We start from the raw sequence: 70443 nt of genomic DNA, 5'->3' as shown, positions 1-70443 counted from the left end.
AAAAAGCCAAAATGACACTTTGGTCGAGGTGCGGGTAGACTTCAGCAGTGCGGGTGGCCGAGCTGCGGTTTGTGTAAGCATGATCCCATGTTGGCGGTTCATCTGTTATCAAATGCCTATACACAATAATGATTTGGGATGTGGTCAAACCGTGCCTTGGTCCGAACATCAACCTAGGAGGAGTGAATGCCACAGTCAAGGAGTGGCCGACAAGCTTTCTTAGCAACCGAAGTAACCATTGAAAAACCATGGTTAACTTAATCAAGAGTGTTGCTTCTTCATAAATTTTTTTGACTGGATTGCTTCTTCACAATTGGCTACAAGTAAGTTTGTAAGTAGAATTTATACCTTATTACCGAGTAGGTTTGTTTTTCTTTGTGCGCTTTGGCTTCAGGCAAAGCTTTGTACTCTAAAGTCTAAACTTTCTTCTCATTTGAAAAAAATGGCAAGTGTTTTTCCTTGTATTAAAAAAACATACAACACTTAAAAAAACATACAACACTGCCTTATCACTCCTACCCAACGCTGAATGTTGGCTTTGACCTCTTCAGGGCTGCTATTGTAGCTTTGATGTGCTCACCGAGGAGCATCTCAACGAATGTGAGTTGGCTATCGGTTGAAGCACTAATGTGAGTTTGCGAGCAACTGTCACACATTTTTATTAGTCTTCACTTGCTTTCTTTTTGTGACGATAAATTAGCGGCATTACAGTGACCACCGGAGCCTGGTGTCCACCTCTCAGATGTGACCCGAAACATGGCCAAACATGTGGCAAGAGCAAAGGGTAAGAGAGGAGGATAATGCCAAATTCTTTAAAAATCAAGATTGTCATGTGGTGGCCACACTCGCCATACCTCGGTCGTGCGATCTCGTAACTGTGATCAATGGGGCTAATGGGGAGGCATCACTCACTGTAAAGCCAGCGCCAGTTGCAATGGCATCGAGCCTAAGGATTAGAAGAAAAATAATACTGTATTTGAAAAGGACAAATAGTACTTCATCGTTCTTTAATATAGGGCGTGTATGATTCCGCACGAATATTAATACGAATTATTTCTTCCGTTTCTAAATAATTGTCGCTGGTTTAGTACTCGCAGTTTTGACTTTTGAATGGGACACATGCTTAATTAAGCGTAGCAACGTGCTTTCTTCGCGTAGTCTGACACTCTGACAGGCACAAGCGCGTCCGCATTGAAAGTTTTACCCACTCACCGCCAGATCAAAACTGCCGACGGCTAGGATCAGAGGACGCGTCACTGTCCCCCCTACCCCAACCAAACCAACCACCTGCCCCCACCCCCCGACTCGCTTTCCCCACCCCAAGGCCAAGCCAAGGCACCCCAAGAAGCATCGCAAGCAGACAGGCACCACACGCGGACGCCGACTCGCGAACCAATCGAAAGCTCGCCCGCGAGCGGAGGGAGGACTCGCGCCCGCGACGATGCTCCGCCCCGGCGGCGCCGTGCTCCTCGCCTCCGTCCTGCTCCTCGCCGCCGCCGCGGCGGTCCCCGGGGCCGCCGGGTTCCACCTCGGCGGCGACGAGAGCGGCCTCGTGCGGGGCATGCTCGCCGCGATCCGGGAGCAGTCCGAGGCCGAGGACGCCGCGCGATTCGCCGTCGCCGAACACAACAAGAACCAGGTGCGTCGCGAACCACCCCCTCACCCGTTCGAGTCCCAAATTCAGTCGATATCTGTCCCCGTCTTCGGATTAAATTGTGTTGCGCTACAGCGTGTTATTACGAATTAGGTACATCTTTCCTCATGAGTGGACGAAGTTGAAAGTGCTTCCCGTAGGTTCGATCAGTGCAAGTTTGACATAATGCAAGGTAGTTGAACCAGTTATGTGAGTTTTGGAAATTGTCCATTTCCAAAGTTCGTTGACCTAAGTGGAAAAATATGAAACTTCAGTAATTTACTCTTTGTTCTGCGTTTTAAACGGCCAGCAGCAACTTTTGGGATCTAATTGTTAAATTCGGGAGGGCGTTGAGTCGTTAACTAACTGGAAACATATGCAACTTGCCAACCTACTCTTTATCGGTTTATCATGTGCTTCCTCCGTTTCAGATTATAAAATGCTCTCGCTTTGTCCTAAGTCATTTAAAGAAAAAATTGACCAAGAAAAACGTACTTTTATCTTTAATATCAAATAAGTATATTGTGATTTACTAAAACTAATTTAAAGTTGTAGATGTTGGTAGATTTTTATTAAACTTGGTCAAACTTTGAGAAGTTTGACATACGACAAAGTTAGAACATAAGAACATCTTATAATTTGGAACGGAGGGAGTAATTATTTTCCGCCGATGCATCTTTCTGATGATAGGCACACTTTATTAACTTATGATAATATCCAGTTGAGGCATCTCCGACATTTTGTTTGGGGGATCATGAGATATTCATAGGACATGGTATTTTCAGATTTTGAGCATACATTGTTTTTTTGGTATTTGCTCAGAGTTTCTGATAGGGTGCATTCTTCATCAAATATACCATACCTGATTTCCTCTGGTGTTAATCTTCTTTCTGCAGGGCTCTGCGTTGGAGTTTGCACGTGTAGTGAGTGCAAAACGGCAGGTAGTGGCTGGGACCTTGCATGACCTGATGTTGGAGGTAGTTGATGCTGGAAACAAAAGTTTGTACAAGGCAAAGGTATGGGTGAAGCCGTGGCAAGATTTCAAGGCAGTTCTTGAGTTTCGTCATGCTGGGGACTCCCAGTCTGAGTCTGCAATTGCATCTGGTGGTATCACCTGGCAAGGTATTTTTCATCCCATTAATTTTCTTAATCATTGAGAAGGTAACATCAAATGATATCAATTATCTAGTTCTGAAAGTATTTCGGTGCTGGTATGAAAATTGATGGCTTATTTTGTTGAATCTGAGAATATAACATATTAAATGTTGAAATCAAGTCCTGTTTGCCAAACCTTGGATTGGGCCAGATTCTCCAGATCAAAATATTATGCACATATAAACATATCTTTTGGTGGATCATAATTAGGTAATTATCCAGCTCAATCTATTGGGAAGAAAGATGAGTCTTTCTCATAAAACTATTTTTTTCCAGCTGTTCCCAAGTTCTCTCTTCAAACCCATGTGGCACCCAAGACTCACTCAGAGAACAATGAGAATAATGGACTCGATGTCGGCTCCTCGTCATTCTCATCTCAGGTCTGTTTGATCACCTCCCCTCATGTTCCTACGCAATTCATCACCAATGACATTTCCTGTCTTTTGCTGTTTAGTTCGCCTGCCTATCACCAAAGTATCAAGGGATAGTGCATATTTGTGGGTCAATCCATATATTTGTTGTGATGGTTTACTGCCCGAGGAGTACCAATAAATAAGGGCTTATCTGGTACTGCAAGTATAATGCTATTACCAAATTCTTTTTTATATGACAAAATTCCTGATCCAAAGTAGGTTGTTTTATGCCCATATTGCAAAGTCATCCAATTAGTCGGTGCGTGCTTAACTATATATCGTGGACTTAAAATATTTTCCCATTTATCTTTCACATTTGTGCTTATCTACAATAATTGAAAATGGAATTATGTATACAGAATAATACTTCCTCCGTTCCATAATTCTTGTCTCAAATTTGCCCCAAAATGGATCTATCTATTCATAAAAAGTGTCTAGATACATGTAATATTTCGACAAGAATTGTAGAACGGAGGGAGTAGCTTTTTGTTCCTCTCCCATCTTTTCAGTTGGTGCTGGAAGTGTCTAGGTCTGGTATGGTGTTCCTAGTCCACGAATATAGACCGAGTTTTAGCAAAACCATGAATTTATCGTGTGATGGAGCAAATGCCGCTAATTTATAGTGTCCCATAGCCAGTTTTCCCTTTACTTTCTATGGTCATAATTTGGAGTGATTCTCAAATCTCTACTGTCATAGTAATCTCAACAAAATGGTCATAGTCAATGTGCTGAAGCAAACAATATGGTTTCCATGCAAGGCCAATATCGTCTTATCTATTTCTGCATTCTGCATTTGCTTCTTCAGGTTATATGTGAATGCATTGTGACAAAATCTACTTTTTCAGACATACAAGGTTTAACCATAGCTTCCAGGATGGAAGATGTGAATGTCGAAGCTTAATCTAGGTGTCAGCAACCTATGAACTTGAGGAATGCTAGTAGTTTCCTTCTCATGTGCAAAGTTTCTGTGAGTAAATGGCATCTACATAGTAATATACTATTAAGCAGACCTACTTTGAGCCTTTGAGATGTCGATCCTGTATATTTCTTTCAACACGTTGGACTCTGTATATCTCGTACTCTTCATCTTCTTGTATGTACATATGGCATTTACCTGCATTTGTTGTTCATTCGTGAACCGAAATAAGGAGTGGTTTGGTGTTCCGAATCAGGGCGCACTAAACTTATTTTCTTAGCACGAGATTAAGAGGAATTGTTATAAATAAAAGACTACAGACAAATAAAACACTAGAACATGTAATGCATATATCGACCCTATAAACACCTGCACACCTGACACATTGACACCAAATAACTGGGTTCTTCAGACACCCAACGAATCGGGATCGGTTCTTCCTAAGAAGTTATGAAGGGAATGACAAACATAACTTGTCTCTACATCAGATCTGGAACATGATCAAGGGGATAGAAATCGCCGCTTATTGCTATAAAGCCATTGAGCCAACACAACCAGAAACTAGACTTATGTGCATTATATCGACCGGGATCATTCAATATGACAATATGAACACGATACCAAGCCTCAGAGTGTTGCTGACAGTGAACCCTAATTAGGCGCGTCGTGCTGTAATTCAGGTGTGGCCCTCTATGATTCTGTACATAATTCTTTTTCTATCAATGCATCGGGATGCAAAACATCTGTGTTTTCTCAAAAACACACACAATATCAAGGCAAATGACATAGCAAAATACTTCTAGGGGATGTTGTAAAAAAACTCAATTTATGGTAATACAGTGCTTGTGCGTTGCATTATACAGACAATAAATTTATGCAGATAAATATTTAGCAAAATATCATTATATGGTTTTGTTCGTTTGGGGTTCTAGAGCGGCTTTTCATGAAAAAAAGGCCAAAGCCCAAACAAATAATAAATTTGGATCTGTTGGCTAACCAAAGCCGAAAGCTGCTTTTAGTTATATGGGTGAAAACACCTGTAAAAGGTACTTCTAGGACTTCAAATAATCCCACGCGCATGTGCGACGTGTGTGTAGACTTGTGCAAGATATGCATATAATAATGTTAGTTAGTATTTCAAATATTATAAAATATATTTTGTATTAGTATTCTGAATATTATAAAAATATATTTTTATATATGCGGAATCATTCATTCTTACTCAAATTGTCACTAAAACTAACAATCAGATAGTTAAAGTGGTCTTATCATCCTAGGGGCATATCAGACATTTTCTCAATTAATAGTCACTCCACGGGTGTGTCACCAAATGACCATCGTTTGATGTAGCCACTTCCCTAGCGCAACGGTTTTCCCAGCACAACCAGTGGCGAAGTTAGAGATTGTTGGGTTCATCCTTGTTTATACTGCAAATCTTCATTAAATGAGCAAGACAAAAACTGAACTACTGAAGCATTTGTTTGATTCCATTGGGTTCATTTGAACCTAATGGTTGTATGCCAGTTCTGCCACCACAACCAGCCTAATAGCCCACAACAACAACCCAAAGAGAACGAAACTTTTCTTGGGGAGTACAACCCATTGGAAGGTTTGCCTCTAAACAACTACTTTTCCGTCCGGAAATCTTATTTCCGGATGGAGGGAGCATTAGTGTACGAAGGCTAACAGATACAATGTACTCTGTGTGGGCTGAGAAAGAGAAAGAAACAGTTCCTAGGGAGTATGTACGCTTAGCATGAAATGTACCTTATGGAATCAACAATCAATATGTAAATAAAGGGGTTAAATTTGCTATTGTTTTTGAAAAAGACACACAAGTAAATGTTCATATTTTCTTTTATATTGACATAAATTTTCACCGAGAACAGAACATTTTTGAGCATCGGAAAAAAAAAAGCTCTATGTAAAAGCAAAAGTTAAGCACTAACTTGTTTCCTTACATTATATCTGGGCATGCGTGTCCCGGACCATGCCTAGTGTCCCAGGTCAGGCCCAGTCTTCACTTTTCAGCTCGAAAGTAATACAAACATTTTTTTTGGATACCAGGTATACAATATCATTCTTACTACTATCTAAAAACGGTTATTTTAGATAGTAAGAATGTCCACTAAAGGGCCAAATTCATCTTGTGTCTAGTTTTGATCAAAATTTCGAACTAGCAAGTCCCTGTTGAACTAGAAGTGGGACATAATTGGCATTCCAGTTGCCTCCTTAGCCTCGGGGCCGGGCCGTGCTTTACGAAACCCGTCACGTAATCAGAACCACACGGACGAATGCCCAATATCTAATTATTTGAGAAACCACCCATTTGGCATGTAAAATTGTTTTCCCATAGTTTTACACGCACATTTTACTTTCACTTCATCTTGAAATGAGAAATTATTTTTTTTCGAGAACGTGTCCACTTTTGGAATATTCCTGTGAAAAACAAAAAACTGTATAGTTAATTTAACAAAAGAGGCCCCCAAAAGTAGGAAAATTTGAACTACATCTGCTCGGATCAAGCAATTTGAGTGGGCATAGGCGGCTGCTGGCTGCTGCATTTTCTACCTAGGCTAGAGGCTAGAAACCCCACCGTTTTCAATCACGGCCCAGCAAAGTCGGCGAGAACGCCGCAGCCGGTTTTGAAATCAAATCCCCCATCTCTCCCTCCGGCAATAATAACCTACCCCCTTCCTCCTCTCTTTGTCTCGTCTCCACACTTCCCTTCCCTTTCTGCTCCCGCTCTCCCCCTTTCAAATCCCTCCCCCCGCTGTCTATTAACCCTAGGCGAGGGAGCAGCGCAAAACACTCCTAAATCTGAGCCCTTTCGATCGTCCCGCCCCCCTCGTTCATGGCGACTCCGCCGTCGCCGCCGCCGCCCACGCGCGCCTCCTGCGGCTCCTTTCTCCAAGAACTGCAGGTCCGATTCCGCGTCTCCTGTGATTCCATTTCTTGGGCGCTAGTATCTTGGTGCAAGTTTTGTTTCCTGGGGAAGGGTCGACTGGATCTTGGTTTTGGCTCGTCCATGATGTTGCGCCGTTTGACGGCAATAGTGGCTATGGTGGTTCTTGATGCGGAAGGAAATTGGGTTCTTTTCCCCTTGTCTGAAATGGATGGGCTCGTGTTGGCGTTCATACGTACGGCTGTGTGGGGATCGGACTCCGATTGTCTTATTTTATGATTCGTAGTGTTGGATTTTTAGGGCGTGCTGGGATTGGGGGTCGATTTTGTGTTTCGTGATGCTTTCTTGGCAAGGGATCATGTTTATAGTGCTCCTTTGTTTCGAACTCGGTTCCGAAATTTCATTTCTTTGGTGTTTCCCTCATTCATGTCTGTCTCAATATCTACTGGTGTGCATTGTCAAGTGCCCGGTTTTTCATGTTCCTTTGTTTCTTTCTGCATAACATTTGGTGGGAATTGCTTTGTGCACAACCTTTTGATGCACTCTTAAGATTTCTTTTTTTGATCCAGGAACTGTGGGGAGAAATTGGCCAGGATGAACTGGAAAGAGATAAGATGATACTGCAACTGGAGGAGGACTGCCTGAATGTTTACAGGACGAAAGTGGAAGAAACTAGAAAGCAAAAGGCAGACCTACTTCAAACGATGTCTTTGGGCGAAGCTGACATAGATAGGATCCTTTCTGCCCTTGGAGAGCGTGAATCCTTTTCTAGGGTCTGTGAATTGCTCTCATGTTCCATTCCCTGCTTCTTTACCATGAGCTTATGTGTTACTCTTTTGCTCAATACTCTTTGTTTGTACAGATAGAGAAGCTTGGGGGTACATTAATGGAGCAACTTGCAAAAGTAGAGCCAGTTCTGGACGATTTGAGAATGAGGAGGGATGAGCGCGTAAATGAATTTTTGACTGTTCAGCTGCGTATATTTCGTCTAGAAGCTGAAATTTCAGGAACTACTGATCACGGGGATCCTGCAGCTCCTTTGGTGGATGAGACCAATCTGTCAATAAGAAGACTAACGGAATTGAAGACCCAGCTTACCGAGCTCCAGACAGAAAAGGTTGGGTACCTGCTATAAACCTGTCCTTTCCAGAATCCTTGAACTATCACACCTAATTATTTGTACTTATGTTTTCAGAATCTCAGGCTGCAAAAGATTGATTTCCAGATCAAGTGTATTAATGAAATGTGCAGCATGATGTCTCTAGATCTTAAGAAGACATTATACGAAGTTCATCCCAGCTTTGTTGAGTTGGGAAAAACCAAATCTATGAGTATAAGTGATTGCACACTTGACAGTCTTGCAGGAAAAGTTCACGCACTAAATCAAGAAAAGAAGCAGAGGCTCCGGAAGGTATTGACATTTGTTATTCAAGTTAGTCCAAGCATGGTCCTGCATGTTTCTTAGTACAATGTGTTAACCTTGGTGCATATTCTTCGACTGTTTGATCTTCAGTATGCCAGGCATTAAAGTCGAGTAGTTGACCTTATAATTTGATTCCACTTAATAAAGCATATTCTGAAATTTTACTAAACTGTGCCTTGTGCAACTCCATTATGATCCCTGTACACTGCAGGCATGGTTTACTATTTCTTTGTTAGACTGTGCACATAGTTCTTCAAATAATCATACTATAATTCCCATCCTATTTCTTACCTTTATGTACTATCACATTTTCCTCACGTCACCCTTTACTTTATTTCTAGACAGTGTATGGTTAGCATGTTTTTTCCCCCTGGCAGTACTTGCCGCTCTTACCATACAAATTACTTACGACTCTGATTTTTATTTCGTACTTATTTGTACTAATGACCCATACTGTTGAAATTTGCATTATCTCTTGCAGCTACAAGATCTTGGAAGCACACTTATTGAGTTGTGGAATCTCATGGACACACCAATTGATGAGCAAAAATGCTTTGATCATGTTACCTCTTTGATTTCAGTCTCACCCAATACAGTGATGCCCCAAGGATGCCTTGCGCATGACCTTATTGAGAAGGTTACAATTGATTGTGTTCTTTTGTTTTCTTTGAACTGCCATTAAAGCTAATATCAATTGTCATGTAAATCTTTTCCCCTGTTGTGTAGGTAGAGGTTGAGGTTAAGAGACTGAAGCACTTGAAAGCTAGCAAAATGAAAGAGCTTGTCCTAAAGAAAATGACTGAGCTTGAAGAAATCTACAAAAGTGTTCACATGCATATGGACAGTGATCATGAGTGGCGGCTTCTCGCTGATCTTATTGATTCTGGTTCTCCCTTGCCTTTCCTCCTGAATATTTTACAACTGAAATTGTTATACATAGTTTTATCTTGTATTGTGCTTCTTTTTTCACTAAATAATGCCTGATGTGAAATTTAGTTGGTGCTTCATTTTTGTTTAATGTTGTCATTTCTGTCTCATCTCGAAATCTGTGAACGAATCTCAAAGAAGGTTCTACAACTTTTTTGATATTTTTTCATCTAGTCTACCCTTGAAATACTCAACAGACCAATCTTGATATCAAAATGGTATAGGTATAAAGTACGTACTATTGGATGGTTGGAGGAGGAAATTGCTGTTCCGTTGAAAAATGCTGGTTTTTTTAATATATAATGCACTATCCACTAAATGATTTCTTTTTTTCTTCTTACATAAGGCTTTTCGAGCAAGTGTTCTATGATAAGTGCTTACACATGAGTCACAGTTTTTACAATTGGGGCACACAATTCTGTTCCTTTTGACTTGCACATCCATGAATTTTGACTCGCACATCCACAATAATAGCCTATTTTGTTCTTGACAATTGTGCCACCATGATTACCTAGTTGTAGTCTGCATATTATTATTACTAAGTTAGCTCAAGAGGATGTGAACAACCGAGCATGGAAGCTCTAGACTGAAACAGTAAGTCACTAACTAAACTTTTAATAACTGTGAAACAGATCTTTAGAAATCGCTGGATTTAATCATCAAATGGATCTACCAAAATGTTCGTACAAAATCTAGCATCTAGCATAAAATAAGGACAGTGTTAATTGTAAAAGTAAATGGTGTAGTACTATTTCTGCATCATGTGTCTTTGTGGATTTTTTTACATTTGAAATACTTGAACACTAACATTTTCTGAAATACCACTGACATGAATCCTGGTTTGCCATGCTCCTAAGTGTATTATACCACTAATCATATTTCGTGTCAGCAATTATGATACAGGCTCTTTGCTCCTGTCGTAATCTCCATAATGCAAAAGTACTCGATTCTTGCCTAATTTAACTGACCCTAGATGGAATGTTAGGAGTCACGTTTCATCATTTCCACTTAGTATTCCTTGTGGTTTTTTATTGCTATCTGTTGGATCTAATAATGGATATACTTTGTGTTGTAGGCAGAGCAGATCTCTCAGAGCTGCTTACAGGTATGGATGATAGAATTACAGAAGCAAGAGAGCTTGCTCTAAGCAGAAAGGATATTCTAGAAAAAGTGGAAAAATGGACATCAGCATCTGAAGAGGAGGGCTGGCTTGGTGAATATGAGAGGGTAACTTGAGATTTTCCTTTATCCTTAGATGCTACTCTATACTTGTTCAAGTGCTTAATTGACTGGCCAATTATCTTCAGTTGAAGTATTAAAATGCTGCGTATGCCATATACCAATGATATGGTTTCCATTTCAGGATCAAAATCGCTATAATGCTGGTCGAGGAGCTCACGTAAATCTCAAGCGCGCGGAGAAAGCAAGGATATTGGTCAGCAAAATTCCATGTAAGACTGTATATTTTCGTGTGTCTTTATACTTGATATATCTAATGTTTGGATGAGCTCCGATCATTAAAATACTACAAATGTTGAGCTTTGATGTCTACAACATAAGTTTCTCAACTCCAATATTTTTTTAATCATATAGCTCTGCTTGAGAATTTGACTGCTAAAATTAAAGCTTGGGAAAAGGAGAAGGGCATACAGTTTATGTATGATAAGGCATGTTCCTTTTACTCAATGCTCTTTTCAAATGAATAGGTTAATCTGTGTCAACTTCATCTTAATTGCATTTAGTGTACTCATTACAGACGAGGCTGCTGCATAGCTTAGAAGAATACACCTCGGAAAGACAACAAAAGGACGAGGAAAAACGTCGATCACGGGTTGGTTCATATTTTCTCGTGTTACACTCAATCCTTGTCACAATCATCACTGTGTCTGGTCAGTGTAGTGTACCATGTTAGCAGGCTAAGCTTTCTGGAGATGTATGGAAATCCTGCCCAGTTCCAAGAATAGAAATGGTCTAGAATGGAATAGTTGAGCTATTATCTGGTTGAGCTAGTTTAAAATTGCCTATTAGCTATTCTCATTGAAACGTCATATGTTAAATATTTTGTTTTATTCTCCACGTCACTAATTTGGATAGTTGGAAGGTGAGTTAGGATGCGTATCCTTACCATATAAGGAGATGTGCTTGCTGTACGTTTCCAGTCTAATGGATTGCTGAATGTCAACCATTTTCAGGAACTTAAGAAACTTCAGGAACAGTTTGCCGCAGAACAAGGTGCAACATATGGAGCGAAACCAAGTCCCATGCGGCCGGTTTCAGCAAGGAAGCCACTTGGGCAGAGTTCTAACGTCAACATCATTGGTGGAACTCCTAACAGCCGTCGTGTCTCTACGCCAATGTCACGCAAGGGAGGCTTGTCTTCTGGAAAAATGAAGGATGCCGGCAAGACAGCTGCTTCTATACCAGCAAACTATGTTGCCATTACCAAGGATTGCTCAGACAATTCTTCCCTGTGAAAATGTCATCTCCTGCAAGTTGGGGCCTGAAGCCCGTACCCTAGCTTTACCTTCCATATGCCTAATCTCATACAGATTAACTGCTTGCTAATGCTTGAATGATTTGGTGATTATACTTTGGATGCAAAACCTTCAAGACTTGAAACCTTCCCAAAATAGTACTGCACATTTCTCTCTGCTTTCTTTTGTTTGGTGAGAAGTGGTAGTATGAGAACTCCTGCGTTGTTTGCTGTATTCAGCGTCTGCAGGGTACCAATATTATCCATATCCCATACCTTGCAGATGAATAACTATGCGGTTTTGATCTTTGGATTTTCTTTGCTAAAATCTGCAGTTTTTGCTTTTCCAGTCTAGGATTGGCAGCCTGTGCCTTATCCAGAAACCTAGTTTTCATGCTTAGAAATTATCACCTTTTTAATTTCGAGCTTGCTTGATTTAACTTTGACTGACTATATTGTACTCAAAGTCAACATCATAAACAGCTGGGAATTTTTTGAAACATATGGGGACTACTCAAATTGTCTAGAACATAGCGAGTTTGAGGTTTGCCGTTATGTGCACAGAACGGCCTGACTCTCTTCCATGGTGCACAACCTTCATTTCTAGTTGCCGCTGCTCAGTATGACCTGTGTTCTGCAAATGATCTCACTCAACTACCCTAGTTGTTTCAGTGTGCCTTGTCTGGTCATTCCATTGATTCAAAAGGCAGCTTTGGTGCTTCTTGTCCCCTTCCCCGTTCCTCCCTTGTTGCTAATCCAATAGGTAAAGTCACAGTGAATCTCCAGCTAAAGAATTCAGTGACATAAGCCCCCTAGATTTGATCCCGAAGTAGCAGTTATCTAGTCTTCATTTCAATCAAAGTCGTGTTGTACCTTGAGTGCGAAACCTAATAAAATGCGACCTTGAAAGTTGAAACCAAGAATAGTATTCAATGTTAATTATCGCTAGGTCTTTGTTATTATCCTCAAGCTCAGATGAAGATGGGGCTTGTCACTTGTTCTGATGATTGTTAATTATTGCTAGACACGTATAAGTTGTGACATCCTAGTTGGCTCTCACAGATTATAGTGGCATGTGCAGCACAGCAGCAGCCAGGAGAGTTCAACTTCGGGATGGAAGAAATTACTTCACTCCCTCACAAGACGACACAGTTGAACGATACTACTGACTTTTCTAAAGACAGGGGTGATGTTAATCCATGGACAAACACTCAACTGAAAGTACTTTACAGGTTAGTTAAAGTTAAATCACGAGTGTCTCTATAGTAGTCGATGTTACTTGGAGTTAAAAATCAGGTGTTTTATTAAAGGCTGTAGAACAAAGCTCCAATTGTGACAGTTTATTTGTATCCTTGGTTGAATATTGCCTGGTCATCTACATTATGGATTTTTTTTTTACCTGCTAATCTATGAATTCGATCTACTGGCTCTGGGTGGTACTATACTATGCATTGATAGTAGATGGAATCAAAAGCATTCCACCTCTGAAGCCTTGTTGGAGGGTATGGCACACAAGCCATACATCCTGTTTAACATGTCAGATAGTTCAGGACATCAAGAGACAAAACAAATTCTCCAGAAGAAGAAGAAGAAGAAGTTGATAAGGGTTTATGGGAATCTTTTATTTACAACTTGAGCTACTCCGTTGTAACATGGTTTGGACTTTATCCATCACGATCTGCGTGATCCGACCTTATTTGTATGCCCATGGCGTGCCATTTTCTGGTTGGAACAGGTTATCTTAGTAAAGATTACGACCTTGTGCAATGCTCCATATTCTGCTAGCATTGTTGCCCCTGCTTTTCCCATTCTTCTGAGGTTAAGCGAATTTCCATGTATTTTAGGAGCTAATGCTGAGATTAAGCGAATTATTGCGAGTAGGCTGAGTGTAAAAACACCAATTTTGTGAGTGTGGTTGGCTTTATGCTAAGAATTGCTTCTCCACACATAGAATAGCTTTTCTGTTATTCCCAAGATGTTGACAGATGTTCGGTGGGAGTACTTTATTTGTTTCTCCACTGCCTGATTAGAGGATAAGTTCTCAGACTCAACTAATGGTTTACTCGTGAAATCAACTGGAGCAAGCATCTTACACGCTAAGTAGGTAGACAAGTGTGCCCTCTTTTGTGCTCTCTTAGGCCTTAGCTGAGAGCTAATGAGGCAGAATTGCAATTTGAAACGTATCTCACGACGACTCACGTAGCTAATCAGTCAGAATTGCAGTTTCCAGATGCTATATCGGTTACACACGGCTAAAAACTTGCCATTGTACCATTGTTCTTGTTCTTTTGTAAAAGATCAGCCTGAAAAGGCAGAGTCGCAGATATACTGCATGTCGATAAGAGCCGAGGACTGAGGCGTGATACCCCATCACCTTGCACAATTGCAGCTCGAAACGTGTTCCAGTTTCCAAGTAGAGAGTGATGCAGAGTCCATTAACTTGCATTGGCACATCTCGTCGGCTACTTGACATTCCCCCTAGGCAATGGAAGCCAGGGAGGGAACCTACGATACCTCATCAAATCGACGCATATATCGACCAGGTCCACCATGCCCATGCTATACACAGGATTTTAGAGCAGGAAAAGACAGAGCATGAGAATTTTGTTTGGAGATGGAGGAGGAGGCAGCCAGGCAGGCAGGGGCATCAAATTCAGGTTATTGATCTTGGTTCCTGCCCCTGTGCTTTATGGCACCAACTTGCCCACCGCCCTGGTGCACTTGGAGTTGGGACATGGGACCTCCCGGTTGGAATCTTTAGTCCTGTTAAAAAGAGATTCATGCTGGTTTAGGGCTGACACTGAATCTCCAAGTGCGCTCTAACTAGGATTGCATGCTTTCCGGGGGAATTATTCCTCCCTCCGGCCAGTTCCCATCACTAGTTATATAATCCTGATTCTTTAAGGCTATCGTTGCAATGAAGTATGCTTAACTAAGACAGGGTTTCTTGGAACCACTATGCACCAATTAATAGCATATACACATGGATGGTGGAAGCATTTTTTTTCTTTATTTCTCAAGATGCAACGGGGACAAAAGTTATTATTGAATAATAAGAGGATTTATGGGTGTGTGCCAACCGCCGCATCTGAGTGATACGTAGCGAAAACGCACATTGATATTGCGTTCACAAATATAAAAATATGAAAGGTGCCATCAGAAATGAAAAGATACGGAAAATGCAGAAAGAGATTCGCTTTGTAGGTGTACTATGTTCTTGCTCTTTCAGAGTTTCAGGAGTGCTGCCTGTCTCCTGCACCCAATCATATGAGCTCAAAGATATGATTCCTTTGTGCACTACTAGCAAGATAGAAGTTTGTAGCCACAACATGCAGGATATAGGCTGACATGGTCAAGCACTTTGTTGATACAGGATTGGAAGAAATGAGGCATAACTTTCGTTCGTATGACATAATTAATTTTTGCAGGGCCGGGGTAGATGATACAAGAGATGTAGATAAGACAGGGCTGTCCCAAACTGAAAGCTTCTGCATGCTTAGCTAAGGGGGAGGTTACAAAACTCTCCCTCAGAAAATATATTACCAGTTTAGCACTAGTTTACCACTTATACTGTTACCACCATGCTTAGAGCACTAGACCTTCTCCACCACAACATCATATTATGCATGGGGATACCAGAAATTTGGGTCGGAATAAGGATAAAATGACGCAAGATTCACTGATCAACTAATTCTCGTCCTCGCGCTGCATCCGGGCTTCCCCGGCGGTCACCGAGACAGTGACCGCCTTGCCATTCGCCTGGGCCTTCTCCTTCTCCAGCTGCACCTCATCCAGCTCCACGATGTCCATGATCCTACCGTTGCACTCTACGCCCTTGATGGCCACGGGGATCTCCATGGCCTCCGCCTCCTTCTTCTCCACGTTCTCCTTGTGCTTACCCCAGAGCACCGAGTACAGGCCGGCGACGATCAGGGCAGACCCGAGGATCCTGAAAATTAACAGCAAGAGTTAAATTAATGTGGGCCTTGCTCTGATCTTGTTATCTCATGGATGCATGGAGTTGGAGCCATGGTGATCGAATGAATAATCTTCGTCACTTGACTTACCCTCCGAGGTAGATGTTCTCTGCAAGGATGAAGGAGCCCATGATGGCCACCACGATCATCATGAGCGGGCTGAAGGCCGAGGCGAAGACGGGGCCCCGGCTCTGCATCACCAGCCCTTGCACGTAGTAGGCAATGCTCGACGTCACGATACCCTGCACACGTAACAATCTTAATCAGCATCAAGGAAACGGAAACAGAGGATAATTATACGTATGGTTGGCGAGGCGAGAGTCTGAGACTGACGGCGTAGGCGGCGGCGAGGAGGTTCATGTCGAAGCCGATCTTCCAGACGTCCACCTTGTGCTCCATGGCCAACGTGACCACGATGGCCTGCAGGGTGCCCACGAAGCAGATGAGCGTGGTCAGGGTCAGCGGCGCGTTGTACCTCTTGAGCGTCGCGGCCTGCATGCACACGCAGGAATCATTGTTAGTCCAGTATTTTTTGGGAGTAAATACAACTGAAGCATGGGATGTGTGCATGATGGGAAAACAAACCTGGAGGATGAAGAGGGAGGCCCAGGCGAGGGTGGCGATGATGAGGAAGACGGAGCCCCTGAACCAATCCTTGGCCGCGGCGGCGGCGTCCTGGTGCGGGCCCGCGTGGAGGTGGGTCATGTGGCTGGACCAGATCATCTCCACGGCGCGGCCCTTGTACAGCGTCATGAGCATGGCGCCCGCCACGGTCACCAGCGTGCCCACCACCTTGGCCACGCACCTCGCCTTCTTCAGGTTCACCTTCTCCATCCTGCCAAAAAAAAAAGTCCTCTTCCTCGTCAATGCCACTGGAATCACTAAAACCACAACAAGAATTTAGAAACCGAAGGAGTACTACAAAATTTGCAAGTACGAGGTTTGTAACCTGAAGATAACGGCGAGGACGAAGGTCATGGCGGGGAGCATGTTGCTCATGGCGCAGGAGAAGGTGGGGGAGGTGTACTTGAGGCCGGCGTAGTAGAAGTTCTGGTCGATGACGGGGCCGAGGAGGGCGAGGACGAAGATCTGGAGGAAGACCCAGAGGGACATGGCAGGGCGGGCCTTGTGGTTGCGGCGCTCCAGGAAGAGCGCGAAGGGCGCGATGGAGAGCGTGGCGAAGGCATGGCGGTAGACGACGAGCACGTAGTGGCTCATGCCGTGGTTCAGGGACACCTTGGTGATCACGTTCATCCCGGCGTACCCGAACTGCAGCGAGATCATCGCCACGTACGGCTTGCACCGCTGCATCCACGACGACCCCTCCGTCTGCGGCTGCACCGCCATTGCTTAATTGCTCGGTGATCCTGCTAGATAACGCTGGCTAGCTGGCTAGGGAGTGAAGCGGGCAGGGGTGTGCTTGATTGGTAGCTGGCTCGCTTGAGGAGGGAGTGGCGAGCGGAGGTATTTATAGCCCCGGCCGTGTGTCCCGGTGGCGGGGGTCAGCTAGCGCTGACGTCCGCTGTCACGGTGCGCCAAGAGCAAGATTAAGCTTGATAGATTAGCATGTTGTTGGCCAAGATTTTGCCATGCCATCTTTAGCTAATATAATATATACTTCTTCCGTTTCATAATTTTTGTCTCAATTTTGATAAAAAATGAATGTATGTATTCTTAAAAAATGTCTAGATACATGTAACATTTTGACAAGAATTATGGAACGGAGTGAGTAGCTAACACGTAGTATAGTAGTTGGCTATAAAAATGTACTAATTTATTAATAATAGGATCACATTGCAGTCTCATAGGACCACGTGTTGCAGTTGGTTACTCCTCCCTTAATAGTTATTGACACAACTTTGTCTAAATACAGATATATGTATTTAGATGCATTTTACTGTGCAGGTTCGTTCATTTTAGGAAGAATTTGCGTCCAGAATCATGGAACAACCCTCTCCTCTTTTCTTTCCTCTAACTCAACAAAAAAAATTATATCGAAAATCTTTCTGATCATCATATTGTATTTTGCTCTATTTCGCATCTCTTTTAGATTGCGGGGCGCCTGCCGGTCGGCTTCGCGCGCTGCATGCGATTCTCAGGCACTCGGAGCCTGCGCCGATGCATGCAAGTGCATGCTCAATCGTGTCCCCGGTCCCCACTATGAAGTTGCCACTAATTGAGATTGCCTGAATGTAATTGAGATTGGGCATGACTATTTCTAAGTCGCCTGTTTTTTTAAGAAAAAAGTTTTAAATATCAATGGACGTATATAGAAATCAAGAAACACGAAAGTACTCTCTAATAAAGATACCCCTGTTCGTGTAGCTCTTCAATCACTTCTTTAGGATGCAACCTCGTGGTCCTATAGATTGAAATGCAAATCTAAGAAAACAGCCGTGGGCTTGTGGCGTGACTATTTCTCCTCTATCTTGTAGAACTTTTTGTTCTTCAAGATTAATATCAATCGACGTTTCAGAACCGTTGGATTAAAATTTGAGAGTCCTCGCCATTATCTCATCTCTCAATTGCTATATATCGTTGGATTAAAACCAGATGACTAAAATGTCGATTGATTTCTAACTAAAAAACAGACGACTTACCAATACCAATAGCAAAACCTATTGAGATTGACTGCTTGATCATGCTAAGCAGAAGCTGGTCCCAAGGAGGGTATATCGGACGAACTTATCTATTACATACACACTGCCGAATTTCAGGTATCTAACGTCTGTTAGGGGGCACTCGGCAAAGCCTGCTATGTTCTACCAAAGGCTTTGCCAAGAACAAATCTTAGTGATCGGCTAAACAAGTCACTCACGGTCGGTTGACGGGCTATAACATATCTTTGCACTTTGCAACACTCTGCAAATGTTAATTTCACCTTAAAAAAACAGAGGCGGGGTCGACGGCCTGATGATGCAGGCACGGTTGTTGGTCAAAGGTTCTGGCAAAGAAAACAATATACGTTTAATTTAGAAACGGACGAAGCATTAAATTGACTATGACACATATGCATGCACGTAAACAAAAGACATATCTATGAGCGTATCCACGAGCGAATTCATGCTCTTTCGCAACATCTGCGTTGATTATTCGCTATAAAAGTTGAAAACAAATGGAAACAATCGAGGAGGAGCCAAGATCTCCGGCCCAGATGTTGCAAAGGAATACATTCGGCTGCGCGGCATCTTGGGGATTAATTGGACGTCTGTTTCCTAGCTGATTCGCCCGGATTCGGTATGTGCTGACGGAGCTAGCATGCACTTGATTCCTGATACTGTAGTAGGTTCATGTGCATGTCCTTTACGTGCATGCAGATATGGAGCAGCCCTCGGGATTTTTTTGAGGGAAGAAAATTCCATCCCGGGGATTCGATATATGAGATATGGCGCAAACACGTACACGCACCACGTGGAGAATAATACTCTCTGCGAAGTCAGACATGATCCAATTCAAAGGGTCGCCACACCTCCTTACTGCACCACCTTTTTTTTAAATGGAAGCTTTTTATTGATCTCAAAGCTGTATCAAGCGATACAGCGAAAGAGTATCATATCCCAGTCTCTGTGCCGAAACGCACACAGCTACACAAGTACGAAACAAAACTCAAAAATTACAACGAAATGAAAATAACATCTCTATGCGTGCTCAATTCGCAGACTAGACCGCCACCCATTTTGGGTAAAAAAGTCTCTGACCAATCGCTCCAAAATGTTGCACGCCATCAAAACCAGTTGGTGATCCACTGGTTTGAGGAGAGTAGATCAAGTACGGAGCCAATGAGTGGACGAATAGAAGACATGCATTGGAGAAGTTAAGTTCTTTCTATTAAAAACAATATCATTTCTGCAAAGCCAAATTATGCAACATAAAACAGCCGCCACAACCATGAAAAACGGTCTCAATCTTAGATTGTGCAGGAGACAGTTGTGGTGTGACGTACACTGTGACTGTGATGCATGGTGTCTCGATTCGTCTGCCTACTCCGAAGGAGCAAACAATAGCAATTTTACACCAGCGTGCTGCAGTGAATAACATGCCATCCGGCATCTGGCTCAAAATTTGAATATGAGATTTGAGAATTGAATAAAAATGGGTGATTTGTGGGATCCGCTTGCATCCCTAAGCCTGGGTGTGGTCGGTGTCTTTCCTGGCTTGAACTGTGATCGGAACTCGGTAACTCCGGGTATGTCCAAGGAGAAATATATTGAGAGAGAGATCGACAGAATCATCATGAGGAAGAGAATGAAACGAGGAAGAAGTGAAGTGTATATACAAAATAGAGAAGAGAGAGTGCATATATACTGAGAAATGGATAAAGTTAGGTGTATGTTTGTTTACCGGCTACTGCGTCCGACCGAAAGCTTCTGGAGTACATATAGTTTGGAGAAATAGATATCTGGCACCAATTGTCTTCAATTATGATTCATAAGAATATGATATAGATGACAGGATATGAGATAAGTTGATATGTGACCACCACCATATCCGACTATCCGAGGCCAGGGATTGTCCCTCCTTTTGAAAAAAAAATATATGTGACTATCTAGGTTTGAGATATATCAGGATAATAACTTGCTTAGCCTATATCTCCGCCCAGCCCTCTTGTCAACGGCTTCGAAGGATAGTAAAAAAGTAGAATTGGTTCAATTTAATAACAAAACTTGGGTAGAAAACACTTACATATATCGATTAACTATAACCTAGTTGAACTAATTAAGTCCGAGCGCGGCACCACCACTCAAATGTTAATTTTTTTTGAAAGAAAACTGTAAAGAAGAGCCCTACAGTATAAATAAGAGTCTAAATTTTCATCCGTGAGGAGTTGAACCCAGACAATGCGATTGTACATCCACTTACCCAATCAAGTGAGGTAGGATTACCCTTCTGGAATGTTAAAACGAGAGAAAAATAACTGATCAAGGTAAAAAAAAAATAAGCGGCGACGCTCACCTTAGTATTACGGGTACCGTAAAACTGCCCTTGCGCTATCGTACATGGACTACCACTCGAGGATCCAACTCCACAATGCGATCGGAGCATCTGCTCCCGCCGCGCCAAAGCAAAAATCCGCCACACTAGAGAGAGACGGCAAGTCCATATCAACGGATCGCAGCAGTGGCGTCAAGCCGAGGCCGAGGACAGGGCAGCCGGCAGCCCCAGCAATGCGCTACACGGTTTTACCCCTGGATGGTCCGATGCAAAGTGGCAGGGGTCCCCCTTTTTTTTGCACGACACGTAAACATAGTTATGCCTTTCTTTTGTTAGCTAGTCCCGCCTTGCTTGTGAGGCTTTTTGGTGCTTTACCAAGGACCTTGGAGGCCAAAGGGCACAATCAAACTGTCGTAGAAAACATTTGCCCGTGGGGCATCACTACGGCTAGAAAGCAAAGAGGTAAAGGAATTGCGGGGCTATATGCAGATCCAGCACGCTGACTAGTACACAATTCTCGACATTGTCAAGGAGAAAGGCAATCAGCGGTTGGCAAATCCATCGCCTCCTGGAGAATTTTCTCATCCTGCGATTATGTTCCCCAATACTGGAAGGGAACATTATTGATATCAAGATGTTACCGTCTGTTTTTTTTGTTTTTTGAACCCTGGTGATGTGAGGGAAACAATTGTCAGATTCTTAACGAGCTCACAATGCTTTAGTTACCCATTCATCCATGGAAGAAAGGCTTGTTTTCATCAATTCCGTACTTAGTAGTATGATTATTTTTATGATGTCATTCTTTGACTTCCATGTGGAGTTTTCAAGAGGTTTGATTATTTTCGGTCTAGATTTTTCAGACAGAATGATAGTCAGCAAAAAAAATATAGACTCGCAAAATAGAGCATTTTGTGCAGGCCAAAAGATTGCAAGTGGTCTAGGTATTCAGAATCTTGATGCTAAAAATACTAATCTTCTTAGCAAATGGTTGTTCAAATTTTTGTTTGAGGACGGTATATGGCAGGACCTGATACGGAATAAATACATTGGTTCGCATGCGCTATCTCAGGTGGTGTGGAAACCAAGGGATTCTCACTTTTGGGGAGGTCTGATGAGAGTCAAGCGGTATTTTTTCTTTTTTGGATCGTTCTCTATCAAGGATGGCTCTCAAATGAGATTTTGGGAGGATTCTTGGCTCGGTGGTCGGCCCCATCGAGACCAATACCCTTCCTTATTGCTCATTGTTCGTAACAAACATGATACATTGACTCAGATTCTCGCTTCCTTCCCATCAAATATGTCCTTCAGACGAAGCCTTGTCGGACCTAAATTGGTGGAATGGACCGACATCCTAACTCGCATTACTATTGTGTGAGATCGAGATAGGGCAATCAGAGGGGGGGGGGGGTGAATGATTGCACGGAAGCAAATTAAAACTTTTTCCGAAAGTTCAAACCCTAAATCACCTTTCTGTCCGTGATAGTAAAACAGCCGTAACTTTTGATTGGATTAACCAAAAAATACATATGAGTATGCAAAAGAAAGGTATTGAAATTATCTAACCAACGCAACAAGAATCAGCTCCATCGAACGTACCAATCAAAAGATATGATCAAAATAGTAACAGCTGACAGAAAGTTGCGAGGATTAATCTAAAACCAATTTCGAGGAATAACAAGAAAGATGAAGTAATCGCGATCTTCCTTGATCTCGTGGTAAACCTGCAGAAAAGTATTATGAACTCGTGATAAACCTGCAGCAAAGTGTTACAGAGATGACACCGCCAACGAATCTTTTTATTGCAGCGATATCGATCGATTACAAAAAATGGAACATGCATCCAAGAACTCTCTAAGAATTGATTTAGATCCAAAGCTCTGAGTTGCCTCACGTCCTTACTAAAACCCTAGCTAGGACGCCCTCTATTTATAACTCTGGCCACACCTGAAAGCGAACACACAAATAACCAGTACGAGCACAAGTCCACGACTTGACTGAGGGTAAGTTTCACACAACTCACGCCATGTTTTCACATAAGAAACTAATGGATCAGCACACCACTAGCAAAGCACTAAGTCCAAACAAGATACATGTCATCACAGAAATATTCATATTATCCAAAGTATCCACATCAATGTTTCATTTAAAACACTTGCCAATGTTACACATCACCTATGAGCTACATGTCATCACATAAATATCTATATTAACCGCCACTGTAGATCGTGCGCCGGTGACCACTAAAGAGCTCCAGCGGCAGTGCTGGTCGTGCGAGTGCTTTCACTGCCACCAGTGCTCTACTAGCAGTGGCGGTGGTTGCTCACCGCCACTGGTATTCGTTTTGGATTCCTCCAACAATGTCCAGTGGCGGTGAATTTTTTGGACCAGCTGTACCGCCACTAGAGCTCATGCGCCAGTAACCCATTCTGGCGTAGTGTGGTCGTCATATATATCCGGTCGTCTTGCGCTGGAATGGCTGCTACACTCTGTGCTTCGATTCCTCTTTTCCTTCTGCCTGTCTGCCTATACTGTATCTTAATAAATGCTAATTTCCAAAAAAATTGTGAGACGTGGAATACGAATGCTTGAGTAACATCTTTGTGTAAGACTTTACACATGCGCGATGGCTAAATTGTCACCCTTTGACAATGAATTTCAAAAAGAAAATGGAAAATGTTGGAGAAACAGCAATAAAGGTAAAATATGGTATGTATATGTGTTGAAATCTCTCCCCCTTTGACAATGAATTTCATCAAAACCACACAAAAATTTTCCCCCCACTTCAAAAAAAGTTTCTTTAAACTAAAAGCGATTTTTTTTCATATTTCATTTTTCTTTGTTGTAATGAGCATTATGAAACATCATGAACATGATAATTGTGCATCCAAGTCATGTAAAAAGTAGTTGTACTCGACATGTATATAAGTATGATGTAATCTACACATGACTAACAATCAAGTATTGTTACGATTTATTGCAAGACATGGTCTCTCCTTGTCGACTACATCAATACTTGAATACAAAATAGCTTGCAGCACATTACATTAAACATAACACTTTATAAAAGCATAATATTTATTTTCATTGAATTTATATACCAAGTCAATTCAACCTTCTCAAACCTATATTTAAAACATCATGCCAAGCCTATGTCTAAAGTGCAATGATTAACAATCAGAAGCTTAAAGCAATGGTAAGCAATCAGAAGCTTAAGACAAAGGTTTCAATAAACACAGCAACCTCCAAGTTCATACCAAAGTGCAATGGTAAGTAGTCTCGTGAAAATGTAGTGCGACATTAGCATATTTATTTAGTAAAAATTGCTTGACACCACGTGTCTTTGTATATTTGGAACCTTGATACCATTATATTTTCATCATTGTTAGTAATTAAGTATCCAAGACCAAAATAGCTAACAAAGTTTAACCATGACAAGATTTAGTTCAAGTTATCATTCGTATTAGAAGTCATGTGATAGACTATTTCATACGAGCATACATATAAAATGACAATGTCCTCAAAATGTAAACGTGGTTGCAAAAATGTCATTTCAGGATGGAATACAATGCTCATTACTTTTTCATATTTTTTATTTATTAAAGATAAAAGAACGAAAAAGAAGCAAGTGAAATGATATTTTACATATCGTACACGAAGAACAAACTCCCCCTCAAACTCCCCCGAAAAGAACGAAAAAGAAGCAAGTGAAAAGATATTTTACCGTATGGTTTGATTATTCCAAGTTCATCTTGAAGAAAAGCAAACCGAGAAGAATCCAATGGTTTAGTAAAAATGTCTACCAATTGACGTTCGGTATCTATAAAGTTGAGCACAACATTTTCTTTTTCAACATGATCTCTAAGAAAATGATATCTTATATCTATGTGCTTAGTTCTAGAATGTTGCACTGGGTTTTTAGCAATACATATAGCACTAGTGTTATCATAATAAAGTGGTACACTTTCTAAAATAACCCCATAATATTTTATTGTAGCTATTATCCATAAAATCTGTGAGTAACAGCAAGCAGCAGCTACATATTCACTTTCAGCAGTAGACTGTGCAACAGAACTTTGTTTCTTAGAAGACCAAAGTACTAAAGAATCACCCAAAAATAAGCATGTACCAGATGTACTCTTTCTATCAATTCTACAACCTCCAAAATCAGCATTCAAAAATGCATGCAATATAATACTAGAGGAAGCAGAAAGCCAAATGCCAAAAGATTGGGTGCCATGTAGATACCTGAAAATCCTCTTGACAGCTTGTAAATGTGATGTACGTGGGGAAGCTTGAAATCGTGCACACAAGCATACAGAAAATTGTATATCCGGTCTAGAGGCAGCAAGATAAAGAAGTGAACCAATCATACTCCTGTACACCTTTTGGTCAATAGGTTCACCATCCTCATCAAGATCAAGCGACGTCGTAGATCTCATTGGTGTCATAATAGGTTTGCAGTTTTCCATCCCAAAACGTCGTAGCAGATCCTTCGTATAGTTACTTTGATGTACAAAGATGCCCTCCTTTGTTTGCTTGATTTGCAGCCCCAAAAAGTAAGTAACTTTGCCCATCATGCTCATCTCAAATTCCCTGCTCATAGTTTCTGAAAATTCTGACACCAAAGCATGAGAGGCACACCCAAAGATAATATCATCAACATAAACTTGTATGAAGAGTTGATCATTGCCATGCTTGAGTACAAATAAGGTTTTATCAACATTTTCCATGGTAAACCCCTTTTCAAGTAAATTTTTTTTAACCTATCATACCATACACGTGGGGCTTGTTTTAAACTATACAAAGCCTTTGAGAGTTTATAAACATGGTTTGGAAAATTTGGATCCTCAAAACCCGGTGGTTGCTTAACATAAACCTCCTCATCAATGAAGCCATTGAGAAAAACACTTTTAACATCCATTTGATAAAGCTTGAAACCTTTAGATGCAGCAAATGCCAATAAAATTGTTATAACTTCTAATCTAGCAACAGGGGCAAAAGTTTCATCAAAGTCAAGACCCTCAATTTGAGTAAAACCTTGAGCAACCAACCTAGCCTTGTTGCGAACAATAACACCATCCTCACTTCGTTTGTTTTTAAAAACCCAACGTGTACCAATAAGGGTATGACCTGGAGGTGGTGAAACAAGAGTCCAAACTTGGTTACGCTCAAAATTTTCTAATTCCTCATGCATGGCATTGATCCACGATTCATCAGTAAATGCATGAGATATATCTTTGGGCTCAAAAGAAGGAACAAATGCAGAATGATTGTGAGAGTTAGAATCGATAAACCTTGACCGTGTGACTCTCTCAGTCATGCTTCCAATAATCTGTTCAGGAGGGTGCCTCTTTTGAATGTGTCGGAGTGCTAACATATTTGACTCAGCAGCTTGCTCAACCCCAGCTAGAATAGTCGAGGTAGTCTCCTGAGGGTGATCAACTGTAGCAGCAGTAGTAGTAGGTGTAGGAACAGCTACAGATGGTGCATGGACAGCAGGGGGCACGCCATCCTCCTCCTCATCTTCATCATCTAAAAATATTCCCTCTCCCTGAACATATGTTCCTGCATTAGAAACAAGAGGACTAGAGCCAGAACTAGCCTCATCAAAAGTCACTTCACTGGTTTTCATTAGTCGGTTAGTCTCGTAAACATAAACACGGTAACCACGTGAATGAGCAGGATATCCAAGAAACATGCCATCATATGATCTAGACTCAAACTTATCTAGATCGCCAGATTTAAGAACAAAGCATTTGCATCCAAAAACTCTTAGGTAAGATATAACGGGTTTACGTCTAATCGTAGTTCATATGGCGTTTTACCAATTTTGGATCTCAAGAACACACGATTTGAAACATAACAAGCAGTAGATATAGCTTCAGCCCAAAACTTTCTAGGAGTAGAAAATTCATCAAGCATAGTACGGGCCATCTCAACTAGAGTTCGATTCTTACGCTCCACTACACCATTTTGTTGTGGTACATAAGGTGCAGAAAATTGATGTTCAATGACAAGTTCATCGCAAAACTGATTAAAATATGAATTCTTAAATTCAGTTCGATTATCACTCCTGATAGTTTTCAAAGATTCTGGGTGCTCAACACTTAATTATTTACAAGACTCTTAAAATGACTAAAAGCCTCATCCTTAGATGCCATAAAATAAACCCAAGAATATCTTGAATAATCATCAACAATCACCAGAACATACCACTTACCACCAAAAGATTGTACTCTTGATGGACCAACTGTATCAAGGTGTAGAAGCTATCCTGGAGCATCAGTCATGACACCAGTAATGCGTGCATGAGAACCTGCAACCATCTTACCAAGTCTACAAGGAGAGCATACAACATGTTTTTCTCCCTTAAGTTTAGGCAAACCATTTAAGACATTCATACCACTAATGCAAGTAAGATGATCAAAACCAATTTGCCCAAGTCTACGAAGCCAAAATAATAAATCTGTAGATGTGTTGGCAACTAGACACCTAAATTTTGCATTTGAAGCAGTATGAAAATCAGCCTTAAAAACTTTCCCAAAGCGTGATATATCAAAAACAAGATCACCCGAAGCATCTAAAACTTTGCAAGCACTCTTCTTGAAAGATACTTCAAGATCCTCATCAATCATTTGTGAAACCGACAATAAGTTGTATTTTAGATTTTCAACCAAAGCAACATCTTTGAACACAAAATTGTCGGTTACCTTTACTGTACCTTTCCCAACAACAATAGAGGTAGAAGCATCTCAATAGGTTACACTTTGAGCCCGAGATGCACGTTTGAGGAAGGAGAACCAATTTTTATCACCGGTTATGTGACAAGAACAACCGGAGTCCACTAGCCATATGTTCTCCTTCCTCACGCGAAGTGCCTACAAACAAACACATGTCGAGATCTCAGTACTGGGGTTAGATAAAAAGCTTTTAGGTATCCAGTACTGAGATACACGACGAGTAGGCAGAGCACGAGTTTCTTTATACATTGGGACAGATTGTACATGCCTCGTGCAAGTGGAAACGGAAGGTAAAACATTCACCCTAGGCACATAACGGGGAGCAGTAGTTTTATCATGAGCATAATGTGCATTGAAGGAATTAGATCTAGCTTGTTTTCTTTCCTTTTTAATTACTCTAGCTAGTCTAAAACAAGAACCTACAGCATGTCCAGGTTTATTACAATAAGTGCAAGTGTACCTACTTTCAGGTTTAGCATGTGATGTATGACCTACATTTGCACTTGTTGAAGTATCATTAGACATGATGCCAGCAGATCTAAAAATCACATTGGTTGGCTTGTCAGTTGTTTCAAAAATTCCATTGCCTACTGACTTAACTATAGTGGGTGGATTAGCATTAAAATGAGCATATGCATTAAAACCAAGTCCGGTCTTGTTCTTACTCACTTTAGACTTATCTAAGATCATATTGAGATTTTTGTGCCCACAAGAAAATTTCTGCAAAGATGCTTGTAAATAATTAACTTGGTGAGACAGGGCAATACAATTATCACAAGCACTATCCATGATTTGTTTTTCACTTTTACAATTAGCGCACAAAGAAGCCTCATGGATGTGTAAAGCATTTTCAACATGAGAAACCCTAGCATTTGCATCTTTCAACTTCAATTCAAGAATATGACAATTATTACAAGAAATTGAATGTGTCAAATCGGAAGTATGCATGTTAGCATCATTAATTTGTTTACGTTTATGCACAATAGGTTTCTCATTGTTTTCTAATGCAACTCTAAGCTTATCAAGAGTATCATCATGAATAGAACGCAAAGAGGTAAGCTCAGAATATATAGAATCACAAGACTTGCAGGAATCATCATCAGGAATCATAGATTTAAGTTTAGTAATTTCAGAATTCAAGGATGCAATTTTCAAGTCATATTTCTTAATTCTTTTAGTAGCATGATCAAGCAACAAACTCAATTTACTAGCACTTTTAAGTAATTCATCATAAGAAAGTTCTACCTCATTGTTGCTGTCACTGTCGTAGTCGTCATAAGAGGTAGCACTCTTATTGCTAGTCATAAGACACATCCCATTAATGTCGCGCTTGCCTTTGGATGCATCATCTTCATCAGACTCGATGTCCATATCACTCAAGCATGGTTCACCATATTCATTGATTACAGGGAAAATACTATGAGCCACCGCTCGAGCAAAGTCGCCCCTCTTTTTATTCTTGATGTTGAAGGGACGCTTCTTCTTCTTGTCCTCCCCATTTTCTTCTTACGTCATCTTGGATAAGAATTTAGGACAATTTTGGCAAAAGTGATTTGGATCACCACATTCAAAGCACCTTGGAGCATTGTTCCCACCTCTCTTCCTTGAACGAACATTTTGTAGGGCACGTGTAAAACGAGAGGTGAGGAGTGCCAATTCTTCCTCTGGGTATTGCTCTAGCTGTTCATCAGTTAGTTGAGACAAAGAAGACAGAGCATAGCAATATGTAGAAGTACCATCATTAGAGCTGCCAGGGTTAGTAACAAGTGCAATTGATTTGGAACCGGTTCTCCTAGCAAGAATATCTAATTCATGAGTTTTCAATTTTGAGTACAGAATATCAAGTGTAAGTGTGCTCATGACAGTAGATTCTCTAATAGATGTAACTTTCATCTCCCATATGGACATATCTAATGCACTCAAAAGTTGCCTAGAAGCCTCAGCATCAGTATAAGTAACACCTAATGCACGCAAGTTGCTGATAATCTTATTAAAGCGTGGAAAAAATTCATCCAAAGATTCACCTGTATTCATCTCAAATCTCATGTACTCCTTTTTGTACATGTCCTGACGCACCTCCTTAACAGAGTTTGATCCTTCATGATAACTACAAAGTGTGTTCCATACCTCATGAGCGGATGCAAGGTGAGCGACACGGTCGAAGTCACTTCGTTGTAGACCTTGGATGATGTAGTTCCTCGCCTTGTAGTTGTTCTCCACGTGGACCAAGTTTGTTGGTGTGATCGCATTGTCCGCGGGAAGCTCATAGGGCTTGGCGACCTTCTCCCATATGGCGTAGCTTTGTGCCATGATTTATGCCTTCATCTTCGCCTTCCAAAACTGAAAATCAACACCATCGAACACACAGGGTTTGGTAGAATACCTATCCATATCTAGCAAGTCTAATCAACCGGTTAAGATAAATTAGAGAGACCTTGCTCTGATTTCAATTGTGAGATCGAGATAGGCAATCAGAGGGGGGGGGGGGGGGAATGATTGCGCGGAAGCAAATTAAAACTTTTCCCGAAAGTTCAAACCCTAAATCACCTTTCTGTCCGTGATAGTAAAACAGCCGTAACTTTTGATTGGATTAACCAAAAAATACGTATGAGTATGAAAAAGAAAGGTATTGAAATTATCTAACCAACGCAACAAGAATCAGCTCCATCGGACGTACCAATCAAAAGATATGATCAAAATAGTAACAGCTGACAGAAAGTTGCGAGGATTAATCTAAAACCAATTTCGAGGAATAACAAGAAAGATGAAGTAATCACGATCTTCCTTGATCTCGTGGTAAACCTGCAGAAAAGTATTATGAACTCGTGATAAACCTGCAGCAAAGTGTTACAGAGATGACACCGCCAACGAATCTCTTTATTGCAACGATGTCGATCGATTACAAAAAATGGAACATGCATCCAAGAACTCTCTAAGAATTGATCTAGATCCAAAGCTCTGAGTTGCCTCACGTCCTTGCTAAAACCCTAGCTAGAACGCCCTCTATTTATAAGGGAAAATTCGCGACTCTAAACCGAGTCCGAATCTAACACGAACTCTTCTGTCCCGGTCGTTATTCTGCCCGTGGGGCCCACAGTCAACCTCGGATTGAGACGACTCCAAAAGGAAAGTTGTTCGTCTCGACGACGCGCATAACTTTCATGTGGACCACTCTTCTATCCGACGTCATCTTGGTGACTCTACTGTTTAATCTTTAAACAGCTCTCATCCTGCCACGGCTGGACTTACATATCTTCACGTCGATGTCACTCCATGCCATCAACTCTTCTTGTGATGTCTTCAAAACTCGACCATCACGTATCCAATATCTCCAATACCGTACATATCCGGTATAAACAACGTACGACAAACCGGTGCCCTCCCGGATCATCGTAGCCTTCACTTCCATTGTTCTTTCGCACGAACGTCCCGCATGACCTTGATCCTCAACCTTAGCTTCTCCCAAGCTTCGTCCCTCGATCCCGTCATCGACCACGTTCCTCTAGCTCCGGCCACACCTGAAAGCGAACACACAAATAACCAGTACGAGCACAAGTCCACGACTTGACTGAGGGTAAGTTTCACACAACTCACGCCATGTTTTCACATAAGAAACTAATGGATCAGCACACCACTAGCAAAGCACTAAGTCCAAACAAGATACATGTTATCACATAAATATCCATATTATCCAAAGTATCCACATCAATGTTTCATCTAAAATACTTGCCAATGTTACACATCACCTATGAGCTACATGTCATCACATAAATATCTATATTAACCGCCACTGTAGATCGTGTGCCGGTGACCACTAAAGAGCTCCAGTGGCGGTGAACGACCACCGCCACGGGTGCTAGAGCACCGGTGGCGGTGCTGGTCGTGCGAGTGCTTTCACTGCCACCGGTGCTCTACTAGCAGTGGCGGTGGTTGCTCACCGCCACTGGTATTCGTTTTGGATTCCTCCAACAATGTCCAGTGGCGGTGAATTTTTTGGACCAGCTGTACCGCCACTGGAGCTCGTGCGCCAGTAACCCATTCTGGCGTAGTGTGGTCGTCATATATATCCGGTCATCTTGCGCTGGAATGGCTGCTACACTCTGTGCTTCGATTCCTCTTTTCCTTCTGCCTGTCTGCCTATACTGTATCTTAATAAATGCTAATTTCCAAAAAAATTGTGAGAAGTGGAATACGAATGCTTGAGTAACATCTTGGTGTAAGACTTTACACATGCGCGATGGCTAAATTGTCACCTACCTAGACAATGCAATTGGCGGATTTAGAAATTTGAACCAGGATGTGACTGTGGTAAATGTCTATATGGATTTCGAGCCAAGTTGGATTTTTTTTTCAGAAACAATTACTACCTGGCATAAGATCTAGGTTGAAATTTCAGGATGAACCGTGGCCCACCCTGTCCACTATCTGGATACACTCCTGAATACAAGCCCAATAAAAAATGTGTCATGCCAGGGTTTGAAATTTGGATTTTGAATGCCCCCAAAGCCATATACTCCGTTTTTCAAAAACATTTCGAACAAATTGACAAAATTTTGTTTGAATTTGAAAATAAATAAAAAATCATATGCCTTAATAATAGATATGTAGAATCATGCTCAACACGACATTTCTGTTAGCTTGCTGGTATGTCCTTTTCGTGCTATAGATCCCAAGTTCGTCAAATCCTATAGAAACACGATGTGATTTTTTTACATGTTTTCTAAAAATCTAGAGCCCGGACATGTTAGTTTTGATAAGACTATGCTGAATTGGCGGCACGCCTCATTTGTGGTTGCAAGAGGAGGGCAACACCGACGAAGACAAGGAAAAATTAGAGCTTCAGACTATATTCGGAAAGGCTTTCAATTACAACTCCACTAACTTCACATAGCTTCCTACTATCAGATCAATAACTTTGAATTAGAATTAAAGAATCTTCCAACTAAATTTGAAATATTTTCAAGTAACTTTGATTAACTTTCAACTAAGAATACAAAATGTTTCCCTGATTTGAGTAAATTTCATCTAAATTGAGCAACTTTCAATAAAAATCCCACAAACTTTCAACTTTAATCCAACATTATTTACTGATTTGGGAGACTATCAACTAAATTCAATCTTCCAACTAAAAGTATGAAAGTTCCAAGCCAAAATACAAAGCCCAGATCTCCTACTTCAAGGAGTGTAAGAAAGAGGGGGGAAGTAGAGTTTTTATCCTGATCTTCTTTCATCAACATTTCGTTCCACAACTACCCGAAATGGACAAATTGGCCACTTGATCGACCTAGACCGTTATTGTTGCCAATTTTGAGTGGTTTCTGACACCTGACAAGTAGGGCCTAATGAACTATAAAAAAGAGGGAAGAAACAGAGACAAGGTGAGAGGAGAGGAGGAGGAGATGGTGATCGGTTGCTGCGCCGCAGTTGCTCTCGCTAGAGTTCGAGGAGGGCAAGGTCGATAATGGGAGTTCGAGGAAGTTGCTCGACCGGCAAGTACAAACTTGGCCTTGGCAACGAGGTTTCCCATGACGAAGTTATGCTTGTCGAGGACGCCACAGGTGAGCGAGTACTCGAACTGCCACACTTGCATAACCGCCGCTCCCGCAGCTTGCCACAAACATTAGCGAGAGAAAGGCACTGGTATCATCATGGGAGTGTAGTGTTGTGCCTGGCAGTGAGAGACCCTCACACATGACATTTTCCTTCGTCGAGAACTTCTCGCTTGTGTAGGTGTCGGACATCACCTACATGGTTGTCCAGGAGACCAGGAGCAGCACATTGCATGTCGTGCGACATTGTAGAGGCACGCCTCAATAGCCTTCTCTACCTCTTACACTAGGGACCCATGCCTCAATAGCCTTCTCTATCTCTTACACTAGGGACCCACTGGTCAAGCGCCAAAACCATGGCATGTGAGCGGCAGTACCGCTCCGGGTCTGTCAACGGACCAACTTTTGTATGGTTGAAGTTGAGAGATGAAAAATCCCAATGGACCAGCTATAGGACAGCAGTCGGGTTGGTGCTATGGACCATCTGGTGCCACAAGAACGATGTGGTCTTCAACGGCGCCGCACCGTCTCTCCAAAAGATGCTTTTCAACATTCGTGAGGAGGCGCTGAGATGGGAGAACGTCGGGCTTCTTAGGAGTGGCCCGTCGTTTGCGGCCGCTTTGGCGAGTGGTTTTTTTTTATCGAAAATAGTAGGAGAGGCTCCTGCTGTGGTATATTAATAATAATAAAGTACAATTACATATTTACAGACAGGGACATGACCCTGTTTTAATCTAAAAAAGGCCTATCAAAATATCAAAATGATGTGACAGGGTTTTAGGTACCCTAAAACCAAGAAGATAAAGATCTGCTCTAAATTTCGCAACCAGAGTTGGAAAGTAGCTCTCTCCACTTCAGAGATCAGCTTATTTCGAATTTTCCAAATATTCCAAGCTGCTATGGCAAACACTTCAAAAAGTAGGGGGTTATTAAATTGCCTTTTGATTCCAGGGAGAGCTTCTAGGCAAGTGGAGTTTCTAGGCCACTGCATATTGATATGTTGCCAGCATCTTTTACTGAATGAACAATGTAGGAATAGATGATCTAGGGTCTTTTCACAATCAGAGGAGCAAAGAACACATGCCAGGCTGGAATCAATGTTGTAATTTTTCCCTGTGGCGAGTGGGTTGCTTTTGTTTTCTTTAGCCACTTGGTGGCGTTGTAACGGTGTTGTAACTGGCCTTCTGCCCTTTCTTTTTCTTAATTTGATGATGCACCCGCTGGTTCGCATTCTTGAAAGAAAAAAAATCCCAATAAATAAAGAAAAATATCTGAAAAATAAGGGCCAAAATTAACTTGGCCTTGAGGGATGAAAAGTATATCTCTTTCTTTCTTCTTTTTTTCACCATATATCTTGTCTATTCTGGAGGACCCGCCTTCTATTCTCTCTCGTTGTTCGGAAACAGTTTGTCCTGTCCAACACTAATTATTTCTAATTTTTATTATTTGTCTTATCTGTGTCACATCTAAGAAATTGCTTACCTGTCATCCTTCGAAATTCTTGATAGCACGTAACTCGGGATAAGTACCACGCGAGGGGAAAACAATTGATACACACATCTGACCTGATGGCCGGACTGGAGGAGAAAGACTTCGACATTTTTCGGTACTTGCTACTGGAAAAGAAGAAGAGCAAATGCAAGGGAAGGAAAGGAATGGAGAAAGAAATTAAAATGACTATCTCATGTCTTTAGGTGTCTTAGATGTCTATACTTTACTTAATCACGGCTGATGATATATTTCCGGTGTTTGCCAATGCAAGAGACCAGCTTACGTCTGCGCTATAGTCACTTTTTAGTAATCATTACTACTGTACCATTTCCGGCAATCCCTAATCATCAGGCTTTACTCAACAAACTTGCAGAACATCTAATTAGTCATCCACCATCTCCATGTCGACTGGAATTGACTTACATACATGTACAGGATTTTGTTCATCACTATAGGATATGTGTATATGAAGCTATACCTATAGCTAGGCTATGTGCTTTATCATGTCCTTGTAGGTTGAGTGATTGAGCAATGCAAATCAAATCCTTGCTTTGCTGCTCGGTCTACAACTGAACCTTTTTCATTTGCGTCTTGATTAATTGCTCAGTCGCTCAAGCAGGCGCTCAGCAGACGTACGCTTAAAGCTAGATTTTTTTACCGAAACGCTTAAAGCTCGATTCATATTCAAATCCTGGTCAGACAGAGATTCATTCATCTTTCTTGCATGACCAAAAAGCTTGGATCTTTAAGTTCAATCAAGCTTCCACTAAAGTGGTGGTGCTCTTCCTTTTCTTCCCTCTAAACTAGGAACAGAAAGAAAACTCTACATTTTGCATGTGCAGTTGGCTTCCATTGGCTGCCTTGCTCTGAAAGAAATTTGCAGTGGCTTGCATCACTACTACTACTAGCTTAGCTACTAGCCTGCACATCTCTTCCTCTTTAAGGCACAGGTCTTGTAATAAAATAGTCCATGATGTTAGCTAACCTGCATTGCCTACAAAACATTTGTAAAAAGAGTGTCTTTTATGCCCCCAGTGAAATGTGCACAGGTCTCACTCCAACATTGGCTTGGCCATGAGGTACAAGCCTAGAAAAGCAGAGGAACGCCCATGAGGCCATGAGGGAAATTAGGAGGACGCATATCAAACAATCGGGCTCATTGGCTGCTCTGATTCCATTTGAGATGCACTGCAGCTACAGCATTCCCTTTATTTCCCTGTCACGAGAAAGATCCATGAGATGAGAGGTCCACGGGAAGGTGTAGTCGTCGGTCTGGTCGTTGTGTTCGTGCTTTATGCAAAGTGTAAGCAGTGATCATAATTCATAAAGAGCTCTTGGCCATCGGAGGTAGCATTGTGAGACGAAATAGTTTTAATTGGTGGCTACGGCTGGAGACTTTGCCTAAGAGTTTTAGTTAGTGAGTACCTGTATGTATTTGCTGAAAGTGCTCGTCGTCTGCTGCTATTATTTGCAACCAAACACGTACAAAAAGCTCTGAGAATAGACTCTCCAGCGGTCCAACCATGTCTTCTTCTGCTATTACCTGTATTTTCTGAAACCTCTGTTGAAGTTCATGCATGATTGGAAAAGATGCGTGGATGGGCATTGTCGTAAGAAACGTCTTGGGTCTCTCTTCTACTAGTACCTGGTATGCATGCTTAGCTGATTATCTCCCATAAAGAGCTCACTGGGATGTACGTACAGTTGAAAGAACGGCTCAGGCGTCTCCAAGCAAGCTGAACGTACGAGCCTCCGCACTGCTGAACCGAACCGCGTCCGTTGCTTGCTCCTTCAAAGCAACCTCCGGTGACCGGTGACGGATGATGAATCATATACATTGTTTGTGTTGTGCCTCACAAATTAAAGGAGCTGATGAAAAGGAGGGGTGCCGATCGACATCTGCAAAGCGTGGCCATTTGGTCGTGTGTCTTTGTTGGGCGGGGTACGTAGCTGGTAATGATTCAAGTTGGAGACTCCTGCCAAAAACATTTTTGGATTTGCTTGCAAAGGTTTTATCGTGTTTGTGGCATACAAATGAATCAACACAAGGGAAGACACTGAGGTACTGTTACTTCTGAACCGTTTCAAATCTAGCTTGATCCAGTTTTGGTCCTCCGTTGGACCAGGCTGGAATAGATCGAGCCGTTTTGTAAGTCCAGGTCGTAAATAAGACCACAAAGAGAGCTGAAGTTGAATACGAATAGTTCAAGACTGGCAAATGGATTTTTTTTTTAGAGAACACACAAATTCATCTTTTTTAGAGAGCAATGTTTTCACGTGTATGATGGTCCTATTGGCAGTTCGACATCCAGCCTGATCCATTACTGCATTGTCCACAATGACGAAAAAAAGTAGACACTCGGTTAGACAAGCCCACCTTCGCCAAAAAGCCTAGACCAACACCACGAGTCCACAACGCATCACCCCAGCCCAAAAGCCCAGTCACGCCGGCGAGCCCAGTTCCTCCTCATCGTTCACGCACGCTCCCGACGAGACGACGACCGGCGTCGGCAACAGCTCAGCCTGCTCCACAGCACTGCATGCCATCCCCCACCACGCTCGCCTCCTTCAACGCCCTCGTCGCCTCGCTCGCTCGCTCTGGCCGCTCGGCACAGGCGCTCTGCACGTTCTGCGACATGCTTGGGCGGGGCTTCACGCCCGACCATTTCACCCTGCCCCCCGTCATCCGCTCCTGCGCGATCACCGGCTCCGCTGCTCTCGCATCATCTTCGCACGCTCTCTCCGTCAAGATTGGCGCCCATGGGAACCTCTTCGTGGGGTCGGCGCTGGTGCTCTGTTATGCCAGCCTGTCCAACCTCCCAGACGCCCGGAGGCTGTTCGACGGAATGCGCCACAGGGATTCCGTTTTGTGGACATCCATGCTATCCGCATACGCGCAAGGTGGGAAGCCAGAGGAGGCGCTGCGGTTCTTCGGGAGGATGGTGGTAGCTGAGGTGCAGCTGGACGCTGTCGTCATGGTTAGCCTTCTTCTTGCATGCGGGCAGCTCGGGTGGCGACGCCATGGGAGAAGCGTGCACGCGTGCTGTATCCGGATGTTTCTGGGGATGCCGTTGTCGCTTGGGAACGCCCTTGTGGACATGTATGTCAAGTGTGGTGAGCTTGCATTTGCCGAACAGGTGTTCTCTATGATGCCCAGACGGGATGTTATCTCGTGGAGCACGCTGATAGTTGGCCATGGTTTGAGTGGGCGTTCTGATGTTGCTTTGAGGCTTTTTGACGAAATGGGGATTGAAGGAGTGGAACAGAACTCGGTCACATTCCTTGGGGCCCTGTCAGCCTGTGCACATTCAGGCATGGTGGACAAAGCATATGCTATATTTGAGCAGATGAAACAGCAGGGTATCAAGCCTGAGCTGAAGCATTACTCTTGCATGGCTGATGCGTTAGGGAGGGCAGGCCGTGTTATTGAGGCAGTGAATCTCATAGAGGAAATGCCTTGCAAACCTGACGAGGCTATGCTTGGTGGTGTTTTGGCAGCTTGTCGAGTGCATGGTGAAATGGACGCTGCTGAACGGATTTCAAAGAGATTGATGGGCATGTCTCCTGCAAAGAGTGGATACTATATGAGCTTGGCAAACATATATTCAGATGCTGGAAGGTATGGTGATGCAGAGAGAATAAGAGGCTTCATGAAAGAAGTAAAAGTTGACAAGCTTCCTGGATATAGTTCAGTTGAACTGGATATTTCTATCTCCGAATCACAGTTTGTATAACTAGTTGCATATAGCGGGCAACGGATTTTTAAGCACTTGAGCAGTTTAACGAGTGTTTTTTTGACGGATAAGTTTAACGAGTGTGGTGACATACACTCAGTTCAGTACTTCAATATATGCTTTGAAGAAAAATATAGGTACCTAATGCAAGGGAAGGCGCAAATGACATGATTGACCACTCAACAACACAGTTCTGTGGTCGATTATAACATTACAAAAATTTGAGTTGCTAAGTTGGAGCTGTCAAAATGTTAGTGTCGATTATAACATTACATTTCTGTTGCTGAAATGGTGCTGTCAAAGTGTCAAGTGTGGAGAAGTGTGAGGAAGCCACTTCTTCCAGCCGATAAGGACAAGATTCAAGAGGTCGATGAATCAAAATAGATCATGGTTGGAATATGTGCCTCTCTTCTTTGGTGAATAGCTTCTGAAACTGACAAGAGATTATCTCCACATATGTGGAGATCTGATCAGCAAGGTTTAATTTAGGCTTGATGTTGTACTGAAAGAAAGTCTTTAAAAAAATGCATTGCTGGTACCACTGGTAACGCTTATTCACAGGCACAATCTTCTCTGTCCAAAGTATACCGTCTTATGGTGGAACTGGAGAGAAGACAATAATATTCTTAAATCGTTTCTGTTGGCCATGTCAATAATTGATGACGTAATGAAGATTGTGTGATATCAACTCTAATGTTGTTCAAAATACATAGTATCAAGTGATTTTTTTGCGGGTAGTATCAAGTGAGTCTTTTTTTACCAGATTCGTAACTAGGAAAACATCCACATTAGCCGCTCCGCATATTTTATCTTACCCGTTATTTTTTAAACCAATTCGTTTCACCCAGCCGCTGTTCTGAAAGCTTTATCCATATGGTGGTGCACTGGTGCTGAGTGCTGAATCTGTGGGTTTGACCATGTGAGTGGGTAACTCTGTAGAAGGAAATGAAGAAAGGCCAGTCCTAGAAATCAAATTATCTCACATGCTCATTTCTGACTTTCTACCATCTACATCTGCTGATGTTTCCACTCACAGACCTTGCGCGCTCTGCACCCGCGTCATGGCTTTTGTAGCCTTGTGCCCACCTTGCAGGTTTAGCCGGGACCTCCTATGTAGTACTCACTCTGTTTCTAAATACTTGTAAATTTGCACTAAAAACACGACAAGTATTTAGAAACGGAGTGAGTAGGTAGTTTGGCAATCTCCATCGTTTCTCACTAATCTACCCTCCGTATGGACCGTATATTATAAACACCTTCAAAGGTTGAGTACACTCGACCCCGAAGAAATTTCATTGTCTATTTGTCTGTACGGTGGAACGGGGTGACATCCGTGGCTTCAATCCTAGTATGAGCGCGGTACTGGTGCACAAAACATATGGAGTTGAGGTGTTCTGAAGCTTCCAAAAAAATATATGAATATGACGAATATTACATATGGATATGCAAAATTTCATCTAAAACCTAATTAATCAGCTATTTTTTTACTAGAAAACTGCAAAAGAGGCTCCTACTGTGATATACTCCATCCGATTCATATTAATTGTCTCAAATTTGCCCAAATATAGATGTATCTATGTCTAAAAAACGTCTAAAGCATGTAATATTTCGACAATTAATATGGATCGGAGGAAGTATTTATTAAATAACACAAACTATACAAAACAAAGTAGGGCATAGCCACCTAGATTTTACCAGAAGGGTTGCACTGAAAATATGATGTTCATGGGGTTTTCTGGTTTTCAGTTAGCCACCATGTGTTTATCAGTTTATGTTAAGTCACTAGGTTTTCTGGTCTCAGTTACCAAGTTTTTTGGTTAAGTCAAAATAATCAGGTACGTTTTCTAGATTCGATCGCCATTCTCTTAGGTTTGTTCACCAAGTTTCTTGTGTCAGCGTTGTTCTCCGACTACAATTGTGGCCAATTTTCATTCTTGGAGTGACTACAGTTGAAGAATATTCTGAGACGAAAAAGTGAAAATCTGCAGCAAAATGTTGTAGTGATCGCTCACCCCGCCCGGAAACATACGACGTGGATTTGTATACACGAAAAACAATGTTCACAAACAGTGCATCGATTAATTACTGTTGACCACCGATCACTGTAGCAAGCACAGTTACGTCTAGGGTGTCAAATACTGTGGCGGAATACTCCAGCAGTACTGTAGGTCACCACCAAACGGACTGAGTTCAAAGCTTGCAGATCGATCGGCTACTCCTCGTGTTGAACGGCAAGATAAATCTAGGTACCTTCCCCAACTAGAATCACCATTCGGTTATTTGATTTGAGTGTTGCCTTCCATGAACATGTGAACAGAAACCAAATAAGTTGTTACTCTATGGAAAAATTCATGATCGTTCGTAAGTACTATATTATATTTTATTTTCAATATGAATGTAATGACATCAACTTGATGTCACATAGATTGCCTACTGCTATACTCCCTCCATTTCACAAACGTTGGCATTTTTGTTTCGTTAAGACAAGGCTTTGACCAATGAAAACTCTATTGATATGTGTTTTTTTGTACATGAAATTTATATCAATGGATTCGTCTTTAAAAATTCTTATTAATGATCATGGTTTCGTATCATATAACTTACATATTAATAGAGTAATTCTTGGTCAAAGCCTTGTCTTAACGAAACAAAATACGCCAACCTTTGTGAAATGGAGGGAGTATAATTGTTGTTTAAAGTCTTGTCGGAAAGAAACAAATTACACTCTATATCCCTGCAAAAAAAATTACACTCTATAAGAAGAAATGAAAGTACAATATAATGTGAAACAAAATAATACTTCACCATGAACCTAGGACTCACTAGCGCGACTAGACTTCTTTTCGGTTCTTGTGGTTCTCGTTTCATGCAACTTTATTTTACCTCTCATGTCTTGAATGAAAAGGCCGAGCACTTGCAAGTGACTACAAGTAATAAAATGTACCCAAACATCTATGAAACTATCCAAAAGTGATGGTAGGTCCAACTTGTATAGATCGACCTAAGTCCCCTAAGAAGTCTTTTTTTTTTGAACGAAATCGGGAGGGGAGGCCCCTACCTAATTTTAAATTGACCGGAGCCGGAAGGCTCAAAGTTTATAGGTTACAGGAACAAATTTATACAAAGGAAACAAGAGAAAACAATCTAGTCTGGTCAGTCCTCAATCCATTGGTCGGCAGCTTGTCTTTCGTTTTTCTTGAGACGGCTGGACCAAAGCTTCAACGTCTCGGTACATTGTCTTGCAACAACAATGTGCGGAATATTGCGATCATCAAACACTTTGCGGTTTCTAGCAAGCCAGATATTCCAAAGGATAGCCACCAGAACCACCACCCACACATTTTTCTTGTTTGGAGCAATAACAACCTTGCCATCAGTAAACAGGTCCCTCATGTCTTGAACATTTGAAACATCCAAACCTAGATATTGGAAAATCAGAGCGGATCGGGGACAAAGCACAGCAAGGTGGAGGGCGGACTCGCTTGAGTTGCAACCAAAAGGACATTCATCCGAGGTGAGAATCTGTTGCTTCATAAGAATAAATCTGACTTTAATTCTACCTTTCACCCATAGCCAAGCGAAGATCTTATTTTTATTAGGAGCCGAGCATCTCATAATAGCAGCGCAAGCATGGTCAAGGACTCCTCCAATGTTTGATAGACGGTACAATTCCCGAACTATAAAAGATTTAGAACGATTCATTCTCCAAAGCCTCTGATCATCAGCATCTTCATCCGGCTCCCAATCTGAAATAATCTGAGAAAGAACTAAAAGTTCCGCAGCTGCTCTGTCCGAGGTAACATGTCAATGAGGAACATTCTCAAAACCAATCCGGTAACAATCGGCAACCGAAATGTTCTTACGAGAATAGCATGGGAGTAGATAGAAGGAAAAGTAATAGTAAAAGGAACATCTCCTAGCCAACAGTCATTCCAGAAAGAAGTAGTTTTCCCATCCCCTGTGATCGCCACCGTGAGCTAACGGTAAGCTTCAATAAAGGAGCTAACCTTTTTCCGGATTCCATTAATAGGGAGAGAATCACCCACATCCCTCATACTATAGGAAGCTTTCATGATCCATTTTGCCCAGGGAGAACCTCGATTGATATGAACAAATTTTGCAAGGAGACATTCGTTTTGAATCTCAAGGTTTTTGAAACCCAGCCCCCCTTCATCAATGGGCCGACAAAGCTGATCCCAAGAGACAAGACAATCGCTTCCGGATGACACATTTTTTCCTTTCCAGAAGAACGATTTGCGAAGCCTGTCAATTTTTTTAATAACCCATTTAGGTAAGCAAATGCATGACATGAAGTATGCATGTAAGGCTGAAAGTACAGACTTAGTGAGGATGAGCCTTCCTCCCAAAAGAAGTCATCTTAATCTTCCAAAGTAACGCCTTCAAGAAGTACAATGCACACACATCGATGTAGTTTGTAGTCAGGGACGGAGCCAGGATTTAAGATTGGGGGCAAATAGTAGAAGTTTAAGATTGGAGGGAGAAATTAAGTACAAATGCTGGTATTTTTCTATTTTTCCTCATAAAATCACTAAATTAATGCTAGTATTCTTTCTTAATCATTTAATTTGCTTTTATTTTACGATGGGCGAATCCCCCCTGTGACCCCCCTTGTTTCTGTCCCTGTTTGTAGTTGTACCCAACCAACAAAGGCTATATCATGGATTTTCTTTCTTTCTAGGAGGGTAGGTTCAACCAACTAAGGGAAGACCATTGGTCCCAAAAACAACTCTTCAACAAGGAGATGGTGTATGTTTGTTGTTGCTGGTTTCGACCAATAAAAGATAAATCACATGCTTTCACGTTGGAAGCGCATCAAAGAGTGGTCAGGGCACCAAAATCTCAATCCACAACTAATCAACTAAGATCAGGTCAGTACGCCGCCTAAGCCTTTGTTTAAAACCACCATGGTATCCTCCAAAGTTGGCTACCTCGTGATGAACAATCGCCGAAACTCCTCCTAGGAGAATATGCAGCAATCTCGAGACCCACAACCAACCTGGCCAAGGACAACCAGATGCAAACGATGAAGGAGTTTGCCACGAGCCAATGCAGGCTTCCACGTGGCTATAGGCGTGAGTACATTGTTTGCAAATGTTTTGGTCATCGGGAAACAACCCGCGAGGAGGCCACATGTGCACGACCAACGCATTTCCCTCAATACTATCGACACGCGAGCCAGATCCGCCATAAGCTAACCACATGTAATCAGGCCATATTATGTGCCCTTAGACGTCACATCGGGTTACTTGCTACCCTCGCTACAAAGTCTAGAAGAATCAGCCACCATGCGCCCGTGGAGGAATCACTATGAACTGTCATAGAACATCCGCACTTGATTGATCCCCAGCCATCTGCGAAACATCCGAACATCTGCTACCCTGGCTACAGAATCCAGAAGAATCTGCCGCCGCCAAACAATCTCCCCAACTAGAATTGAGCACCGCTACCCACATCGCAACCTCTACCCTTTGCCCCTGATTTGTCAATACATGCATGGAGAGAAGGATGGATCATGGGGGCATCTTCCTCCAAACCGGCAACGATTGGAAAGGGAGATGGAATCATGTTGTCGTGACAACCAGATCGGTGCGGGGGAGAAGGAGAAGGGAGTTATGGTGGTGGCTAGGGTTCTTACCTTGTTGTCACGAGCGGGATCGATGTGAGGAAAGAAGATGCTATTCTTATGCATGTCCATGGATACTCCACCTTTTTTATTTTTGACAAATTGAAATGTATTTATCGTGTTTCTATGTAGGGTGAGAAAACGGACATTTGCGGAGCAAAATAAATGTTGCCGTCCTCACTATTCACACTAGAAAACTACACATGTGGAGCATGTGGTTTTCATCGATCCCACATGACTAATTACCATGTATATGTTTCATCGGGACAAAAACCACCCGGGTATGTTGCCGTAATTTGTAAGGAAGCTATTGTCGCTGATAGATCAAAACTTCAGTCTGAATCAGACTCCTCTCTGTGTGACGCAACGAAAGCACTCGTGAACCACGCGGTGGACATATACTGGTGCTTGGTTCATCCATGTTACACAAAAGCATGGTTGATGCTTCTATCTTGTCCGCCCCATGACGCCGTGCCCGTGCGCGCCTATGCTTCAATCGAGCCCTTGATTGAACCTGAAGCGCTCGGGGCCATTCAGCTGATTTGCCCCCCAAAGCCTCCAAGGCCAGCTGTGCTGATGCTGCATTTTCGTAACAACTGGCTTCAATAACTCGACGACTTGTGTCAATCCAATTTTGCTGGTCTTGCTGAGCGAACAACTTATTAATTATTCCCGACTTGACCCCAACTGTATATTAGAGCACACGGTCTCGAGCCCTCGTTCAGACTGGCAAAAAAACGTGTCCTCCCGCGTCACGCAACGCAACTAACATGTCCAAGTCTTAGCACATCCCGGTCGCGTACGTACTCGCTAGTTACAAAGTCCACACCAGCAGCCTCTACTTTTGTCCCTTTGGCGACCTGCTCCAACCGCAGAAAATTCTGCTCGAATTCAGTGCCACCACCCAGCGAAACTTCGCTCCAAATCAGCAGCAAACGCGCGAGACCTCGCGACACGGTCTCATTCCTCAAGTCAGTCAGTCCTCCTGGCCCTGCTCCCCTATAAAACCCCGGCTTCTCCTATTCCTTTCCCTCCAACCAAAACCATCGGATCGCGCATAACACACAGCAGCGATCTGGACCAACCACAACCAACCATGGCCCCTGCCACCGAGACGCAGCAGCATCGGGCCACCTCCACCGGCCGGCGCAAGGTAGTAGACGAGGTGTCCGGCTGGCTCCGCGTGATGGACGACGGCACGATCGACCGCACCTGGACGGGGCCTCCCGAGGCCCTGCCGCTGATGCAGCCCGTGGAGCCCTACGCCGAGCCCCGCGACGGGCACACGCTCCACGACCTCCCGGGGGAGCCCAAACTCCGCGTCTACATCCCCGAGGCCACGGCCACGGCCAACGTCGGCCTCCCGGTCATCGTGCAGCTCCACGGCGGCGGCTTCTGCATCTCCCACCCGTCATGGGTCCTGTACCACCACTTCTACTCCCGCCTCGCCCGCGCGCTCCCCGCCGTGGTCGTCACCGCAGAGCTCCCCTTAGCCCCCGAGCACCGCCTCCCGGCCCAGATCCACACGGGCGTCGACGTGCTCCACCGCCTCCGCTCCATCGCACTCTCCTCCGATTCTAGCTGCACCCCAGCCGAGCTCCTGCTCCGGGAGGCCGCGGACATGTCCCGCGTGTTCCTCGTCGGGGACAGCTCGGGCGGCAACCTCGTGCACCACGTGGCGGCCCGCGTGGGCGAGGACGGGCCCGACCACTGGGCTCCCCTCCGCGTGGTCGGGGGCATCCCGATCCACCCGGGCTTCGTGCGCGCGGCCAGGAGCAAATCGGAGCTGGAGCCGAGGCCCGACTCGGTCTTCTTCACGCTGGACATGCTCGACAAGTTCCTGGCCATGGCGCTCCCCGAGGGCGCCACCAAGGACCACCCCTACACGTGCCCCATGGGCGCCGACGCCCCGCCGCTGGAGTCCGTGCCGCTGCCGCCGATGCTGGTGGCCGTGGGCGAGCACGACCTCATCCGCGACACCAACCTCGAGTACTGCGACGCGCTGCGGGACGCGGGGAAAGAGGTTGAGGTGCTGCTGAGCAAAGGCATGAGCCACTCCTTCTACCTCAACAAGTTCGCCGTCGAGATGGACCCGGAAACCGGGGAGCGGACCCAGGAGCTCATCGACGCCATCAGCCGCTTCGTCGCCCGCCACTAAGCTTAATACATACGGAGTACGTCCCACGCGCGCTCGTACGTTACGAGCCGCGACGTGACCCGTTGCTATCATGTGTCCTGTGTGTGTCTGCCATTTCGATCGATCGGCACTTGTGTGTGTGTGTGTGTGTGTGTGTGTGTGTGTGTTTCTCGTGTGTTTTACTACTTTGCATAATGGCTTTTGCATTGAGCGTCTGGGCTTGATCGCGCCTCCTGGCGCCTGTTAACTTTTGGTGCCCATTCATGCACAATCGCCTTCGATGTCAGGCGGGGAGCGTGCTGTAGCATTCGTGATCAGACAGCGGTGCTGTCTCAAATCTGTGTAATAATTAACTCGGTGTAGCTCCTGGGAATATCTACATCAATTATTTGAGATACATCCGTACGCTGATTGCAATGCATATCAACACCAAGCTTGTATACCTTAACTTTTTACTTAGAGAAGTTCTTTACCCCGGTTTTAGTTTTAGGTTGGGGTGCCAGATATTGTTTTTTTAGTGGAAGTTGGGGTGCCAGATATTTTTTCGAAGGGAGCGCCTATTGCCCAGTCGATTGAGAAATAGTTATTTCACAATCGACGTGAGTGGGTACTGCTGTTTGTTTGTGTGTAGTCATCGATGTCTATTTGTTGGGCTGGTGTCCTGATGTTTGGGATTTGTCTGTTGGGCTTTGTAATAACTTTCTTTGTTTGTTGGGTTGGTGTCCTGATCTTTGGACTTTGTCTATTTGGGCTTTATACTGACTTTGCCAATTGGATGTACCAAAAATGGATCTCTCCTTCTGACCGTAATCAACAAACAAACACCCGAAAAAAAACGCTAAGTAAACTTGTCTCCCACGAAGAAAGAGAAGGCTGGATCCAGAACAGCACCCCCCCCCCCCTTGTTGCCCTCAGGATCTGCAAACAAAAAACACAGAGGGAAAAAAAGGAAGGAGATAGAAGCTCTGACGAAGAAGAACTAGATCATGGCGACTCCCAGCTACGGCGCTAATGCGCCGCCAGAAAACAGTACAACAAAAAATCCAGCGGAAGAGGATACATACCAAGGTACTAAAGAACAGCTAACACTTCAACTGTAACCTCCTCTTGTCCAAACCAGCACGTGAATCTTCGAAGTCTTGTTTAGATCTGCCTTTACTTTGTCCAAAAAGTACATCCTGTTGTTTTGGAGATAAAAGTTGAGTTTGGAATCTCCTGTGACTGTGCAACAACAAAAACAAGCAGGCATTATGGATTCGTATGGTGATTACCTGCTGGGGGGTTCGCAACATGAAGAATCCCATGTAAACGCTGGCGGCTCTCGGGTTTGTCATCGTGCCCCTCCCTCCCACTTTTCCAGCAACAAATCCAATGAATTCAATGATGTTTCCTAGTGGCTGAAAAGAAAAGAAAAACACTTGATAAAAATCACTGGTAAGTTCAGTTCTGTTGTGTAAAAAATACATTTATTTATTTTGTTTTATTTCAACAAGGACATTTATTAAAATACAGAAACAAACAAATAAGAAGTATATGCTCAGATTCTGAAAACACCATTGGTTGCCCACCCCCTGTGCAGGGTCCTGCTTGCGATGGAGGGGGGAATGGGTTTATGCAATTGCTGTTGGGCCCTAATCTGTCGTTTCGCAATGAGGAGGTAAACAAAAATTATATTATTGGACAGACCAACAAATATATGACAGGGCCATGTGTTGGAAATTCTTACCAGTCCATTGAATTTTATATGTATTATAATTTGGCTATTTTCTGCTTTACATGTTAACATTGTGAAAAATGAAAAATGATATGTTCATGATCACTGAATGTAACAGGAGAGAGGAAGATTTGCCTGATAATTACTTTCATGATTATCGCCATGTTCCCACAGCAGATCATACAAATGACATCAGTTGCAGAACCCAGTCTAATGGAACCCAAGAGATAACTCTTACATATCTGATGACAACAATATAGTAGACATAACAAACAATGGTGCACATGACACAGTGGATGACTCTGTAGACAAGGCAGTGGGGGAAGAAGCTGAACAACCTATTGAACATCTATCACAGGAAGACATAGAGATATTCCTTGAAAATGAGAGTGTGATTGGTGCACAAACCTGGAGCCAGGAGGTTAGAAGCCATCACGTCCCGCATATGAACCAAGTTTTTGTTTCTGAGGTTGATGCACTCAGTTTTTACAATACCTATGCAAGTATAGTTGGTTTCTCTGTGAAGAGAGCTGGAACCTCTCATTGCAGAAAGGAAGAGGTTAGAGAGGTGACAAGGCACACATATAGATGCAAGGGCAGGCAAGATAGTTGACAAAGAAGTGATTGAGCAAAGAAAGCAAACAAAAGAGCTTAAAAGGCTGCAGAAGAAAGGGTTGATAGCAGTCCAGGGGAAAAGGAAAAGGAAAAGGAAAACAAACTCCATTGAAATAACAGACTGCTAGGCAAAAATGGTGATCACACTCAAAAATGGTACATGGCTTGTAACAAGCTTGGACATGCAGCACAACCATGAATTGAGCCCGCATGGAGAGGCAAAGTATTTGCGATCACACAAGCATATGACCAATGTGGAAAAATTGTTCACCCGCACATTCAATTCTGTGAAGCTGCCCACAAGAAAAATTATGGCCATCCTGTCATATCTCAGAGGTGGGATACATGCAACACCGTACACCAAAAAATTTGTGAGCAACATGCGGACAATGATCAGGCAGGAGACAAAAGCCAATGATATGATGATGGTTCTTCAGTACTTCAGGAAAAGACAAGATCATGATCCTCGGTTCTACTATGCATTCAAAGTTGACTCGTCAAAAAAGGTAGAGAACATCTTTTGGTCTGATGGAACTCAAGAAGATTCTATGAGTTATATGGAGACTGCATTAGCTTCGATACAACATACAAGACAAACAGATATAACCTGCCATTTGCACCTTTTGTTGGGATAACAGGACATGCCCATAACTGCTTATTTGCTTGTGCTATATTGCATGATGAAACTATAGAAACAGATCAAGATGTCGCCATGAAGCAGCAAGCAATACCAACAGTTTTCACAGGAACAAAGCATAGGAATTGCCTCTTCCATATCAAAAAGAAAGCAGAAGAAAAGTGTGCCCGTTGCTTTGCTACTAAACCACCTTTGCATGAAGATTTTTCTGATATTGTGAACAAGTGCTTGACAGAAACAGAATTTGAAACACTATGGCCTTAGATGATAGTGAGGCACAAGCTGGAGGATATAAAATATTTCAAGCAAATGTGGGACATGAGAAAGAATTTTGTTCCTGTTTATTTCAAAAAAGATTTCTTCCCTTTCATACACTCAACTGCCAGGAGTGAAGGCACTAATGCTGTCTTCAAGGACAATGTTGGTTCAACTTATAGTGTTATGAGTTTCCTGAGTGAGTATCAAAGGATTTCGGAAGATAAAATGGAGAAAGAGAGGGAACAAGACTCTCTAACTAGAACAACAAGGCCAACAATGTGGGTTGGTTCAGCAATTGAATTACAAGCTGCGAAGAAATATAACATGAGTATTTTCTACAAGTTTCAAGCACAGTTGAAACTGACACCAAAACTGCATGTCCTGGAAGTTGAGAAGAATTTGAAATATGATGTATACAAATCAAAGATCCTAGCTGACAAAGATTTTAGGCAGAGGAAATTTGTTGTCATGGTGGACTAGTTGAATGAGGATGTAAGTTGTATATGTCAGAAATTTTTGAAAGATGGCATTGTCTGTTGTCATGTGCTGAAAGTGCTGGATTTCCTCAACATATCAAAGCTTCCTAATAAGTATTACATTGACAGGTGGATGCCAAAAGAAACAAAGTATACCAGGGACATTGAACACAATATGCCGGTTGAACTTACAGAAAACAGCCCCCAACTCTGATACAACATACTATGTCAACAGTTTATAGAGGTGGCGTCTCATGTCTTGGTCTATAATGAAAGGTACATGTACTTGCTCAGTGAGATTAAAAGGATTAAGCAACAGCTTAACACAATGCCAAGCAAAGAACATACACAACAGTAGACGGAAGCTGCAGGTAGTGCGCGAACTGGCGATGGTGAGGTGGTGTCCGAAAACACAACTGTTGTGCAGCCTGATATGATTCTTGCTGATCCGGATGTAGCTAAATCTAAAGGACGTCCTAAGACTGCAGGGCGTCAGAAAACAATAATGGAGAAGTACTCACAAAGCAACAGATAACATGCAGCCACTGTGGTCGGCACGATCATAACATCAAAACATGCAAGATGTTGCCATTGAGAGAGATGATCTTGTAAAAGGCAAGAAGGAGAATACCTCAAAAGGTAACCAAGAAATGCTGGGTAGGCAAATTGGTATGTGTGTCAAAAAAGAAATTAAAATTTTATATGACAAGCATCCCAAACACTTTTTGTTTCCTTTTTCAGGTGCCAAAGGGAGCACTGCAGGGTTGCGTAAGGGGAAGAAAACGGCAACAAAACAGCGTGAACAGGTTACGCCTACTGTGATGATCCCTATGGAAGATTCAGGCCACACGCCAACACCAAACGGGGGCAGCAAAAGAACAAGGAAGCCAACAATGAAAGCACTTGAGAACATGGAAGCACTAACTCCCAACAAGCAAGATAGGAAGAAAAGAAAATAGATAGTAAATTAATTGCAGTACTTTAAAAAAGAGTTGTATGGAACTTTGCTATAGAAACTACATCTCCTTATTTTGCAGTATCTATTTTGAAAACACATAAAGTTGACTCCGCCTGTGTGAGATTATGGAGCTTACCTGTTTGCTTTTATATTTGCCCTTTTTCTTCTACATGTTGACCTTTGTCCTACTCCCTCGTGTCTCGGGTTTGTGGAGATTGTACATCTTGTTGACAGCACAAAAAAAGGAGGCCATGAGTTAATATTGCATTCATATGCATAAAAAAACAATTTATCATACATTTGTTTCGAGTCAAAGGCAGGAAAAGTAACACATTGGATTACCTGGCTTGCTATCTGGTTGTTCCACGACCAGACCTGTTGCCACAGCAATATGTTGTCTGAAAAAAATATACAGCAATTTCCTTTGGCAAAAAGAAAAAAAGAAGGTTTCTGACTACATGCATTGTCTCCCACCGAAAAAACTTATAGGAAAAAACTAGAAAAATAAATGAATGTCGTCGCAGCAATATGCATGACACATGTGTCGCAACGCTAGATTAAAAAAAATCTGTATGTGCAACACAAAAGTAAACATAACACACACAGTTAACTTTGTTCTCCCACCTAAAAAACTTTATAAAAGTTCTAGACTGGTATGTGCTGAAAGCCAAACATTACTGTCAGTTACAAAAACATACGAGCCCGTTATAGGAACACAAAGAAATACTTCATTGCCTCCGCCCCCCTCCCACCATCCCTATTTGTAAAAGAACATGAACTAAAAAAGAAAAAAAAATCTCAATCTCGTAATCTATTTTCCTTTGCTGTCCAAGTCCTATATTTCTCTGGGCAATTTCTTCATCACTATCTGCTACTGCTTGCTCTGTGAAACTTCTATGGTGTGTGTGTGCCTTCGATGAGTACTCATACTTGTCCCTGTCCAAAAAAATTTAAAAAAGAAAGTTCAGTGATGAAAATATTTTACATGAACAAGAAAAGTATTGAGTGACATAAAACTCGATAGAACAAAAAAAAACTGAATCTGAGAACACATACCTTTCTGAAATAGTTGTCGACTAGAATCTTCGCTTGTACTTCCATGTTATCTGGTGAGAACATCATTTCATTTGCAAGCTTGATCCTGAAATTTGGTATGTCGCTCCTGGAGAAGCAACAGCTTTGTCGGTTGCACGGTTCCCACAACTCCATAAATTTCATCACGAAAATTCCACAGTCGTCACTTGAACCCAAAAAAGAAAAAAAGAATTAGAACTGTGTCGCACCAGTGGCACCCGGAGTACCACCGCTGCGCGACGCACGGGCCCCGTTCCCGGGTTCCCGGGAAGGTCTCATCCCGAGGAGCGTCTATGAGCTTCCCGGCAAGCTACCAGTCCGAAAGGGACTAGCGGAGTTTCGGGGAATATTCCCACTTGGGCACCTCCTGGGAAGCTGCTTCCCGGGAGGGGGTTCTCGGGTGCGTTGGGCCCGGGTGCTTCCCGGGGTCGACTTGCCGGGACTGGGGGTTACCGGGCGCGTGCCCCCGCCTCGGGCGTAGGGCCCAGGGGAAAGCGCCACGCGGGCGCGTGGCGGGCGCGGGACGCGCGGTCCCATCAAGACAAGGAATAAGGCGCACGGCTCAGTAAACGAGCCGATCGACGGGTAGTTACCCGTTCGATCCACGGAACAGTGGTTGTCTAATCCTACCCTAGGGTCTTAGGCCCCTAGCAGCGGAGGTGGCACCCATGCACGCCACCAGCTCACCGGGGGGAGTTGCATGCCTCCCCGATGGACACTTGTAGCTCATGCACCGTGGCACATGTGGCATCACCTTATGTATAAAAGGAGGACCCATGCTGACGGTCAAGGGGGTTGGTTAGTCAGTTAGTTGGTTCGGACGAAACTCGCTCGACAGACGCTTAGTGGCTCCAGTAGGCAGCCTGCAGAGAGCGGTGAGGAGTACCTAGCCACTGAGAGAAAACCCGGGAGCTTGCCCGGCAACTTGTAAACATTTGATCCGTAATCAATATCAGCTGAGACAGGCAGGACGTAGGGTTTTACACCTCCGGGTGGCCCGAACCTGGGTAAAAAACGTGCGTGCATCTGTTCTTGGACTGGCGCGTACCCCTACCACTTCGTCTCGCCGGCCCCGTAGGGCCTCATCGGCTGTGCCGGCGATCACCGGGTCTCCGCCCCAGACGCCCCTATCGAACCTAAAAGGGGGACGTGGCCGCACGCCCCCGGTGTCGGAGCACCGAGCGACGACATCTGGCGCGCCAGGTAGGGGGCGCGGGAGTGGACAACGCCGGAGATCGCCGGCAGCAGAGTTTCCATCGGCGTCGGCTTCGCTCTTCTTCGCCGACGAGTCTAGTCACCATGACCCCCAAGCGGGCTGGTGACTCACGCATAGACCCGCGTGAGGCCCCAGCGGCGCACACGCGGTTGCACGACGTGCGACCCGAGTCGAGGGCTCAGGAGAACCCCGAGCCCTCAAGGGTGCAGCAAACGCAGCTGCCTCCACCGCCTCCTCGGCCGTCGACCGACAATCGGCCTAGGGGACCGGCTGCCCCCAGTGCCGGGGGCAGTCGGGCGAGCACGCACGGCGTCGCCCGGGCCAGCCAACGGGTTGAGTCGCGGCCCGAGGACGCCCCGTGGCAGCGGCACCAGGAGCACGCCGCGTCACGGGCAACCCCTGGGGGTTCACACCCTTCACACCCAGAGGCGTCCAGGGCCAGAGCGGGAAGCAGCCGTTCAGGAAACCGGCTGCCCCCTGTCCGGACCCCGGCTGAAGCCATTATCGCCGCGCGCGTCATGGTGCGGTACGAGCCGCAGCAGGGCACGCCGGCGCACGAGACGTGGGGCGAGGAGTTGGAAGCGCTTCTCGCCCTGGCCGCCCAGCAGCCGCAAGGCGAGGGCGCCCCGGTAGGCTCCGGCCACGGGCAAAACCCGGAGCCCGGAGACGCGCCACCCGCCTCACGACAGGGGGAGAACCCTCCCCCTCCTCAGCGAGGCCAAGGAGACAGGGGCCCGGAGGGGCCCTCGAACTCATCGCCCTCTGTTCCGGGGGGCGATGCGCGCGGCATCTTGAATGCCCGCCAGCGCAGGCGCGAGGTGGAGCGCCAGCGCCCACAGGAGCAAGAAGACGCTCCCATGGGCCCCGCGGACGGTTGCACCGCGTTCACGCGCGAGCTGCGGTGGGTGACGGGGCCCCGTAAGTGCCGAGCGCCTGCGCTCCGTACGTACGACGGGACCGCTAACCCCAAAGATTTTCTCCTGACCTACACGTTGGGCATGCACGCCATCGGTGCCGACGACAAGGTCAGGACGAACTGGTTCCCGATGGTCCTGAAAGGATCAGCACGAACCTGGTTGCTCAACCTGCCCGCCGGGTCCGTCGCCACTTGGGCGGACCTGCGCGAGCAGTTCGTGAGCGCGTTCCAGGGCGGCTATAAGCGCCCGGGAACCATGGCGGAGCTGCACACTATCGTGCAAAAACCGGGAGAGACGCTGCGGGCCTTCGTCAACCGCTTCTCCAACCTCTCCTATTCCATCCCGGAGGCGGAGGCGGCCGCCATTATCAACACCTTCGCCATCAACGTCCGTGATCCCAAGATGCGCGAGAAGCTGAGCACGCATCGGATCCGGACGACGCAGGACTTGTACGCCTTGGCGCATTTGGCCGAGGAAGGGCGCCTAGTGCCCGAGCTGGCAGCCCGGGCTGCCGCGAGCCCTGGCGAGGGCTCGCAGAAGAAGGGTTCCCGCAAGCGCAGCGGGAAACAAGTCCTCGCTGCGGACTCGGGGGCTCCTGCCGCGAGGCCCGCGAAGAAGGCCTCGCCGGGTGGAGAGTCTGGCGGGAAGCAGGGCGAGGCGCCCCGCTGCCCCATCCACAGCAACTCCACCCTTGATGCGCAGAATTGCCGCGTTCTGCAGGGGATCAAGTAGCGGTGGGAGCAGCGCCACGAAGAGCGCCACGCCGCCGGTGCCTGCTTCAATTGCGGTGACATCGGGCATCTCTCCCGAGATTGCCCGAACGACCCCAGAGCGGGTCCGAGGCCAGCCGGTGGTGGTGCCGGCAGGGGTGAACCCCAAGGGATGCGCGGCCAACCCCGCGTTGGGCAGGAACGCCCTCCTCGGGGACGCGACAGGGCGCGCGCTGAGGAGCAGCGCGAGTCCGATTGTACCAGCGGCGACGAACTAGGCTTTCAGGAGCCTCGTGGCGTCGCCTGCATCCATGGGGGAGCTTACGCTCTCCCGTCCCACGCCGCGGTGAAGCGCCTCACCCGCGACGTGTGCGTGCTGTTGCCGGATGCGGAGCCGCAAGAGCCGCTGAGGTGGTCGCACGTGCCCATCACCTTCAGCGCCGACGATCACCCAGCGCGACAGTTGGGTTCCGGGGTAATACCCTTCGTCGTTTCGCCGATCATTAGCAATATGACGGTGACCAAGGTGCTGGTGGATAACGGAGCGGGGTTTAACCTCCTGTCCGCCAGGCTGGTGGAGAAGCTCCAGCTGCCGATGGAGCAGCTGAAGCCCACCGAACAGTTTCGGGGGGTGAACCCCGGGATCGTGCGCCCGTTGGGACGCATCACGCTGCCGGTCACCTTTGGGTCCCGAGAAGCATTCAGGACCGAGTACATAGTGTTCGACGTGGCGCATACCCCGTTGCCCTACAACGGGATCCTTGGTCGGCCAGCGCTGATCAAGTTCATGGCAGCTACGCATTGCGCCTATGGCGTGATGAAGATGCCGTCCGTCTATGGGGTCCTCTCCATCAGGTGCGACCTCAAAGACGCGGCTTGGTGCGTTGGCGAGGTCGTCCGGGCCGCTGCTGCAACTGATGCCGGCGACGAGGATGTTGTCGAGGACGACAGCTTGACGGGCGATGCCCCGGCAACGAAGAAGGCCCGCGCTACCCCGCAAGGGATTGCCGGGGGAGGCGCAGGCTCGAGCTCGCGCCCCGGCAAGGGGCAGGGGCTCCGGGAGGAGGCCGCCAAGGTGAAGAAGCTGCCCCTCCAAGCCGGCGACAAGGAGCGCACCGTTACAGTCGGTGCGAACCTCGCCACCGAATAGGAAAGGGTCCTCGTCACCTTCCTCCGGGATAACGCCGACGTGTTCGCTATGTGGGTTGGGTTGGTAATTTGACCATTGGTAGGCCAAAATGAAGGGGACAGCTAATACTCGAAATGGACCATGAAGGCACAGGCTAGAAAAAGAAAAAAAAGGTGGGTTGGGCCCTATTTTTTCGGAAACAAAAAAAAACAGGCAAGCAGCCTAAGAAGGGTGGGGAAAGAGGAAGAGGCCTTTGGAGGGACAGGAAGGAGGGATGGGCCCGAAGTGGAAATTCGGCCCACGATAGGTTTTGAGTGTTTCTAACTTAAAAAACCATAGGAATTCAAACATCGCTTTTATAGATACATATGCGCTCCGAAAAATCTCATAAAATTATAGTAAATCAAAATAACCACAATGGGATAGGAAAAATAATTTCCACCCTAAATAATTTTTATAAATACATTTTAATTGAAACAAGTTTCACATAAGCCTTCAACAAATCCATAAAAAGGAAAATATTACTCCCTCCGTCCCATATTAAGTGACTTTCTGTTACATTTGCCTAGACGTATTTTAGTATATAGATACGTCCATATTTAGACAAATTTGAGTCACTTAATATGATACAGAGGGAGTATTTAATAAATCCAAGCAAAAGCTAGATTAGTATTAAAGAATTAGCAATGATTGTGTTACTTAAGGTCAGTTTTGTTGTAGTGTAGACACGCATCCCCTAGTGCGGGGCTGCTAGGCGCGGAAGGCGCAGATCGAGGGACGGGGGGAGAAGAATTACCGCAAAGTGGAAGGAGCTGGGCGGCGCAATCCGGCGACACGGGCGCAACGCGAAAAGTGCTCCCCGGCGACGGCTCTCTCCCTCTTCCCGCACACCGTCCCATCTCCCCCCTCTTAACTCTGTCGGCTTGTAACATTCACCAGAGATTCGGGGAGCGAGAGAAATAAAAGAAACAACACGGCCCCCGTTTTAACTCTATCGGCTTGTAACATACACCCCGCCCTGAGGCCCCAACAAAAAACCCAACAACAGACGAGCTCCTGAGCCCAGACAGAACAGAACAACGCGCAGCCCAACAAATAGCCCGCCCCGGAGGGACAAAAAGAAAAAAGAAAAAATTCACGAATCTCCGCGCAGCCCAACATATCGACGGCGCCTGAAGGTGGACTGAGAAATAACTATTTCTCAGTGATCAATAGCAAATCCGTTTTTCGAAAGAAGGGATCACCTGTGGCCTCTATCGGTTGAGCATGCAGTCAGTGAAGGAACTGGCCGCCCCAATAGCTAAAGCCCAACTGTCTAAAGTGCAAGCCCATAGAAAAGTAGCCCAGCTGCCCAGGAGGCGGTAGTACATATCGGAAGGAATTGACCTTATTAAGTTTTCATTTTTCCTTTTATCGTCACAACTAAACCGCAGAAGATTGGGACGTGGAACTGGTTGAGAAGACCTTCTGCTCGCTTGATGTACAAAGGATTCTTGCAATTCCCTTGTCAGATCGAGTCCAGGAGGACTTCGTGGCATGGAACCTCACCAAGTCTGGTGAAGTCTGAAGATTCTCGCCGCTTTCCTTCTCTCCCACCACAGGTACCAACAGGCTGTGGAGATTAGCTCTTGAAATCCTTGGGGTATCTCGCTCGAGTGGAAATAATCGCAGAGGAGGTATTCCAGCACAACCGACCCAGAGCGATCAGAGTTGCAAGCCTCGGCTATGAACTTCTGTCATTCAAGCTTGTCCCAGATGATCTTAACCCGATCACTGCAAAAGAGCATGTGGAAAATATCTTCAACCCCACTTGAGCATAGAGGGCATTGCGCAGATATCTTCATATGTCTATTTGCTAGAAGTAGAACGGCTCGGCAGGGCAGAGCACCATGCAAAGTTTTCCAAAGAAAGATCTTTACTTTACCCGGCACATGCAATTTCCACAAAGTTTTCCAAGCAGGATGCCTTTGCTATCTCAGTGTTGACTTCGAATTTTGCGGCAGTTGCACCAGCAAAAGCTAAAATGAAGAAACTTGGATAGGTCAAGCCGCCAGTGAATTGGGTGAAATTGAACGTTTATACTTCTTTTGATGCAGATACTCTTCGTGGGACTGTGGGTGCGGTGATCGATCCGCGATCACGCCGGTAACTTTCTATCAGCTACTAACTGGAGACTTGATTTCGTCGTTGATGTGGAAGCCGCGGAAGCCCATGATGTTCATATCAGTTTGGAGCTGGCGTTGTTGTCTGGCTGCTCCCGAGTGATGATCAACTAAGATTCATCAAAAGTTTTCGATGCGCTCTCCAGTCGATGACAACCTATGGGTGCTGATGCTGCCATATATGAAGATTGCTTTGCTCTCCTGGATATCTTGTCCGGTTCAACATTACCCACTATTATCATGAATCAAATCGACTAGCCCATGAACTAGCTGACTTGGCAAAAATATAAGCCTATCAGTTGATTGAGGAGGATGTAACAATTGTTTCGAGTTATTAAAGAGGCTTTATGCGTTCAAAAAAAAGGGCAGAAGATTGATTCGTATAGCAGCGAACGGATCTTGCACGCAAGAGGGAGTGGTGGAAGAAAACTTATCTGTCATCGTTTCAATCTTCATCAGTCCGTTCGGCTCTGATATCGACTCTGGCATCAGAAGGCGAGGAGAGCTACGAATGCATAGTGTTTCACTATCTTCATGTCAGGCTTTGTGTGTACTTGGCGAACTGTACTAACGGTAGAGGCGACAACACACAGATTCAAGATCTCCGGGCTCCATCCTGTTCTGGATTAACTATTATGTTTATTCCATGTAGCTTGCGGATCACACGGTTCGTAATTTCGTGATTTTTTTCACTTTCGTCATCGGTTTGGTAATGATTGAACGGTTTCACAACCTTTTTCTAGAATAATACGGTTTGACAACCTGATTTGTTAGGGTTTTGTGTCCGCGGCCACCTTCTGTTCAACGATTTCATGTTCTCACCCGCTGCAGTGGGCGGCTCATTCGGCTCTATAAAACCTAGAAGTTTAGTCCAGCTCATGGAGGTTAGGTATTTAATTGTTTCGTCAGCCAAGATTTGGAGAATCGTCAAGATGCGAATGATTGCATCTAGAGAAGTTGGTTTCAAAAAAAAATATGTAACTTTTGGTTTATCCGAAACCTTTGTTGTTGTTTTAGTTTTTTATTCGACCAATTGTACTCGGTTCGTTGAATTAATAAAGGCATTTCGTTGTTTTAGAAAACTAGCATGGTGTCCCACGCAATTGCGCGGGAAACATCTGTAATCACTTTAGTTTTCTAGCTGACGTAGATATGCATTGTCATACTATTAACGTAACTGGTTATTAGAAAGACAGAATTATCTCAATATATCTAAAAGCATAGATCTATATATTGAGTCAAATGATGTTTTAAACATGAGAAAATATTTTATTTATATGCGATTTTGTATTGAAATTCAAAACTAAAAGTTAGATCTCGTGTCGGTGGGTGGATCGAGTCTTGCATCAGATTGAGTGATTAGTTGTAGGTTATTTTCCTATTATTTGTGATTAAAGTTCATATCATCTACCAACCATTGGTTTACCTGAGATTGTTGATCACACATGATATACATCACATCTGTAAAGAAAATTCAGATTCACATGCAGAATTGGTTGATCGGTTGTTTGCAGTCATAGTCGTATGTATGTTGAATTATATTAGTAGGTAGCGATTTCATGATAATAAATCATTATGCAAGATCAAAGTTTCACTTGATTATTCTATTGATACCTAGAATAAGTTTAGATACATATCCTGTCATTCGCTCATACATGATGGTAAATTAGTAGCCGGAGTAAAAATTTGAGGCCGCGTACAATGCAATCCACATTTTCTTATTTGTTATGTATTAGTAAGTAGAGTAATAACTCTTCAAATACCATTAATAACTAATCTCTTGCAAAACTATAGACTATGGCGTTAGGAAGATTGAAGTCGTGTATAATTTATACAGAGTTAATAGTTTTTCAATAACTGTTAATAATTCATCTTTGAAAAAAAATATAGATCATAATAAATGGAATTGGGTTTACTACTTAATAGTCTCATGATTCATGAAGGAAAAGAAGGAGAGAAAAATACAAAGAAAAGTTAGCTTACTACTTATTATAATTTATTAACATATGGAGCCTATATGGGTCAAAAACAACTTTGATGTCTTATTGATAGTCCATCACACATACCACAACCATTAAATCCTGACTGATAAATAAGATCAATCTAATTAATAGCTTAAATAATTCTGACATTGCATCAATGTGATGTTTTCTCTCTAGAACCATGTATTGTGCTTTTAATTATATAATTGTTTAAATAATTCAGATCACGTGGATCAAAATGATTAGTCATTTGTAGGTGATATTAGCTTAGTATTTGTAATTAATTTCAGATCACCTGCCAACCTCTAGTCTTTCTCCGATACGGTTGATTACACGTGATATATCACATCTATACACTAACTTAGATCAAATGAGAAATTGGTGGATAAAATATTTAACATTGATAGATGTATGCGAAGTTATAGTAGTAGATACATTTTCATGCATGATAATAAATCATAATGTCAATTTAAGTTTTACGCGATTATTCTTAGATACTTGGATTTAAATTGATAAGAGCAAGTCGCTTTTTTAGTTTTAGGAGATATTTATTAGTAAGTGCTTTGTTCACTAGCGAGCCATATTCGTTCGTAGTTTACGATGTTAGTTAGTAGTCAGTGTTGAAACTTAGGCCGAACATTGACAAATAGAGTTATAGTTCTTCAAATATTCGTTAACATCTTAGTTTTCAAAAATTATAGATATAGACTTAATATTTTCATGACGTGTGAAGAAAAATAATGAAAATAAAGTCAGAAGGTCATAATAAATTGACCAACTAATGCGTTTGGCACAAGAACTAAAATTAACTTAATTATCATTAATCATAACATATTGGACCTATGTGGGGCTTAAACCACTTTGATGTTTTATTCCGGGCCCATCTAGCATAACACACTCATTAAATCTTGATCGTGAAATTTCATATCCAATGGCCAGAATAATTGGTGTGATGTGGATCAGTGTGGAGCCTCTACTCGGTACTCCTCATATTTCTTTTAGTATATTAATATAAATAGATATATTCTTAAAAATGCATACTTCTTCCGTTCAACAAAAGATGTCTCAAGTTTGTCGAAATTTAGATGTATCTAGACATGACTTAGTGTTCAAATTTAGTCAAATTTGTTGGACGGAGGAAGTATATGGATTTCCGTAGGAAAAAGAAAGGGGATAATCGGAAGGGAAAAATTATGAGAAGATTGCATGCTTTGTAAAGAACTTTAGGGCAAAGAGAATGAAGTTTGGGAGGGAGAAAACAATGGGTCAGTTCTTTTTAGCTTCAGCTTCTCCAAAAACGGCTTTAGCTTTTCTACCGATAGAAACTGTGGTGGGAAAAAGCCCCTGAGAAACAGTAATCCAGTTCTTTTCGGCTTCTCACATCTTAACTTATTGACTGAGTTGTTCGTTGAAAAGTCTGTAATACTCCTACTTTGAAATTTTGTCTTGGGTATTTGTATTAAGTTATATACACATTCATATACATAAACAAAATCTATTAATCCAAGGCTACTCATCCACGCTGTGTTCTGTTCTATTCATTATCCAAATTGACCAAAAAAGAAGTTGAGAAAAATTCGATGATGCATAATCATCATACGCATACACAAGAAAGAATTTCTACTCATCTGCTGCTGCTCATGCAAAAGAGATAATCATCCATTAATTGCTTCATCCACGTAGACCATTTGTTTAATCACGGCTGCAACAGATCGGTGGAGAAGTTCAGGCATGGCTTCTGACCGCAACAAATCGGAGGACAGCAACAGATCGGAGGAGAAGTTCAGGCCATGGCTTCGGCTGTGGAGAGGAGACGGCAAGAGAGCCACGCGGTGGCGGCGGCGGCGGCAGCGGATCCACGAACCAGCAGGCCCGAAGATGAGAGGAGAGGAGAGGCAAACCCAACTGCGGCGGCGGCATCAAGAACCGGTGGCGGAGAAGGGGCTTTGGGTGGCGGCAGCGGCGGTAGCTGGCCCGAACCCTAGCCGCACGAAGAGGAGAGAAGGGGATCGAGAGGAGTCGGGCAGGGAGCAGTCAACGAGCAGTTGCGAATCGGTACGCGGTGATATTTTGGAGGTAAATAGAGGGTTTTTTGGGGGCAAGTAAAGGTGGGATTTTTTAGAAGCCCAAAAAGCTGCCTTGGACCAGCTTTTTCTCATCTGAAGGGTTTCAGGTGTTGGGCTATTCCTAAAAACAACTTGAAATCGAGTTCTTTTCGGCTTAATCTGCTGTGGAGCTGGAAACTGGTATAGAAACTTCTTAAAAAAGAACCGGCCCAATGTCGATGTTCGGTGCCAGCCTAGGGAGAGGTAGGCTGAGGCTGCCGCAGGTAGTTGGAGAGATCAGGCGGGGACACAGCAGGAGAGGGTGGCGAGGAGATCATGCTTGCCAAAGATACGGATGGCCAGGTTAAGGATATTTATTTATTTTTTCTAGAAAGGTAATGGTTATTTTGTGCCATGACGTTTCTCTTGTGTGCACGTGATTTGGATTTTTTTTTAGAAAAAAATACGTGACTTGGAGTTGGATTACGCTTCATATACGTGTGCCTGGAGCCGATCGATTGATGTTGTGCTAATCGATCTCATGTTGATCGATCGCTGCTGCCGAGAACGTCGTGCGTGCGTACGAAGCATAAAAGGCAATTGTTTAACGGTCCATTGTTTAATGATATCTATTGTTTAATTATGTTGCGAGGACAACGTGTCATGTAACATGTACTGTAACGTACCAATTAACGTGTCTAAGAATAAACGTTTTATGTGTCTTTCTACAGTTCTTGGATCATAGATCCAACGGTCAAAATAAATAGGATAATGTGGATCAACGTGGAGCCTCCCTTCAATACCTCTCATATTGTTTTTAGTATATAATAGATAAACGGCAGATCGTTTCAACTTCCTGCCTACGCTCTTCCCCTCACTAGGGTATCTGGATGTCATTCTTAATACGTGTCACAGATCTCACTTATAGGTAGGCAATACAAGATTGAGGATTTCAGGATTAGATGTGGTTTCAGACTTCAGACTCTGTTTTTATTTTTAGAGGAAATGTTCAGAAATAGCAATGCATACTTGAGAATATTCTGGAACATTCTGGATAATTGGAGAGAGTGTTGGGAATTAGTTATGCATATTTGAGAAGATTCTAAAATACTTTGGATTATTGGAGGAGAAGATATTTACAAGGAGAAGATTCTAGTGAATATGAGAAGATTGGAATATTCTATAAGGCTTGAGAGGTTGCTTGAAGAGGGTTGCTATTTATCATGGAAAGGTCTTAGGGTAACTTTTAAGAATAAGTGGAAATTCTCTAAAACTAAGTACACGTAGAGTATTCTAGAGAATTATAGTAAGATGTACCACATGTTCTTGTGGAACTATAAATATGGGTGATCCCCCTCCTCATGAGTTGTACCACAATCACCACAAGTAGTGTATCACCACACCAAGTAAAGAAGTGAGCTATCATGGTAGGGTTGTGTGTAGAATAGCCACTAAAGAGAGTGTTGTACCAACATTAAAATAGTGAATAAAGTGTTGATTTTTCATAAGTTTGATATCCCAAGTAGTGTAGTGTGCAAAGGTCCTCAAGAATGGGTATTAGGGTCGCCACCCGTAAAATCTCTACAGGAAAAGTTTTTGGCTCTGTTTCACACTCTGTTTATCGATACCCTGTGTCTTCTCTCCCGGTTTGTATAGGTTCATCAGCCACCCCCTGTCAACCTGGGGCTTCTGGTCATGAGGCTCGCAATCCTGGAGTCCTGATCCGTCCACCCATATGGCTCATGACAATTTGTTATTTGCTCACGCATGGTCTCCTGAAAAAAATTTGCTCACGTATGGAAGATGGAATGTGTTTAGGATCGTATAGTCGGTAAAAACTACAGTAATCAGGTGACTTATAGAAACCTCCCAATGATATCTTAGCATATCCATCCAATGCGATCCTTGGATTCTTCTATTGTTTAGCTCTAATGGTTCAACCTTACGCACGCAATTACGTGCAGGTTACAACATGCGACATGAACAAGAAAAGGCAGCGCACGCGGTCCTCGTCGTTCATGCAGATTCAGATCTTCTATGACACTCCCTCCGTTCCATATTAAGTGACTCAAAATTATCAAATATGGATGTATCTATGCTCAAAAAATGTCTAGATACATGTAATATTTCGTCACTTAATATGAGACAGAGATCGTACTGTAGAAGACTAGAAGTGATCTGTCATCAAATACGCTGTGAAAACAAATACAGTATATCTTGTTGTCAAAACAAGTACAGGCTCTTTCCAGCATCGAAACATTCTTTGCTTTTTTCTTCAACCCAATTATTAAAGCGAACAGAGATGATCCAGTGATTGCACCAACAGATTCTCTGTTTATCATGGTTGCTTTTGCTGCGTAATCTTCTTCTTTTTGCGACACGATATCATGATCTTCACAATTGGATTTTGTGTCGGGACGCTTACAATGTATGCTAGCTAGCTCCATGAAACTAGTCCTATTTAGGAGTTGCAACAACTGTGCACGCATGTGCAGCTGATCGCCGTGATTAATATATACCCTCTTTCTACTCGGATTTCTTATACCAACCCACCGGCGCCGGCGGCCGCGCCGCCATTTTTGTGTGCAGACGACAGCTCGAACTCCTTGTCGCGATCAGCCTCTTCCACCAGCTCCAACGGCTTCATGGTGTAGAAATGGAAGCAGATGAGGTAGTAGCCGAGGTTGAGCACCATGAGGCAAGTGACGAGCCAGTAGTATGCGTCCAGCCTGCCCCGGTTGATGTTGTCCTGGAGCCACTCGCCGCTTCCCCTGGTGGCGCTCTGCACGGCCGTGACGAGCACCGTGCCCATGTAGCTGCCGAGCGATGTGGCGAGCCAGAAGAGCGCTGCGGCCGTGCTGCGCATGCTCTCCGGCGCCTGGTCGTACAGAAACTCCATGTGGCCCACCGACGAGAAGCCCTCCGCCACGCCGTGGATGGCGTACTGCGGCACGAGCCAGAACACGCTCATCGGCACCACGGCGTCCGGCGGCTGCGGGCCGTCAAAGAGGAGCCCACCGTGGTGGGCCGCGAAGGCCCGGCGCTTGGCCTCGACGAGCGCGGCCGCGGCGACGCCGAGGATGGAGATGGCCAGGCCCGCGCCCATGCGCTGGAAGTAGTTGATCCCGGACGGCAGGCCCGTGAAGCGGCGGGCCAGCGGCACCAGGGCCCGGTCGTAGAGGCCCAGCGTGACGAGCATGGCCGTGGTCATGAAAATGGACATGGTGGCCGGCGGGATCTGGAAGCCTCCTCCCGGGGTGACGTGGCGGTCCATGGTGCGCGCCTGCTGGATGGCGAAGCTGTTGTTGTGCGAGGCCGCGGTGGCCAGAAGGATGCCGGCCGACCAGATGGGCAGCATCCGGACGATGGACTTGAGCTCCTCCACGCGGTGCACCGTCGACAGCCGCCACGGGTTCTGCAGCTTGTCGCCAGCGGTGTCCCCCGGCGTCACGATCGCCGCGCGGTCGAAGAACCTGCAGAATCGATTCACACGGCACGGGCATCTGTCAGATTTACGGCGCAGGCGTCCACAAGTGTACGTAACGTGACAGTCTGAGTGTGACGCTCGCGAGCAGTGAGCACGGCGAGGACAAAGAATTACACTTCTTCCTTTGTTGGTAACAAAAAAGGCATTGGTTAGTTCTCATTTCCATCTGAAAGCAACGCCGCACTCTAGCTTCCTTCGATTTACTTTCTTCCTTTGTGCACTGATAATGTAACTACCACCAAAAGTAGCCGAAATGACTAGCACGTTCCTGCAAGCTAGCCGACGCCGAGGCACGTCCACGTATACGTGCACGGCCTCGACTACGACGGCTTAATCAAAGCAAATGGCACGGCAGGTCGGAAAGAACAAACTTACGTGAGCTGGTTGGTGTGCAGGAGCCTGCCATTGGTGGAGATGAGCGCGTCGAGCTCATGGTCCTGGTACAACATCCGGGGGTCCTCCGGCAGCGGGGCGTTCCGCTTCCTGAACGCCGCGGCGGCGACCTGCGCCAGCCGCGTGAACGGGCTGCCCCCGGGCTTGAGCCGGACGTAGAGCGGGTACCCGGCCAGGAACACCACGATGGAGGCGAACATGGCGATGGCGGGGATCCCGAACCCCCAGCCCCACCCCACGTTCTCCTGGATGTACACCACCACCGTCAGCGCCAGCAGCACCGCGAACCCCATCGTGAAGAAGTAGAGGTTGAAGTACCGCCTCTTCTTCCCCGCCACCGTTTCCTTATTATCCCTGATCTGCTGCTGGTTGTTGTCGAACTGGTCGGCGCCGAAGGCCACGACGCAGGGGCGGATCCCGCCGGAGCCGAGGGAGGTGCAGAAGAGGGACATATAAAGCACGGCGATTTGCAGCCCGTTGGCGCGTTGGAGCCCGGCGGGGCGGAGCGAAGGGAGGAGCGCCGAGAGGACGAGGCCGAGCATGCCGAGCTGGTAGAAGACGGAGCCGGCGATGATGGTCCAGAAGCGGCCGGCGAAGGAGTCGGCGGCCAGGGCGCCGAGGACGGGCATGAGGCTGGCCGTGCCATTGAAGTTGGTGAGCGTGTTGGAGGCCTCCACCAGCGGCAGGTGCAGCTGCTGCGTCAGGTACGTGATCAGGTTCGCGCTGAAGCCCGCCGTCGCGAACCTGTCGCACACCTCGTTCACTGCAATGCATGCACCACATCAACGGACGTACAAGTGATTTGTAACTAGTGCGCACGTTCATTAGAATCGTTAACTTCATTCGTTGTTTCTTCAGGTTTACTGTGTTGATCCAGCTTTTTTTTCTGGGAGATCTAGTGTGATAATGGTCGGATTGACTGGGTGAGAAAAAAAAAGCTGCAAAACGATATCATACAAAATGCAACACAAGGAAAAATGAACAAATTAAACAATAGAAAGAAACAAAGTTGCTTGGAAACCGCTAGGCGCGCACTTGATTCAGATATTTCCAAGGACATGCGGACCTCTTAGTACAAAAATATCATTATAAAATGCAAGGCACGGGCAAAGAATAGCTCGTAATCTTCGCTTTGGACTGAGAGCTGGACGCGATTACCGCGCAAATCGGAAAAACCGTGCGCACAAGGCTAGAGCCATCTTCGTCCGAGGAGCAAATCTACAATGCACCCGCGCTTTGTTTATTCAGAACGGTACAGAAAGCAAATGCTGATGCAAGCAAAGCTATGCTCGGTGCTCACCTAGGATGAACGGCATGGCCCTGAAGCCTCCCTGCTTCGTCTTCTTCCGGTCTCCATCTCTGTCGCCGCTGTCCACCGCTGCGGCTGCCATAGCGCGCGCAAGCAGACCGGCCTTGGTGCTCAAGCTGTAGCGAGCAGGCAGAGGCAGAGCAGGCCAAATGCGAAGCGCTAGCGACGGTGGCCTGCCTTCACATGCCCCTACATGTGAAGTGAGGAGGAGCTAGCCACGTATATATAGGCGCAACAAGGCCCAGGACCAGGAGGGACAAGCTAGCATCATCACAACGGTGCCCGAGGGAAGTCAGTGGTCGAGGGAGGCCGACCATCCCCCCCGTCCCGTCACTGTACAGTGTTGGCTCAGACTAATCAACTGGGCGTACGGTTTGGGTTTTATTATCGAATTGATAAAAGAAACGTTGGGCCTTTCTTTCTATCTGCCTAGGAAAGTGTATGCATGGTAGCGTTTTCCCTTAAATAAACTGGCGCGATGTATTCTTTTGGTGGTGTTTTTGTCATCGTCACTTGGTCAGCATTATCCAGGCCGGGTTCTTTTCTTTTAGCACCAATCGAATGATTGGAAGGGTTTGGGTTTCCAGAATTTGGCATCGCTTGAAGTAGAGACGACGGAAGATTTTGCTAAGAAACACCGATCGTTCAGTTCAGACGGAGCCGTCGACATGAGAAGGGCGAGTTAGACGTAGGATGGGCAAAATTAGAAATTTAACCTATTTTTAATGGATTTTTAATGAGATGATTACTAACTATTAGGTAAAATCAATTTTCTTATGGGGGGCAATGCCCCTCGACGTCCCCCTTGTCTCCGTCCCTGCTTCCAGAGTCAAATTTATTGGTATTTCCAGCCAGCCAACCAACTTTCGAATGGAACTTGATCTCAAAAATAAATGTCTAGAATTCCGAGACCACTCCATCTTAGTTAGCCAGGCCCAAAGCCACGGGTTCGGATTGTGATTGTTGGGCTCGATTATTCTTTTATTGTATTGTTCATCAAGATGATCGTCTTGTCTTATTATTTTCACCGTTGAATTAGTGTTTTTTGTCAATTGCTGAGAAAACCGCCATGGAAAAATTATATCCACTGCCTTTGAAAGAAGCTTCGATTTCCATGCATGTCAATGCCTGCCACATTGGATGTGTATTTGGAATGGTGCTTTCTCAATTCTCCCTCCCCTGTCGCCCACCCCAACCTCATGGACTAGCTCCGATCCATTACTAGCATATCCCCGAACTCTCGATTTCATTCCCAACTCCTTCTCTCTTATCAAAATTACCGTGCGTAGGGTGCTTTTTTACTCCCTCTGATCCATATTAATTGTCTCAAATTTGTCCAAATATGAATGTATTTATGACTAAAACAAGTTCTAGATACATGTAATATTTTGACAATTAACATGGTTCGGAGAGAATATGATACTTGGATGGATGGATGCAGCTAGCGTGCACAACTGATCCGATGAGTGGCTACTATTGTCAAATGTCATTTGCATAGCAATGCTCCTCTCGTGTTGCTTAGAACTTTAGGAAGGGATAGACGTTCCATGTGACCATGTCACTCAAAAGGTGGGTCCAACATGTCAGAATTCAAACAAATTGATTAAGTAGGTTAAAAGCTGTCAAATATGGAGTAAAATGTGACACAAAATTTAAAATAGAGATAAAAAGTGAAATTCACTCATAATGTTTTAGGCTATATGTCAAAAACTCAAGTTTGATGCTTACTTTTATTTTATTTTACATCACTATTTTTTGTATTTTATTTCATTAAACTTAATCGACATAATCACGTGTATAATTCTTCGACAACTTTTGATTAAACTAGCAAGGTGGCCCTCGCAAATGCAAGGGCAGCACCATTTGCATGTTGACACCTGAAAGTGCATGAACAATACTTGTGGTCTTATATCTTTATGTCACCCGACTGGAAATGGTATGGTTCTATCGCTCATCGCATATTATGAGAGAAGATAATTTCACGCTGGCAGAAAACATTTTAAATGGAATTTATTTCGTAGCGTAATGATTATTAATGTCATTTGTACAAAGACCATATCGATCTCAGGTGATATTTATCGATGTACTAAAAGTCGGCATATTCGATGAAAGTCACTTTTATGGTGCGAACTGTCCAAAGTACATAAAAACCATGTTTAAAAGTTTCAAAAACATTCTACCAAAAATACCATATGTTGGAAGTTTGATGCTCTACAAAGTTGCAAAATTTCAAGTCAAAAATCAAAAGCATTTAAAAAGGAATTAAAAAGAGAAATATACTCCCTCCGTCCGGGTTTATAAGGCCCATATTGAAATTTGTGCCGAACTTAGACCGACAATTATACAAATAATTTCTAATATATGCATGTAAAACTTATAACATTAGAAAGCGTTTCCAATAGGAATTGTAATATGTGGTCAAAGTTCGGCATATAATTCCGTGCAGGCCTTACAAACCCGGACGGAGGGAGTACAAATAAGTAGAGCAACCACCTTAGAGCTGATCTTTGGCAGCCAGTTTGGGGGGGGGGGGCATATTCTGCTAGCAAGTTCTATAAGTTCCATTTTTGAAGAATTTCCACCCCAAGACCATTTTAGTGGATTTGGAAATCCAAGGTCCCCATGAAGATAAAGGTTTTCTCTTGGTTTCTTCTAAGTGATAGACTTAATACCAGGAATATGCTTAATCAAAGACACTTCGATATTGGGGTTGATCTAAAGTGTGTGCTGTATGATGCTGATGTGGAAGAATCCTTGGTTCATCTCTTCATAAACTGTCCTTTTAACACTGGTTGTTGGCTGGAAGTTGGCATTCGCTGGCTGTAGAATGCTCATTAATTGTCTGGAAGTTCTCCCTAAGCTTAGATCCAATTTCGGCAGCTCTTTTTCTTTGATGTTTTTGCCTTAGCTGCCTGGAACAACTAGAAAGTTAGAAATAATCTAATCTTCAAGGAAGAAGTGGCCTCAATTCAACTCTGGAGATCCAGACTTAAAGCCTGTCACATTATTTATCTGTTTTGATAGACTCTCTTTAGTTTTTCCTGAGGCATCTCCCAGTATGTAAATATGTGTTTGTAACCTGTTATTATTAATATAGCACAGTAGGAGCCTCTCCTACCATTTTCAGTAAAAAAAGAGCAGAAACTAAAAAAAAACTATTCAAGTTGATTTTTTTCCCGTTGCAACTAAATGCAATTGCGTTTGGACTTGAAATTTTACACAAACATAAAACATCACTTCTATAACCTATGTACTTTTTTTGAGAATTTTCTGAAGTCTTTCCGATGAGGTTTGCCAGTGCAAACTGTGCAA

General features: G+C 44.1%; 6 protein-coding genes and 1 pseudogene across 7 annotated transcripts; 5 read left to right on the top strand and 2 right to left on the bottom strand.

The window, feature by feature from the left end:
• The first annotated feature begins 1341 nt into the window (after positions 1 to 1341).
• On the top strand, positions 1342 to 4365 carry LOC100838693 (cysteine proteinase inhibitor 3). Its single transcript, XM_003568416.4, has 4 exons — positions 1342 to 1639; positions 2530 to 2755; positions 3065 to 3168; positions 4047 to 4365. Exons 1-4 carry the CDS (start codon positions 1442 to 1444, stop codon positions 4059 to 4061), a joined length of 543 nt encoding a protein of 180 aa, XP_003568464.1. The 5' UTR covers positions 1342 to 1441; the 3' UTR covers positions 4062 to 4365.
• Positions 4366 to 6805: 2440 nt separating this feature from the next.
• On the top strand, positions 6806 to 12120 carry LOC100838389 (65-kDa microtubule-associated protein 5). The gene is made up of 11 exons (XM_003568415.4): positions 6806 to 7040; positions 7592 to 7795; positions 7885 to 8139; positions 8218 to 8433; positions 8927 to 9082; positions 9172 to 9331; positions 10448 to 10599; positions 10736 to 10823; positions 10966 to 11039; positions 11129 to 11203; positions 11565 to 12120. The coding sequence occupies exons 1-11, from the start codon at positions 6972 to 6974 to the stop codon at positions 11844 to 11846; spliced, it is 1731 nt and encodes a 576-aa protein (XP_003568463.1). The 5' UTR covers positions 6806 to 6971; the 3' UTR covers positions 11847 to 12120.
• A 3100-nt stretch (positions 12121 to 15220) lies between these two features.
• On the bottom strand, positions 15221 to 17264 carry LOC100838093 (WAT1-related protein At5g07050). The gene is made up of 5 exons (XM_003568414.4): positions 16772 to 17264; positions 16408 to 16657; positions 16156 to 16314; positions 15913 to 16064; positions 15221 to 15794 (listed from the first exon to the last, which is right to left on the bottom strand). Exons 1-5 carry the CDS (start codon positions 17167 to 17169, stop codon positions 15533 to 15535), a joined length of 1221 nt encoding a protein of 406 aa, XP_003568462.2. The 5' UTR covers positions 17170 to 17264; the 3' UTR covers positions 15221 to 15532.
• A 19699-nt stretch (positions 17265 to 36963) lies between these two features.
• On the top strand, positions 36964 to 38904 carry LOC100842330 (pentatricopeptide repeat-containing protein At4g14170). Its single transcript, XM_010234922.3, has one exon. The coding sequence runs from the start codon at positions 37075 to 37077 to the stop codon at positions 38266 to 38268; it is 1194 nt and encodes a 397-aa protein (XP_010233224.1). The 5' UTR covers positions 36964 to 37074; the 3' UTR covers positions 38269 to 38904.
• Positions 38905 to 44897: 5993 nt separating this feature from the next.
• Positions 44898 to 46476, top strand: LOC100837787 (probable carboxylesterase 15). Its single transcript, XM_003568413.4, has one exon. The coding sequence runs from the start codon at positions 45009 to 45011 to the stop codon at positions 46068 to 46070; it is 1062 nt and encodes a 353-aa protein (XP_003568461.1). The 5' UTR covers positions 44898 to 45008; the 3' UTR covers positions 46071 to 46476.
• Positions 46477 to 47035: 559 nt separating this feature from the next.
• On the top strand, positions 47036 to 50107 carry LOC112270725 (annotated as a pseudogene).
• A 14070-nt stretch (positions 50108 to 64177) lies between these two features.
• On the bottom strand, positions 64178 to 67557 carry LOC100842028 (protein NRT1/ PTR FAMILY 3.1). 2 transcript variants are annotated; one of them, XM_024458223.1, is made up of 4 exons: positions 67123 to 67555; positions 66981 to 67040; positions 65805 to 66585; positions 64178 to 65415 (listed from the first exon to the last, which is right to left on the bottom strand). In XM_024458223.1, the coding sequence occupies exons 3-4, from the start codon at positions 66449 to 66451 to the stop codon at positions 64482 to 64484; spliced, it is 1581 nt and encodes a 526-aa protein (XP_024313991.1). In that variant the 5' UTR covers positions 66452 to 66585; positions 66981 to 67040; positions 67123 to 67555; the 3' UTR covers positions 64178 to 64481. The 2 variants fall into 2 exon arrangements, with proteins under 2 accessions (XP_024313991.1, XP_003566248.1); XM_003566200.4 differs by lacking the exon at positions 66981 to 67040 and having other exon boundaries at positions 67123 to 67557.
• Positions 67558 to 70443: the final 2886 nt, after the last annotated feature.

The sequence above is a fragment of the Brachypodium distachyon genome, chromosome 2 (assembly GCF_000005505.3).
Source record: "Brachypodium distachyon strain Bd21 chromosome 2, Brachypodium_distachyon_v3.0, whole genome shotgun sequence".
Lineage (NCBI taxonomy): Eukaryota > Viridiplantae > Streptophyta > Magnoliopsida > Poales > Poaceae > Brachypodium > Brachypodium distachyon.
This window is presented reverse-complemented; position numbering and strand designations above follow the sequence as displayed.

Bases quoted from the DNA above. Each gene is read 5' to 3' on its own strand.
- LOC100838693 (XM_003568416.4), top strand. From the start codon at position 1,442: ATGCTCCGCCCCGGCGGCGCCGTGCTCCTCGCCTCCGTCCTGCTCCTC. The intron at 1,640-2,529 runs GTGCGTCGCGAA...TTCTTTCTGCAG, and splicing joins CCGAACACAACAAGAACCAG to GGCTCTGCGTTGGAGTTTGC. The intron at 2,756-3,064 runs GTATTTTTCATC...ATTTTTTTCCAG, and splicing joins TGGTGGTATCACCTGGCAAG to CTGTTCCCAAGTTCTCTCTT.
- LOC100842028 (XM_003566200.4), bottom strand. From the start codon at position 67,213: ATGGCAGCCGCAGCGGTGGACAGCGGCGACAGAGATGGAGACCGGAAG. The intron at 66,586-67,122 runs GTGAGCACCGAG...CATGCATTGCAG, and splicing joins GGCCATGCCGTTCATCCTAG to TGAACGAGGTGTGCGACAGG. The intron at 65,416-65,804 runs GTAAGTTTGTTC...TCGATTCTGCAG, and splicing joins CTGCACACCAACCAGCTCAC to GTTCTTCGACCGCGCGGCGA.
- LOC100838093 (XM_003568414.4), bottom strand. From the start codon at position 17,169: ATGGCGGTGCAGCCGCAGACGGAGGGGTCGTCGTGGATGCAGCGGTGC. The intron at 16,658-16,771 runs GTTACAAACCTC...TTTTTTTGGCAG, and splicing joins GTCCTCGCCGTTATCTTCAG to GATGGAGAAGGTGAACCTGA. The intron at 15,795-15,912 runs GTAAGTCAAGTG...GTTAATTTTCAG, and splicing joins GAGAACATCTACCTCGGAGG to GATCCTCGGGTCTGCCCTGA.
- LOC100838389 (XM_003568415.4), top strand. From the start codon at position 6,972: ATGGCGACTCCGCCGTCGCCGCCGCCGCCCACGCGCGCCTCCTGCGGC. The intron at 10,824-10,965 runs GTAAGACTGTAT...TTAATCATATAG, and splicing joins ATTGGTCAGCAAAATTCCAT to CTCTGCTTGAGAATTTGACT. The intron at 11,040-11,128 runs GCATGTTCCTTT...TACTCATTACAG, and splicing joins TACAGTTTATGTATGATAAG to ACGAGGCTGCTGCATAGCTT.
- LOC100842330 (XM_010234922.3), top strand. From the start codon at position 37,075: ATGCCATCCCCCACCACGCTCGCCTCCTTCAACGCCCTCGTCGCCTCG.
- LOC100837787 (XM_003568413.4), top strand. From the start codon at position 45,009: ATGGCCCCTGCCACCGAGACGCAGCAGCATCGGGCCACCTCCACCGGC.